Source organism: Gopherus flavomarginatus, chromosome 1 (assembly GCF_025201925.1).
Source record: "Gopherus flavomarginatus isolate rGopFla2 chromosome 1, rGopFla2.mat.asm, whole genome shotgun sequence".
NCBI classification, from domain to species: domain Eukaryota; kingdom Metazoa; phylum Chordata; order Testudines; family Testudinidae; genus Gopherus; species Gopherus flavomarginatus.
Window position 1 is genome coordinate 148,154,182 of NC_066617.1, and position 72,089 is coordinate 148,226,270.

Sequence of the window (72,089 nt, forward strand, 5' to 3'; positions counted from 1 at the left end):
ATTGCTAAACTTCACAAAGGGCTGGACTTCTTTGTGTCATTGTGAGATGAGCTCCAGCCACCTCTGAAAACCAGCAACTGCACATTACACAACAAAAACACTAACCCAGGAACCAATCCCTGCAACAAACCCCATTGCCAACTCTTTCCACATATCTATTCAAGGAACACCATCATAGGACCTAACCACATCAGCTACACCATAAGGCGCTTACTCACCTGCACATTTGCCAAACATTTGCCGGTTTGGCCGATGTACATGGCAGAGAGGCATTGTGCCAGCAATGCCTCTCTGCCATGTACATCGGCCAAACCGGACAGTCTCTACACAAAATAATAAATAGATACAAATCAGACAGCAAGAATTATAACATTCAGAAACCATTTGACACTGGCACTTTACAGCATTGAAACTTGCAGAGCTCAGGGGAGTGTTTTTTCAGTGATCGATCCAGCGGTATAGACACAATAAATCAACTGCTGAGCACTCTCCCAGTACTCCACCAGAATGAGAAGTGTAAGCAAAGTCGATGGGAGAGTGTCAGCTATTGGTAAGTAGATCTAAGTACTTCAACTTCAGCTACGCTATTCATGTAGCTGAAGTTGAATATCTTAGATTGACCCCACATCATGCTGTAGTCAAGCCCTAAGATTCCTGACCCCTGATGTTTTACTTTCTCTGAGCTTTTGGTTTTAGAGTCCATCTGAATCCCCAGATTTATTGTTGTCTTTCCTACACATTAAGCAAAAAGATACTCTATGAGAAGGGAAGAAAAACAAAAGGAGCAACTAGAAAGTCTGTGTGCATTCTAACAAGCTGTACTAGCAACTCTACCTCTCAAAATGGCTGTTTCAGCAGAGTTCTTAACAATTAAATGGTGCAGTACACAGAAAGCAAAGGTATGACAGCTACATAGCTACATTCTTTGGTTATTTTTAAAACTAATGGGTAGGCTGTTAATAAAACAGTGGTGTAACAAACATCCTGTTTTGTTCTAGCCTGAGAATCATATTTGGTTTGGCACTTTGAATTACATAAACTGGTTTGCACCTCTAAACAAGCCAGCTGTAGGTTGCAAAAAGGAAGGCCAGACCACCACAAACACCTACAGCCCACGTACCCCAGCACATCAGTTAAAGTTTTATGATTCATGCCTGATAATTTATTTTAATGTTTTTTTAAAAAATATAGAAAATTAATGGTGAACTTAAACATTTCTGCCCACCCTCCCTTTACTGCCTGATTTTTTACATTAGAAGTTTTAGGTCTTCAGATACCTTTCTTTGCTGAAGAACTTTGACATAACAAGAAAAAATTAAAAATAAGTATAAAGATGTCTTTATATATCATAAATAAGCACTAAAGTACTGTTCACCTTCAACAGCACTTTCTGAATAGTCCCCTCCTGTCATAAACAGATAGCTAAGGGTTAATGTCTCTTTCACCTGAAGCACCTGACCAGAGGACCAATCAGGAAACCGGATTTTTTCAACTTTGGGTGGAGGGAAGTTTGTGTCTGAGTCTTTTGTCTTTTGTCTGCCTGCCTGCTTTCTCTGAGCTTTGGAGAAGTAGCTCTACTTTCTAATTTTCTGTTTCTAAGTGTAAGGACAAAGAGATCAGATAGTAAGTTCTATGGTTTCTTTTCTTTGGTATTTGCATGAATATAAGTGCTGGAGTGCTTTGATTTGTATTCTTTTTGAATAAGGCTGTTTATTCAATATTCTTTTAAGCAATTGACCCTGTGTTGTATCATCTTAATACAGAGAGACCATTTGTATTTTTCTTTCTTTTTATATAAAGCTTTCTTTTAAGACCTGTTGGAGTTTTCTTTACTTCAGGGAAATTGAGTCTGTACTCACCAGGGAATTGGTGGGAGGAAGTAATCAAGGGGAGATCTGTGTGTTGGATTGCTAGCCTGACTTTGCATTCCCTCTGGGGGAATAGGAAAGTACTTTTTGTTTTCAGGATTGGGAACAGAGAGGGGGAGTCTCTCTGTGTAGTTTCACAGAGCTTGTGTCTGTGTATCTCTCCAGGAGCACCTGGAGGGGGGAAGGGAAAAAGGATTATTTCCCTTTGTTGTGAGACTCGAGGGATTTGGGTCTTGGGGTCCCCAGGGAAGGTTTTTCAGAGGGACCAGAGTGCCCCAAAACACTCTAATTTTTTGGGTGGTGGCAGCAGGTACCAGGTCCAAGCTGGTAACTAAGCTTGGAGGTTTTCATGCTAACCCCCATATTTTGGACGCTAAGGTCCAAATCTGGGACTAAGGTTATCATAAAATAAGTATAAAGATGTCTTTATATATCATAAATAAGCACTAAAGTACTGTTCACCTTCAACAGCACTTTCTGAATAGTCCCCTCCTTAAACTGTTTTGCAAAAGAACTGTAATGTAAGCAAATAAGAATTCAGAAATTATCACTTAATATTGTCAATATTAACCCACTAACTAAAATTCCTTTAAAATGCAGTTCTACTTTGAAAATGGTCTTTGTGAAAATAACATTTTCTTGCCCATCAAACCTGTTGTCACCTGTTTTTCTGGATAACATTGATAACCCAGAAAGATATAGAGGAACTTGTCAGAGACCTAAATGAGATTCTGGCAAGGGTTCTGAATTCCTGGTGTGCACCCTTGCTCTCTCTCAACTCTTTGCCCTCTTTCCTTCTGTGTAAAAATCCTCAGTAGGAGTGAATAGTAGCAGGTGGTTATAAAAATGGTAAGATCTTAGAAATTCCATAAAGGAGTTCAGAATAAGAGCCTTTACTCCAAAATTAAGTATCAGATCTCCCCTAAAATACCCCAGAGCCCTAGGTCTCATGGAGGACAGATGCATTAAACAACTCTAGAGATTCAAGTCAAAAACATCTTGAAGATATTTCAAAAACTAAACAAAATCTTTCAGAATGTGATAAAATCTCAGTATTGTAAATTCCACAAGTGAAATCCTGGCTCCAATGAAGTCAATGGTAAAACTCCAATTCACTTAAATGGCGTTTAGGATTCAGCTTGTCTCTCTAAAATATTTTGATTCATGTGAAAATTTGTACACTCTCAAAAACCCAACCACTCCTTGTGGCCAGAGATTGTGAGTGAGAAATGTCAGGCAGGTTGGTTTTGATCTGAGGAATTCAAGAAGAGGGCTTCAAATCTAGCATATATTGGAAAGCTAGATATCATAAATGTTTAATCAGTTGATTGATTTTGGTTGGTTTGTTTGTGAGTTGTATACTTCTTTTCATAAGAACTTGCTAATGCGTGAAATCAAAAATTAAATAGAATGACTAGTTAGACTCTATGAAGCCACATATGAAAGATGTAAGACAGTTTCCTTCCTTTTAAAAGAATGACCCTTCTCTAGAGCTATAGCAGTAAGTGGGGTAGGGGGTAGGCAGGCGCATCATAGATACATCCCTCAACCCTATGAAACCAGTTTGCTTTCAAAACTCAGAAGAGACTAATCAAAAATGGCAAACAAGATTATATACGTAGACAAAGATTTTACCAAAGGCAAGAGAGTCTCCAACTTCAGATTCAGGTAAAGAACATCTTAATACTATTTTTTTATAAAGGCAAAAATTAAAAAGCTTTCATTATTTGTTGAAAGGGGTTTTCATTTTGTCATTAGAAGTATTGCATAGTTAAATAATTTCGGATACACATGAGACTGTGGTAAGTAGCAGCAATACATTTGCAGTCAAAATGCTACCCAGCATTTCTAGTAACAGATTGAAAATCACTTTTCAACTAAGGTTAAAAAATTACAAACACAACAACTTTTCTGACCATAATTGCCACTCTAATCTGAGATCACAGCTGAAGTCAAGAGCAACCTCCGGTCTTTTGGATTAGTTTGTTAAGCTCCAATATTGTATTCAAATTCAGTGTTGTGTCTCCATATTTCTAGCCAAAAAGACACTAACAGCAGCTAAAGGTGTGGATGATGTCTTTACAAAAAAGGCACTGAATGAAGAAAATTGTTTGTTTCTTTTTAATATTAAGTTTTTAACCAGGGGGATTTAAAAATAGCACAATGTTAAAAGGTCTTTCAATATCCTTCTCCTTCAACAAAGCACCAACTGTATAGCTTTTAAAAAAATCCAGCACGGAGATTATTATATTATGAATATTAATGATAGCATTTGAAATATGACATTTCCCTTGTGTTGATGTGTTTTAGCGTGTGATAGTCCCTGTATATATGGGACAAGATTTTCAAAAATAGAAGTGTAAAGTTAGGGTCTCCAGCTAGGGTTTTCAAGGTGGCCTATGGGATTTGGGCACTCTACTCCTATTAAATGTCAGTGGAAAAAGGACATTTAATTTCCAAAGGCTCCTTTGGAAATTCCAGGCCAAATTCCATATTTAAGCATCTAAATAAGTGGCCTCATTTTCAAAAGAGCTGCTCCTTGCAGCTGCCATTGACTTTAGCAACAGCTACTGAGTGATAAGCACTATTGAAAACGAGGTCACTTTCTCAGCAGTGGCACCAATTAGCAGTCACTGGGGAATGCTCCCCACACTACAAGGTTCTTACACTTGCTCAACGTTGCAGAAGAAGGCTACTATCTGCAGGCCCAGATTAACCAGTATGTACTTGGTGCATGTATTTAGGGCCCCCATCTCAGGACCGGGCCAGACTTGAGTGGCAAAGGGCCATATACAGTTCTTAATTTGTGCCCGGGCTCACCCAGGCTGAGCCCTGGCACCTCTAGGCTTGGCAGTTCATAGCCCCAGCATCTCTGGACTTGCTGTGTCTGTTATGAAGGTAAAAAAATTGCTTGAACTCTAGCATCTAATTGCTTGAGCCCCAGCTCCTCTTTCATTACAAATTAAGCACTGTCTTTGTGTGGGGTGGGCAGCCAGGATCAGGATTGCTGCACCAGCCCAGGACAGGAGTGGAGTGTTGAACTGGGGGTGCTGGTGAGTGGCCAGGAGGGTTCTGAGGATGGTGGGTGAGGGGATGGGGGTGAATGAGGGATATTGGGGTGGTGGGACTTGGGGCTGAGATGTTGGGGGGCAGGGAGTGGCAAATGTTAGGAGCTGTGGCCAGTGGGGCTCAGATGTTGGGGGCTGCAGCAAGAACAATGTATGTCAGGGCTGCTGGTGTGTGTGTGGGTGCAGTCAGGATAAGTGGGGTCTGGGGAAGCGCTGTTGGGATATATGTGGGGTTGGCAGGGCATTTGGGGGTGTATGTGTGTGGTGAGGTGAGGGAGCATTCGGGGATCAGATCAAAAACTATTACCCCCAAGAAATATCTGAATTGGTGCCACTGTTGCTTAGGTGCATAAATACAGTTTTAAAAGCCTAACATTACTCTTATTTATGAATAACTTAGTCATATTTTTTTCATTTTTGTTTGGAGCTGGGGACTGTACATTTGTGAAACTATAAATTATAAAACCCTTTTGTGCCACATTGTGGGTGACTGGGATAAAATGAATAATAGCAAACCAACTTTCATGGATCAGAAAATGTACCATGGGTAAATGTATCAGATCCATAAATCCAGATGGTATCAGCAGAGCCTGACAAGATTGTTTTCTAAAAGAGTAGCCCCAGATTATTGGAGATAAGGGCACAAGTGTCCCCTTTGAGTATCACAAACCAGCTTCTAACTCTTTTAAATAATTAAAATCTTTATCGTTATCAGCATTCTTTCTTCTTTCAGGAGACAGGAACACATATGCAGCCTCAGAACTTGGATAGCCCATCCGAGACTTCCCCATCTGGTAACTCTGCAGAGATATACATTTAGTTCAACTTCATTTCATCTGGGGCAGATCTTGAAGTCTTTACACAAGGGGAAATCCTGACCCATTTTTGCATGCACAGATGGCCCTGAAACATGGCAAAATGTATCCAGTGCCACAGGGCAGTGTGGGGTAGGAGTCTGAGAAAGTGTGTAAAGTGTCTGCACCTAGTGGAGCATGGAGCACAACTTCATGGGGGTATCAGAGTGGAGGAAGGTTTTGGAGTGGTTGTGGGGAGAGGGCTGGTGAAGTCACACAGCCATAGATCTCCCTCTCACACTCACTATTCATGTGTGTAAGTATCTGCGTCTTCAGGGACTACTGCAGACCCACCTGAGGCTGCAGTAACAACCACAAAGTAGTTCTGCTACTGCTCTGCAAACTGGGCGGGAGCGGATTCCGTCACTGTTGAAGGCTCCATTGCACAACCCAAGTTCATGAGCTTAGCATGAGTTAAGGCTGCAGGATTGCTGTTTTGTAATTATCTTCACATAGTATAATTTTAACTGCAAATACAAGCAGTTTCCAGATGGTGTGGGATCCCATTGTAGATGAGTATTTCACTGAGAAAATGTTTAGCTTTCTGACTGCTTCTACAAGGTGAAGGAGCGTTGAGTAAAATTTATCTATCCCAGAGACAAGCATATGAGACTAAATGAGGATTATTTATTAGAATAAAATATAGATTTATGTTATTCATTTTATCCCTAGTCAGCCACTATGAGGCTAGGTCCTGGCTTCTGTGTCCCAGCACAACCCACTACAGGCTCCTAGTCTAGGGCCTAGACACCTCAAACTTTCTGGGGGAAATGAAGACAGATTCATTCTAGCAGCCTTTCCCCACTGGAGGCTGGATACTCTTTACAAGCACCTTTCTTCATACTGTAGCATGACTGCTGTTGGAGACTCAGGCTCCAAAGGGATCCTGGTATCCTGTCTCAAATCCCAAGGAATTCCCCTGGGTCCTAGCCTCTCCTGGAGCACTCCTTTTCCAGAAACCAGTCTGAGGGAAACTCTTTTTCTTAAAGAAACTGGGCTGGGTATGCATGAGGATTATGAGGACCCCAACATGTCTTTACTGCTTGTCACACAGTCCCAGGAAAAAATCCCAGAGAAGCAGGGAAATGTCCAAGGAAACTCTGTGGGGTTGGGATCACAGGCAGAGACTTTCAAAGCCAACTAGTAGATATACCCAGGCAACTCCCATTTTTAAAAAGTGAGTTACATGGCTAAATCCCCATGTCAGCCTTGAAAATCTCAGCCACAGCATTTCAGCTGGACATTCTCTCCAAGGGGTTTTTCCCTTATGAGGCCCTGTGGACCATGCAGGAGGAAAGACCTCCAAAGGATCCTTAGGTCTGTCTTGTGTATCCCAGGGTCTCTGTTCAGGAAGCTGGCATATGTGTGGTGCTTTCTGTTCTCCCCCATGGCAACACAGCATCTGTATGGCAGCAGCTTCTTTCTATTAAAATCCAACCATTTCTTTATTATTTGCAGGCCCTGGCTCTCAGTGTTCAGGCTGGCTCTGTGTTACTCTAGTCCTGGAAATTATTGCACTGAGTCTGCTGCATGCATTGATCTTCTTGTCTATGCAGGTGAGTGCCATCACTGTCTGGATAACACCCAGCCCATGATTCTATAAGTTCTTGTGCTGCACGATGCAGCAGGATGTGCAAGATTGTAACTCTACATCCTATGGAACTAAAGGATATTTAGATCTCTCTTGTGTACCCCAAATATGACCTGTTGGCACAAAGTAAGGTTAAGGTGTAAGAATAGTATCAGAGGGGTAGCCGTGTTAGTCTGGATCTGTAAAAGCAGCAAAGAGTCCTGTGGCACCTTATAGACTAACAGACGTATTAGAGCATGAGCTTTCGTGGGTGAATATCCACTTCGTTGGATGCATCCGGTGAAATGAGTATTCACCCACGAAAGCTCATGCTCTAATACGTCTGTTAGTCTATAAAGTGCCACAAGACTCTTTGCTGCTGGTGTAAGAATAGTCTTTCAGCACTGAGGGGCAATAAGTCTCAGCCCCCTATGTACACATATATTTTTCACAAAAGTGCTGGGTAAAAGAAAGCTGGATTATGGGCAGGTGAAGAATCGGTGTATGTGAGTAGACAAGGCTCTAGTATAGTCCATATGTGCTATTTGAGTGTCTATCTGTGTGTTCTTCTTAGGCCTAATTCATGCTGTTAGGCAGAAATAATTTGGTGACTACCCAGCAGCCCTCTCGTTAATGATAGATTTGGTTCCTCTTCACTCCCTGCCCATCATCTTTTACCTTGTGCACAACACTCATTTGTACTGTGCAGAATCAAGCCCACCCTGCTGGATTCATTTTATCCTATGGTTTATTTGTTCTATCCTGGAAATGTACTTTCCCAGGCCATTATAGTAGGGGATTCCATATCATCCAATTTTGTTAAAATTACCTTTCAACTCCCCAGCATTGTCACTAGTAGTAATGTGGCTTTGTGTAAGGCCTGTGCCCTGATGCCTATGACAGAATGGAGGTAACTGAGTGAGCTCTCTGCTGGCATCTGCTGGAGAGCAAGGAGAGTCAACTGAATGATGCAGTACCCTATTTACATATTAATCGCAGATAGTTTGGGGACACTGGGGTATTATTTAGCTAAATTTTGTACTTGGAGACAATATTTTAGAGAGCATCCTGTTGGGAAGCACCTAGGCAAGGCCTGAACAATGACTGGGTTCAGGGTTACCCTGATAACTACTGATGGTTGCCAAGATTGGATAAGAGGCCCTAGACAGTCCTCTCTTTCAAGAAAAGAGAAATTGTACATTTGTGGTTTATTTGCAGGGCATGCATAAAATTTTGCAGTTAGAGACTTTGGGGTTCCCCTTGTATCTAAAAGAGCTGAGAGTTGCAATTGCTTTATGTGGTCATAGCTTAGTAGCAGTGGTCAGCAGAGGACAGATCCCAGCAGCAGTTCCAGTCACCTGGCCACCAGTGAGCTACGCAAAGTAGTATTTGGGTCCATCTATAGCCTCCAGGAGGAGAGCAACAAATTGTGAACAGTTGTGTGGACTATGGTGGGAGCAGAGGAATTTACAGCATCCGTCTACACTGACCTAAAGACTCTGGTGATGCCTCCCTGTTCTTGCTGCTGAAATAATTCTAGCAGGAGAAGTGCTAGAGCCCAGAGCTTCCTAAGAAACAGTGCCCCTGATTTTGCTGGGACTCCTGGAACCACAAACTATGAGCAGGGAAGTTGAGGATCCACTGCTGGGGGGAGTGGCAGTGCTGGGAGATAGAAACCTGCATCAGCCACTCAGGGTCCAATTGTTCGGGATGGTAAATCTTGCATCCTTAGGAGGTAGTTCACTCTGTTCTGTCCCTTTCTTTTCCCCAATAAAAATTAAACCTCTGTTGAAAGTGCTTGCAAATGCGTACTGATTTGCCTACCAAAGATGCCAGAAGTGTTGATTCATTCCCAGATACTGGGTGGGGGATTGACCCAAAGTGAAGCAAATTCTAGAGAATCCCCTAGAAAGATGGACCTTTTTGCTGCCAACGCCATTGGCAGAAGGGTTACATCTGTAATAAAGTTTTTGTATCACTTTGAGATGTCCCTTAAAATACCTTAACTTGGTGACTGGGTAAGATTTATAGCAAGTCTATTCTTAATAAAGAGGAAGAGTTTGGTCTGCTACTTCCCAAAGAACATCCAGCTTCAAAGAATATGAATTAAGTTCCATAGGTTGTTATTAATTCCACAGAAATTGTTCTAATTAATTATCTTTGCTTTCAATAGCTTATAAAGGGGTAAAATAAATGTTGCTGCTGAGTCTGTATTGGGTAAAGCTGAGTCTTGCTTAGGGTGTGGTTTAATTAATTCCTGGTAATTATTTTCTGTAAGCCATCAGCAGTAGTAACTTTTAGTTCTTTTTTTCCATCCTCTTCTACCAATAGTTTTAATTCATACATGTTGTCAGTTGTTGGCTGCAGGGGCGATGGAAGCTTCCTAAAATTGGGGGGGGCCACCAGCACCCCAACTGTGGTGCCGCCACCCCATGCCGCCCCTGTTCCCCTCCCCTCCTGCCCTTGTACTGCCCCTTCTCCCCGAGCTCTCATGCTGCCCCTTCTCTCTGAGTCCCCTCTCTCACGCTCCTGAGGCCCACCCTCATACCATCCGTTCTCCATAAGCCCCTGTCCTCACACCACCCCTTCCCCTGAGACCCTGCCCCCATGCCATCTGTTCTCCCAAGGCCCCAGTCCTTTACCACCTCTTCCCCACAAGACCCTGAACCCCGCTCACTTTTCTCCACGCCCTCCCCCAGCTTTCACTCACCCTTATGGCCTGTAAAAAGTGGGAGGGCATACCTCTTCCACTTTTAAAAGGGATGCGGCCATTGCCCACTGGCCCCCCTGTTCTAGTGGCCCTGGTTTTCTGCACTTGTGTTCTCTCTGTCTGTTGCACCAGCTCTGCACAGATAGCTGATGCAGTGGGCCTCAGTCAAACTGCCCAAGAAGACCACAGACTCGGTTCAGTAGGGAAGGATATATGGACATTTCAGTCATTGTTTATGTCATGGTGGGAATCTGGTACTAAACAGACTTTAGAGATGGATTTGGTAGCGATCCCTAACACTTGCCATTATAAAAAATTCTGGAGAGCTTTCTTTGAGCAGCTGTCGGACCTCCATTGTTTGCAGCAGGGCTTTGGAATTCAGTAGCCATTTTCCTCCCTTCATTTCTGTTCCTCAGGAGAATTTTGGCATTGTGCTCAAACAATGATTGAACATGAACAAGGTAAAGAACTGGGCCCCCACTGTTATAGCAGCAGCAACACACACTGCTCCCAGGAGTGCATGGGATCTGCCAGGGCAGTAAAAGGGGCAAAGTCAGGCTCTTCACTCCCAGTTGTCCATCCTACCCTCTGGGGGCACCACAGAGGCACTCTCCTAACTTCTGGTGTGGAGTGAGAGGGAGAGCACCACAAGCCAGACTTCTCTCATCCAGCACATGGTTCTAGTCTCACACCTTCTGCTACTAAATAATGTAGCTAATCCTGTAGCTCAAGTGCTAGCAATCTGTGTTTGTTGCTAAAATCTTGAGGTGCATATAGGAGGAGGGGTTTCTACAGGGACATCTAATAAAGTTTGTTTTTAACTTTTTCTTTAGTAAAAATAGGAATCTACCTGTAACAAAATGACAGTAAAAGAAAGTTATTGAGGTTGCAAAGCCAAGCACTTAAAAGTTGGGAAGTGCCAGATTTAAAGTTGCTTGTGAAATCTTAATTCTTCTTCTTTGTGCATATGTATTATGATACAGTCTTTAATTACATGATCTGAGCCCTTTCCCACAGAATTCCTGCCTCATTCAGTGCCCAGGATGGACACACAAGGAGGCAGAATGGGGATTGCATAGGCAACCTTAAATCTGGCATTTGCTAACATTCAAGTGCTTGCTTTTGCAACTTAAATGAAGTTTAGCAACCTAACTAATTTTTCAGTTTTAATGTAATAATATTGACACAAACAAACTAGTGCACTAAATAGCCACATCCCATTATTCTTTTTATAATACTAGTAGTAAAATACCTTCTTATACCAGCTCTAAATGTGTCCTTATTAACCATGCTCCTTTCCATCAAGGTATTCTCTCCTTAGACTGTCACATAGTGACAATGACCCTTTAAAAGGGAGCAAGGCCAGTGCACCTGTGCTGGTTAGTTGACCCCAGTTGATCTCTAAAAGAGGGCACTTGGGCTTGGTGAGAGACAGTCTAGATGAGTCAGGCTAGGAACCAGTCAGGAAAGGGGTAAGAGTAGATGTGGCTCTCACTGCCTGCTTCCTGGGAACAGGGTGCCCTAGAAGTGGAAGCAGGGAAACCCAAGCAGCAGGACTGCTAGAGTCCCTTGGGAGGGTAGGCAGAAGAAACCTGAGAACTGAAAGAGGAAATAACAGGGTCAGTTTCAAAACTGTGTTTCTGTTGATTTGACCTAAGCTTGTGTTATGCAGGATTTTCAGAACCCAAAGCAGTGGTAACTTAACTGTTTCTCTCCAAGCACTGTCAGGAATAAATCTTCTATTTTCACAGTACATTAACTTCTTGATCCATCCTCCAACTCTGATTAGCGGAACTGCAAACATACAGCTGCACCAAAATATACAGCTGCATCACCTTGCCTCTCAGGGTCCTAAAAATTATTCCTAGCTATGTGATATTTGGGTTTCAGCTAGCAGTGGCTGAACACAAAAAGGGCTGACTTGCAGTACTGTCAAGTTCTGGGCTAACATGCAGGAATATCAAATTCTGGGTTACATTTGGATCATAAAACTGCATAAAAAAGACTGTGGGTATGGCAGTGAGCCCTTACCAATCTGGAAAGAAGTCCTACTGTGTTAGTCTCCATGCAAGTCCCCTACATGAACTGTTATGTTACACACCTCTTGTGAGCCCTACTGTAAATTCAAAACTGTTGTTTCATTCAGCACCAACTTTCAATTTAGCCATTTGTGTGCAACAGATTCAACAGGGGAAGACATGTAAAAGAACGTTAAGATGGCAATCCAAAACACCCCAGAGCTGGGTATGCTTAAGGTTGCCATCACAACTTTAATTGTGTAGACATAATGCTAGTCTTTAACAGTCATGACTGTTCTGTTTTTCTCCCCTGAACTCCTGTTTCATTCACTATGCATTACTACCACATGATGGAATGTGTTTGGATATTTTATTTTTATTTCGGGGAAAAAAAGAAAATTTTCATTAAAAGAAGGTTAGTCTTAACTCTGCCTCCTTGTATGTATGCATTATAATAAGTCTCTAATTATTTTATCACATATTTCCCACACAATTCCTGTCTCATTCAATGCATATTTTTTCTCTAGGGAATATCCTAAATTTTCTTTCAGGTTCCTACTGCCTCATGCTGAGGTATATGAGCTGCTCTAGAAAGGTCTCACTTAAAAATGCACTTTTCCCATTATATTTTTTAATCATTCTCTTCATCTTGAAGGAGCTGAAACACTTTTCCTGAAACTTTCAAAATCAGAAAGGGAAAAAAAGATCCCAAGCTAAGAAGAAATGTACATATTTTCATCCCCCCCAAATAAAAATGACAGTTATAAGCATCTGAAAATTACACTTTAGAATGAAGAGATCTGCATCCTTAACTATAGATATTCTGTGTGCTCTGCCTGTAATACAGATAGGAAAGTACATTTTCCATGTATTTTTTCCCCTACAATCAGATTTCAGCTGTCCTGATAATGCCCAAAATTCATTCAAAGAACTCCATGTAAATGCTTCAATGATGCTGACCAAATTAAAAGAAAACCTGTGTGGAAAGGAAGAGAGCAGGAAAACAGGTAACCAGTTATCATAGAATATTAGGGTTGGAAGGGACCTCAAGAGATCATCCACTTCAACCCCCTGCTCAAAGCCAAATGGCCCCCTTAAGGGTTGAGCTCACAACCCTGGATTTAGCAGGCCAATGCTCAAACCACTGAGCTATCCCTCCCCCTTCTTAAGTCATGCTCTCTTTTATAATAGTTATTTATCTTATGGTAATGTCCAGATGCCAAATTGGAATTGGGCCCCAATGAGCTATGTGCTGTGCAAATTGAGGTGGAAAGTCCCAGATCTGAAGAGTTTACAGTCTCAGAAAAAGTGTATAATCATTACTGCCTTGGAGGCAAGAACGGTGTACTAAAGAGAGAAACATTTTAGAACAGGATAAACAAAGAGATGGAATGATAGGAGGGCGAGATGTCACCATGAGATGCTCTGATGATCTCTTTCTTTACTCTGTAGAACATGCCCCATGTGAGTACTGCCCATTCGGCTGGGTTCTGCATGAGAGGAAATGCTACTACTTCTCTGAGAAGAAGAAAACTTGGAGTGATAGTGAGAAGTACTGCGGCTCCCAGACAGCTAGCCTGGCTGTGATTGACAGTGAGGAGGAGAAGGTGAGGAAACAACTGGTTCACACTTCTAATGGAGTGAAGTCAGCAATATGTATTTATCAGGGTGAAGGGGTTCCTTCGATGTCCAAGACAAATCCCTGAAAATGGCTTTTCCCTCAGTTTATTAACTTGCAGAACAAGAAGTGCATTAGACCACTATCTATCTGCCCTTGTGCATTAAGACATCATGTTCAGGTGTGTTATATCACTTAGCTATGCTCTTGTCAGCTCTTATAAACTGGATGAGGTTATGATGGGTTAGCTCTTGGATGGGAAACTGGGTACCCATGGATTTGTTGTTGGCAATAAGTGGTAGTACTGAGTCAGTACCGTACCAATGCTCAGTGTTACCATTCTGATGGAGGGACCATCTTTTTTCATAAGATGTAAAAACAAGACTACAGACCAAGAGTCAGTTCAAACTTATTTCCTTTTAGAAGTATCGCCTCTCTCCCTCCAGTCCAAACCCTTCTCCACTTACATAAAAATGTCCCTGCTATGATGGCTGTGCTATATTTTTATGCCCAAACTGCAACTCTATACTTTAATTTGAAGTGACTTTTATTTTAGGTTATGGAAAACAATAAGAACGAACCAAAGTAAAATCTCCATGACAGAGTAGATTGTGGGTTTCTCTTTAACAATCTAAAACAACTCTGAGAACCAGATACGAGCTGTCTCTGCATACAGGCAGAAAACTTCAGAACTGTTAACACAGAAAACAAAGGTATCACAGTTTCATAGCTACACATACACCAGAGACTTTCCCCTCCTTGAACAACTTCATTCACACTTTCATATTGCCCTGACACCCTGTTTCTTTATTACTGTTATTGTCATGATGTATTTGTATAGTGCCATAAGTATATATGGTACAGTGTTTGCACTGTATCTTCTCCAGAACTTTATAACAACCATGCTGACGAAAGCACATGGCTACAGCTGGCCTGAACTCACTAAGGAGAACAATAGATGGATATGGGTGACTGGAGATGTATTACTACCAAAAATATATGTTTTCTTTTTACTATTAGAAAAGTGTTAAAAAGAAAATCAATTGTCATGTTTATGCAGCTACTGTCTAAAGTATTTATATGGCCCCATGTTACAGCTGGGGAACTGAAGCAAAGAGAATAAGTGACTTCTCCAAGGTCACACAGGAAGCCTGTGGCAAAAAGACTAATTGACTCCAAGTCTTCCAAATGCCAGGTTGGCATCTCAACCACTGGGCCATCCTTCCTCTCAAAGCATAGGACCTGTCTCTCAAGGCCTGGGTCCTTACTTCACTAGCAACCACCTGAGTCTGTGCCTGGAGAAGAAAGGCAGAGAAGATAGTGTTGAATCTTTCTTGTTATAGAGGAAAGGCTCAGTCAAAGAAGATGATTTTGTAACATCAATTAAATACTATGTAAAGTAGTTCAAAATATTTGTTGTAAATACATCATACTGCAAGTGAAATTTTCCCATAAGTTGGTATAAACTATGTTCTTCCAAGAACTAAATATTTAACTGAATTTAATAGTATTTATGATGGGCCAAATCTTGCTTTCCCATCTTTAGTCAGTTTCTCTTCAAGCAAAATCTCCATTGACGTCAGTGGGGATTTTGCCAAGAAAGAACTGTACTATTTCATGAAGCACAAGTATCACAATATCTGGTGTTTATGTGTGTGTATTTTTTACAAAAAGCTCCAAGTCATTTTTAAGCCCCTCATGGTTTCAGAGAAAACCTTGAGCCCTTAAGGTTCACAGAGTGTTATATCCTTTGGGGCAGCCAGTTTAGGAAGAAATCACTTGAGGCCAGACAGCAGACAGCTAACAAAACTACCATTTATTTACACACACAGAGCTCACCTAACCGGCTGAAGCAGGCTAGGCTATCCCCTAATAATCTAACTCAGTTGCCATGGGAACAAAAACCATGACAACCAAATACACAACATATTCCTCCCCCCCAATAAGAACATCCCCTAAATAAAACACACACTAGACTAGTGAAGGAGGGTAGACTGCCTCCATTCCCAGCTAAACCCTGGGGATTATTTTGCCCCATAACCGTGGGTTTGCCCTAGCTAAAGATCCAGCCGATGAGGAGGCCTTCTGTCTCTAGGTGGATTACGGCGAACTCCTGGTGCTGTTGCACCCGAAAGTACCATGGGCTCAGGGTCCACAGCACGAACAGGTGAGGAGGTGGTATCAGCTCGTGCTGGGCAAAGAGGTATCTCAGCCGCCAGCAGTAATGGAGGAGAACAGTCAGAAACAGGTGATTTGTGATTCAGTGTCTCACCAGAAGAGATGAAGTCAGACCACTCAACTGCAGATGTGTCCCGAGGACTGGCATGACCTGGCAACAGCTGATCTACATGTCGCTGCCAGGTAAGATTCTCTGCAGTCCGGACTGTGTAGGAAACAGGTCCTGTTTGAGTGATGATCGTGGCAGGGACCCATTTAGCTCTGGAAGTATAATTCCAAGCCAAAACTGGCTGTCCCGGGCTAAAGGTTCGGTCTTTTGCTCTGGGTGCCCGTCTGATGACTTGATATTGCTGCTGATGTTGCACAATTTGTCGGGGTTCAGAAGGTTTCAGCAGATCAAAGCAAGTGCGCAGCTGTCGTCCCATCATTAGAAAGGCCGGGGATGCCTGGGTCGTATCATGAGGTGTGTTTCTGTAGGAAAGTAAGAAGGTATCCAGACGCTTTTGAATGAAGTGTTGTCCCCTTGCTGATTTCAAAGCGTGTTTCATTGTCTGCACAAATCTTTGAGCTAATCCATTGGTGGATGGATGATATGGTGCTGACGTGATGTGGTGTATCCCATTTGCCTTCATAAAATTTTGAAACTCCTGAGAGACAAACTGTGGTTCGTTGTCGCTCACAACTTGTTCTGGCAGACCGAAACGACTAAAGAGGCCCGTAGTTTTTGGATAGTACTCTCTGCAGTAGTGGACTGCATTATAGAGACTTCTGGCCATTTAGAATGGGCATCTACTGCCACCAAGAACATGCTTCCTTCAAGGGGGCCAGCGAAGTCAATGTGAATACGTTGCCACGGGTTTTCAGGCCAGTCCCATGGGTGTAGGGCACCCACTGGGGTGCATTCCTCACACCCTGACATGACAGACAAGCTTTTGCCTTCTCTTCAATAGCACTGTCCAATCCAGGCCGCCAAATATAGCTTTGTGCAATTTCCTTCATGCACACTATTCCACAGTGACTGGAATGTAGCTGTTTTAACATCTGTGATCTCAGTGGTGGTGGAATAATGACACGTCTCCCTCACAGCAAACAACCAGATTGGACCGATAACTCTGTCCTCCTGGACATGTAGGTAACAAGGTCGGGTGAGACCGGAGAGGTTTGTCGAGATTTTCCATGCATCACCAGGTCCCTAACTTGGGACAATACTGGGTCAACGCAAGTTGCCTTCTTTATCTGAGCAGCAGTGATGGGTGTATTCTCTACCTGTTCAAAGTAGAAGATTTCCTTTTGGGCACTACCTTGATGTTTGACTGGCAAAGGCAACCTTGAGAGACCATCTGCATTGCCGTGCAGAGTGGATTTCCGATATGTGATTTCATATGTGTGTTCTGAAAGTAACAATGCCCAACGTTGCATACGACTAGCAGCTAATGGGGGAATGCCTGTGTAGGGTCCAAAAATTGATGTCAGAGTTTGATGTTCTGTGAGAAGAGTAAACTTTTGCCCAAACAGGTACTGATGAAACTTCTGAATTCCAAAAACAATTCCTAATGCCTCACGTTCTATTTGGGCGTAGTTAGTTTCTGCTTTGCTTAGAGTGCATGATGCAAAAGCAATAGGTCTCTCTTCTCCCGAAGGCATAATGTGTGGCACGACTGCTCCCACTCCATAAGGGGAGGCATCACAAGCCAATTGTAGGGGTAAGGATGGTTCAAAGTGAGTTAGAACTTCAGAATTTAGCAATGCATCCTTAGCTTTGTTAAATGCAACATCACAGCTTCAGTCCACTTCCAGGCCTTGTTCTGCCCAAGGAGCTCATGAAGTGGTTTTAGCAGTGTGGCTAACTGTGAGATGAACTTTCCGTAATAGTTCAGTAGTCCTAGAAACGAGTGCAGCTGGCTTACATTTCGAGGTGGGGGAGCCTCCACAATAGCTTTAACTTTTGCAGGGGCCTTATGAAGACCTGCAGAATCAATGATGTGTCCCAGATATTCAACAGAGGGCTTGAAGAATTCACACTTGTCTTTGTGAACTCGTAGGCCATACTCTTCCAGTCTTTGTAGAGTAGCCTCTAAATTCTTTAAGTGATCCTCTTCATTCCTTCCAGTGACCAGGATATAATCCAGATAGCACTGAACTCCTGACAAGCCACACAAGATCTGGTCCATACCCCTCTGGAACAGGGCGGGAGCAGACGTTATTCCAAAGGGTAGGCGACAGTATCGATAAAGCTCCTTATGAGTCACAATAGTCAACAGCTCTTGGGACTTTTCATCGATGTGCATCTGTAAATATGCTTGACTCAGATCAATCTTACTGAACTTTTGTCCTCCAGCCAGGCCTGCGAAGAGGTCATCGATGCGGGGAAGCGGGTATTGCTCTGCACACAACACTGGGTTGACAGTGACTTTAAAATCACCGCAAATCCGGAGAGAGCCATCTTTCTTCACTATTGGGATGATAGGAGTGGCCCATGAGCTATGGGTAACTGGTATTAGGACTCCATTGGTGACCAGGCGCTCCAGGTCTGCTTCAACTTTTGGCCTGATGGCATATGGCACAGTTCGGGCTTTCAGATATTTTGGTGGACTGTCAGGTTTAATGTTCAATGTCACAGTGATTCCCTTCATACTTCCCAAATCATCTCCAAAAACAGCAGTATCTTTCCTTAGTATAGGGGTTAGACTGGTTTCTTCTTTAGTCATCCAGTGCACTTCTGCCCAGTTCAGCTGAATCTTCCCAAGCCAAGACCTACCCATTAAGGCTGGGTAGTTACCTCTCACCACAAACAGTGGCAATTTAGCAGCCTTAACATTGAGCTCCACCTTAACATCAATAGTGCCCAACATGGGCACAGCTTCTCCCGTATACGTCTTCAGAACAGTTTTTGTTGCCTTAAGCGGAAGATGCTGTAGCTTTTCTTTATACACAGTCTCGGAGACCAGCAAGACGGCTGCACCGGTGTCCAATTCCATGCGTATAGGTTTGCCATCCAACAACGGGGTTACCCAGTATTCATGTGAGCCCCCTGCCAAAGACAAAACATGCAGTGGCACTTCCGCTTGTGATGAGGTCACCTTGATCATCCTGGGTCTGCTCTAGGGTATGCAGGGTTCCTCTTTTTGTCGGCCAGACCACAGGCCTGTTTTCCTTTGGTTTACAGGCACACTCAATGTGTCCCTTTTTGCCACAGTGTCGACACACCAGGTCCTTACACCAGCATTCTGATGCCTGGTGACCCGGCTTACCACAGTGGTAACATTCTTGACTCTGCATAGTTTTGTGGGTAGGTTCTTGTGACACTTTTTGCACCCTAGGGGATGCACCGATGTATTGCACCTCCCTTGTAGCCAGTTCCATAGAGACAGCAATATCAACAGCCTTCTGTAATGTAAGCTGAGCCTCTGTCAGTAGGCGCTTCCATATAGCTTCCCTGTACAGGCCACACACTAACCTGTCATGCAGAGCATCATTTAACATCTCTTTAAATTCACAGTGTTCTGCTAGATTTTTTAAAATTGCTACAGATTGTACAACTGTTTCATCTTCTTTTTGGTCTCTTTTGTGGAACCGATATCTTTCAGCAATTACCAGTGGTTTGGGGGGAAAATGGGACCCCAGGATTTCCACAACGTCATTGTAAGATTTAGTCTCAGGCTTAACAGGGTGTAGTAAGCTGCATAGCAGGGAGTAGGTTTTAGCCCCTACAACACTTAAGAATATTGGCACCTTCTTCACTTCTGTAATGTCATTTGTAATAACAAAAAGCTCAAAACGCTCAGTATACACATGCCACTGCTCTATATTCTCATCAAAAGGTTCCAGTGGCCTGGTCAGAGTAGCCATGATTTTTAGTTTCACTTTCACAGTCAGTGCAAACAAGCAGTTTTTTTGTTTGTTTGTTTTTTTACCTTGACTTCTACTTCCTTCCGGAATCCCATCCATCGTCGCCACTTGTTATATCCTTGGGGGCAGCCGGTTTAGGAAGAAATCACTTGAGGCCAGACAGCAGACAGCTAACAAAACTACCATTTACTTACACACAGAGAGCTCACCTAACCGGCCGAAGCAGGCTAGGCTATCCCCTAATAATCTAACTCAGTTGCCATGGGAACAAAAACCATGACAACCAAATACACAACACAGAGGTAATATTTTCAAAGAAGAATTGCTCTGTGCAGACTTGAAAGCATGTCTTTCTCACCAATAAAAGTTGGTCCAATAAAAGATATTACCTCACCCACCTTGTCTTTCTAATATCCTGGAACTGACACAGCTGCACCAATACTGCATAGACTCAAATAAAAGAACACAAGATGTATTAAGCTTTTAAAATATCTCATGATTGTGGTTCATGATTTCTGAGTGCTTGGGGATGGCAACACTGAGTATTAACAATTATGCTAACGCTGTCCCAACTAAGCACCAGTCACTATAATTCACTTTAATCACTAAACTAAGTCCATTTCCTGGTAGATGTCCCAATAATACAGCCATCCCAATACAGCTTGTCCCAGATGCTGGTGGCAACTTGGAGAATTTTTGTTTGCTTCTCTGAGACAGGGCAATACCTCAGTCTCCGTTTTACAATTCTATTTTTTACTCCCTTAGGTTTCATATGAAAGAGGGCAGCAGCAGTAACTCCACCTGTGCAGTTTTCCATGTGACTGGTATTCAGGCTGAGAAGTGCTTCAATCCCAACAAATGGGTCTGTGAGAAAAACATCATGGAATTTCCAATCCTATTTGAAAGCCTGCAGGACTGAAATTCCCCTGATACCACTGCTTTTCCCATGACAGACACATTCCATTATGCATGCAGGACTGAGTGCTTATCAAGGACTGAACTGAAAAAAGTAATTTCCTCTGCCCATTACATTAACTGCTCATATTCACTCGTGCCTGTGGCCACGTCCAGACTAGGAATTAAAATCGATTTTAGATACGCAACTTCAGCTACGAGAATAACGTAGCTGAAGTCGAATTTCTAAAATCGAGGTACTCACCAGTCTGGACGGCGCGGCATCGATGTCCGCGGCTCTCCGCGTCGATTCCGGAACTCCGTTCGGATTGATGGAGTTCCGGAATCGATGTAAGCGCGCTCGGGGATCGATACACCGCGTCCAGACTAGACGCGATATATCGATCCCCGAGCAATCGATTTTAACCCGCCGATGCCGCGGGTTAGTCTGGACGAGGGCTTCGTGTGCAGTGCTCAGAAAGCACAGGTCACTTCAGCAATGTTTTGGCTACACATTAAAAAGAGAAGTGATCCTTGTTAGGACAAGACTAGGAGCGCTCTTATGGTGCACCCTGTAAGGCCTGCATTTGTTGATGTCCACTGTGAGTAGCAGAGCACATGGCTGGATACCAATGCACATGACTGAATGAACACCTCTTTTATGAATACTCTAGAACAGGGGTGGGCAACCTTTCAGAAGTGGTGTGCCGAGTCTTCATTTAGTCACTCTAGTTTAAAGTTTCGTGTGTCAATAATACATTTTAACATTTTTAGAAGGTCTCTTTCTATGTCTATAATATATAACTAAACTATTGTTGTATGTAAAGTAAATAAAGTTTTTAAAATGTTTAAGAAGCTTCATTTAAAATTAAATTAAAATGCAGAGCCCCCGTGTGAGTGCCACTGAAAATCAGCTTGCATGCCACCTTCGGCATGCATGCCATAGGTTGCCTACCCCTGCTCTAGAACTTAGTCTGAAGAAAGAATGCATGTGTATGCACTCCCTGATACTGGGGGGTTGGGCCCCTTCAAAAAGCTCATGATATTATATAAATTATATCTAGTTAATAAGCTTCTGTCTCATCTAAGAATATTCAAACTGCATAGTTTCATAGATGGCCTGTCACCGCTTTTTGAAAAGTTGTGTACTTGCCCTTTCCTATTAAAATGGATTTTTGCATTTGCAAAGGCAAAATAAATAAATAAATTAAATAAAATAAAAGAATAATCACTGCACCCAATTTCATGAGAATAAATAGGGATTTCAAATGTGCAAAAAATCACATACTACAAATGCACGAAACTGTGAGGAAAATTGTGGGGAAATGTTTTAAACAGCATTAACAAAAATAAAACTATTGTAGGACATGGATTCTGTGTAATGAGATAACAATGACACTATAAGAAGGATGTGGAGTGGAAAGAGTCAAGCAGAGGGCAACAAAAAAGATTAGGAGGCTGGAGCACGTGACTTACCAGGAGAGGCTGAGGGAACTGGGATTGTTTAGTCTGCAGAAGAGAAGGATGAGGGGGGATTTGATAGCAGCCTTAAATTACCTGAAGGGCAGTTCCAAAGAGGATGGATGTAGACTGTTCTCAGTGGTACCAGATGACAGAACAAGGAGTAATGGTCTCAAGTTGCAGTGGGGGAAGTTTAGGTTGGATATTAGGAAAAACTTTTTCACTAGGAGGGTGGTGAAGCACTGGAATGGGTTATCTAGGGAGGTGGTGGAATCTCCTTCCTTAGAGGTTTTTAAGGTCAGGCTTGACAAAGCCCTGGCTGGGATGATTTAGTTGGGAACTGGTCCTGCTTTGAGCAGAAAGTTGGACTAGATGACCTCCTGAGGTCCCTTCCAACCCTGATATTCCATGATTCTATTGGGGAGTAGGTGGAGGGTGTGCAGGGTTTCATAAATGATATTATTTGTAACTTTGAAAAATTTATTTAATAGGTATCATAGTAGTTATGCCATTAGTAAAGGTTCCTAATATCTTCCATTATAACGGTGTGTTATCATTTTCCATTGTAATGTAACCCTTCTGCCAGGTGAAATCAGCAACAATAAGGGCCGGGTTCAATAGCTAGGGGCCCTTCTTAACAATACAATACAGAACTGGCTCGAGCCCCCACCTATCTGGGAAAAATCCACATGTCCCCTGAGAGCATCTAAGAGGTAATACTTCCCCTCTCAGAAGCACAAAGCCTGAGTGTAGAAAATAAACTTTTAATGAAAGGAGGGAAGTAGCTCAGCATTAATTTGGGAAAACACCACAAGCCGTATTCACAAACATAAAACTATGAGCAGAGCATGTTGGGCAGTGCCCCTCCCTTCTCCCTCCATCACACCCCACTGACAGGTGTTGTCATTAGTCAGCAAAGACCTTGAGTTCACTTCCCACCTTGGGGGTGGAGGGGAAGGCATCCTGCTCATTCTGCCATCCAGGCACTTGCTTTGGCATCAGCTACCTCACTGGATGCTCCGCTAAGTCCGCCGACCGTCCTGCTGGCCATCACCAATGCACACCGTCACCTTCTGCTGCCTCCTGCCTCTCTACTGTGACCTTGGTGGGTCAGTCTCCAGGGGTTCTACCCAGCTGTCAGTGATTTTCTGCACTTAGTGGGGAAACCTCACTGCTGAAGCAGGCTGGGCAGAAGCACTATCTCACAACAGATGATTTCAGCTCTAGTGATCACTTAACAAAACAGAAAGACTCCTAATATAGCCTTAATTAGCTCTATCTTTGAACAGTGGGGGGCAAGTTAAACAATGCCTAGGACTCTTAGGCAGAGCCATGGCTCTAGAAGGAGGAGAGGAGGAGACAGGGGGCCATCACTGTTTACTGGCCATATGGGCAAGTGACAGGGGAGAGGAGGTGGAGAGGAGCGAGTAAGGTGTTGGGGGAGAGGCAGTGTGGAGATGGGGCCTCAGGGCAAGGGGCAGCACAAGAGTGGGTCCTTGGGGGAATAGCCAACACTAGAGCAGGTGATCAGGGAGAAAGAATGGCATGGGGGGCATGGTTTGGGTGCAAGTGGCCCCCACACTTTTAAGGAGCTTCTGACACTCCTGGGCAGAACCCTCCAGGCAGGAACACCTGTCCCCACTCCTCTTCTCCATCAAGAGGTCTGGCATCTGAGCCCCCTGCTTAGCGAGTTCAGTTAAGTTGAGGGTGACCCCCTTAGTCAGGACAGGCGAAGTATAATTTTGCTGCCTTTTACTCATACAATACAGATAACAGCATTTCATTTCATTTAAAAATTTGTATTAAAGCTAATGTTAAAATTATATAATACACAGGTTAAGGAAAGAGTGTTTGTACATCTGGGTAGAGTGCTTAAATTATCCCAAAGCACAAAGTTTGATTTAAAAGTCATAAAATACATATCATACATAATATGCAATAACCCAAATTTAGGTTAATAAAATTAATGATACAGTTTAGATATTAGCAGCCAAATATTCAGGTACATCACTCATAAAAGGTTAAACTAAACGTATGTCTACACTACCCGCCGGATCTGTGGGCAGCAATTGATCCAGCAGGGATCGATTTATCGTGTCTAGTCTAGACATGATAAAGCAACCCCCGAGCCCTCTCCCATCGACTCCTGTACTCCAGCACTGTGAGAGGCGCAAGCAGAGTTGATGGGGAAGCGGCAGCAGTCGACTCACTGCGGTGAAGACACCATGATTTGATTTCAGTTACATTATTCAGCTACGTAGCTGAAGTTGAGTAACTTAGATCAATCCCCCTCTCCCCGCCCAGTGTAAAAGAGGGCTAAGAGTTGGTTGTGGAAAACAAATATAGCAAAGAGTGTAGATTGTCCCTCAGTAATTGAGCATTTAGGATAGGTTGTCCCTCAATAGATAAAATCCATCAGAGAAGTATTCCAGTTACTTTCCTGATTTCGCTTCTCAACAGCACTCCTGGTCATCTCTCTTGGTATTGCCAATGTCCAGTGATGTGTTCTAAATAGATTTCCCTCGACCACCTGATGGCGTCTGATACCATGAGTTGCCACATCAAATAAGCATAATGCTGACCAATTCCGCATTCCCGTAACACTTGCTCATTACTGGGGTCCCATGCACCCACGGCTCCAACAATCAGCCTGTGTGTTTGAACCTCATAACCCCTAGCTCTCAAGGCATCAGCCAAAAGGGCCTCTTAAGCTTGGGCATCACAGAAGGCCGGGTCCTGTTTTCAAAGGGCACTGTAATGTCCATCATAATGATCTTGATTTGTAAACCAACACTAAAGTGATTCATAACCCAACACCAGTCAAAATTGGTCACTTTGCCAACACAGCTCTGTATCCTCATACTTAGGCTGAATGGATGTGTTCATGTAAATACAGTCTGGTCCCAAAGCTTTTTCCCATCCCCAGCTCATCACTAGCTATCAGTGGAGAGTTCATTTAGACCCTGCTTATAATAACTTCGATAAACTGTAACCATTTGGGCTGAAATTTTCCATTGTTGGGCTCTGTCTCTGGCTGAATTTTTGCCAGGGAATATTTCTTAATAGTCCCTTTTGCTATCCCCTCAAAAGTGGCCCACATTTGACAGTTTCATGCATCTGCCAAATTCCACTTCTGCATGTGCAGTAAATTTGGTAGATTATTGGTCCTTAATTTACTGAACAGTTCAATTATACAAAGCAAAATCTGAAGCCTGACAGCCCCCTACATGTGCACTGCACCAGCCATGCTACCACATCTTCCATAACATTATTACATGGTAGACTGTGCATTCTAATCTCACTTCTTCCACTGATTGGTGTTAATTCTATCCACTTTACAGACCTTAGTGAGTAAGTGTCACAACCACTATCCTAGTAGGGAGACCCCTTCATTTTACAGATGGGGTAACTAAGACATTGCAAAAGTCACACCCAGCAATGCTGGAAATAGACCTTAGTTCTCTAAAAGATGTGATACAGCATGGCCAGAGGACAGCAGGAGAAGGTTAGAAGGGAGCCTTAATTCTATAGGCTTTAGAGGGAAGAAAGTTTGCTGTAGATTAACTGAAGCACCTGAAGCACCTGATAAAAAACCCTGCTTCAATCAGACAAGGGAAGGTGTGGGAGCAGAGAGCAGTTTGGAGGAGTTGGAGCAGAGTGGATTGGTATTGGAGCAGAGAACAGTTTGGAGGGAAGCAGAGGAAAGTTTGGAGAAGGGCTGCAGTGGACTAAGAAGACCAAGAGCCTAGGTAAAGGGATACCTGGCTTGTGCAGAGGGAGGGCAGGAAGCCCCCCACAAACTGAAGGGCAGGAGAGGGAAGTAGCTCAGGGGTAGGAACTGCTAGTTCAGGTGGTTTACCGCTATCTCTAGGGGCCATGGGCTGGGACTCGGAGTAGAGGGTGTGCCCAGGTCCCTCCTTCTCCACTCTCCTCCTCTAGGACACTAGTGGGGCAGTTAATATCCCACTTCAGGGGCAAGAAATGGCATCCTGAACCACCCCACCTCCAGAAGAGAAAGCGCGAGACCCATCATAGTAGTGTCAGCAATTTGCCACATATGATGTTGTTAGTGGGATCTATGCGCTGGGGACTTAAACCAGGGTTAGCCAAAACCTTCCCATCCTTAAGATGGACAATGTGGTCAAGGCCATAATACAAGCCACAGTGGCCCAGCAGAAGGCTACCCGGGTCCAAGCAACTGCCCAACAGGTGGCGACTCAGATACAGCAGGAGACTAATCATCTGTTGATGAGTCAGGCTGCCCAGGACCAAGGCCTGCAGCAAGAGCTGGTGAACCAGATGAAGGCCCTTATGGAGCTGAACCACAACTTCAAAGGGACCTGGACCATATGGGCCAGCCATTCCGTACAGAAAATGACACGGGAGGATGATGTGGAGGCATACCTCCTGGGTTTTGAAAGAGCAGCCCTGCGGGAGGCCTGGCCCCAAGATCAGTGGTCTGGTATCCTTGCCCCGTTCCTGTGTGGGGAGGCCCAGAAGGTCTACTATGATATGGCCGCAGAGACTGCAGCAGATTATGCCCAGCTAAAGGCAGAGATCCTGGCCAGATCCGGAGTAAGGACAGCATTGCGAGCCCAGAGGTTCCATGAGTAGCAGTATACAGAGGACAAGACACCCCGATCACAATTGTTTGACCTGATCCACCTGACCTGAAAATGGCTGTGCCCTGAGGCCCTCAGCTCTGAGAAGATAATGGAGCTCCTGGTACTGGACTGGTATATGAGGGGGCTACCACCAGGCCTCTGGGCTTGGTTGGCCAGAATGACCCCTCCACCTATGAGGAGTTGGTCTCCCTCGTGGAAAGACAGCTGGCAGCCCCTGAACTGTTCCAGACCCCAGGCAGGGAGACATGGCAATCCAGGAAGCCAACCCCAAAACCAAGGCCCTGGACTGTTGAGAACTACAGGAGAACTGTAATGGGGAGGAAAGACACTGAGGAATGGCCCAAGGCCAAGAAGGGACCTGGGGGGTTGAGAAGAGAGGACTGGAGGGGCCAGCCAAATAGCCCCAGGCAGAGAGTGGCAACCGGAATAAGGGGGCGGTGTTATGAGTGTGGGGAATTGGGACACATAGCAGCCCAATGCCCCAACAGGGAAAAGCCTAAGCAGTGTAATCCGGGGGATCACAGGGAGCAATGTGGCCTAATTGGCCTGGTAGGGGTCACAATGACCTCGCATGGGTATACAAGATCAGTAAAAATGAATGGTATTAAGACCATACCACTAATAGATTCCAGGAGTGCTGTCACGCTGTTCTCGGGGAAGTTGGTGGGGTAAGACCAACTAACTCAAGCCAAAAACACAGGAGTAACATGCGTTCATGGCACCGTAAATTTCTACCCCAAAATCCCAGTACAGATTGAGATCCAGGGGAATACTACCACGGTGACTGCAGGGGTGGCCACCAAGCTCCCCTACCCTGTCTTAATTAGTAGGGACTTCCCTGGGTTTGAGACCTTACTCCCCACAATAGAGCCAGGAGAGGGTAGCAACCCCCGATCTGAGACAGAGGCACCTACAGATAGCCTCACCCCAATGCTTGCCAAGTTTGCCCCAGAGTTATTCTCATCCCCTGGGAAACCTCAAAAGTCTAGGGGTTTGGCAACACTTGCAGCTGTATAGCACTGGGAGTTACAGCTCTCTTCGTACAGCTGTGTAGGGAAAGAGCTGCAGTGTGGCCACACTGACAGCTACCAGCGCTGCAGTGTGGCCACATCTGCATCATTTGCAGCAGTGTTGGGAGTGGTGCATTATGGGCAGCTATCCCAGCATTCAAGTGGCTGCAATGTGCTTTTCAAAAGAGAGGGGTGGGATGGAGTGTGACAAAGAGCGTGGGGGAGACAGAGAGAGTGGATTTTTGGAGCTGACACTGTGTCAGCTCCCTGTCTTGCAAGTTCTAAAGACTGGAAGATACACAGCCCCAACCTTCAATCATTTTAAAAGTTCTGACCCCTTCCCCCACCCCTCTCTCATTCACTAAATGCAAATAGCCTTCAGACCAGATAAGCAGCTGCTCCAAAACAGACCCCTCTCCCCCACTCCGGGCTGCTTCTCTCCTCAAGCAAACACTACGGGATCCCCCCTCCCTGCCTCTGCTCAAGCAAACAGTAGCTGTGTTTGTTTTTTAGATTAGCAGCTCCAGGAGCTCCAAGTTCACAACAAAACAAAGAGTGTTATCTTTTCTTAAAAAGCATTATGGGAAGGTTCCGGAGGTCAGTTACAGCATAATAAGATTAATCACTGTTTACACTGACACCCCAGGGCTGCAAGAGCAGCGCTATAGTCGTTATTCCCCAGGCCGAGGTGGAGAACAGCCAGCACTGTAGCCAGGGAGATACAGCACTGTATGTGCCTTGCCAGTGTGGACGGGGAGTAAGTTACAGCGCTGTAAAGCCACCACCAGTGCTGTAACTCTCAAGTGTAGCCAAGCCCTAAGCAGGAAAGTAGGGCAGATAAAAGATTAGGGACAGGATTCTAGCAGAGAACCAAAAAACCTCCCTTGTGGGTAGGCAAACCCGATCAGGAGGCCAGGAGTTAATTCAGGCCAGTGAGGACTTGGAGGCAGTTCCTAGCCCAAGTAGGAGCAATCCACAGAGCGGAATAGCTATTTCTATTTGATCCCTAGAATTAGGTCGGATCAGTGCCGCATGTGAGAATTTCAGGCAGGACCAAGCCAATGACCTGCTGTGAGCATGCAGGACTTACCCCTGTGGTGCCCCCTGCTGGTCCCTCCCGGGAATTAGCTCTCCAGCCTCTGGAGCACACTCTTCAGGCCGGTGTCCCACTGCCCTTTGGCCCCCATGTCCCTCCCAGGATCCAGTTCCCCTTTATCTGGGGTGCTGCTCCCTAGCAGTAACCCCTCAGTCTTAGGGTCTCCCCTCCCCGGGGAACTCCCACCCACTATCCCCACCTTGCCTCAGTATATGGCTACTGCCAGTCATTGTCTAGCCCCCGCACCGTAGGGCAGACTTCAGTATCAGCCTATTCACCACTGGCAAGGTTGGGTTTGGACCTGCTTCCTTTGCCTACCCTGGGCTGCCCTCTGCAACCCCCAGTACCTATTAGTCCAATGCTAGGCCACAGTTCCCCAGCTCCTCTGCCTCTCCCTCTTCCAGGCCGGAGCTCCCCAGCTCCTCTGCCTTTCCCTAGCCCTGCTCCACTGAGGTACCCTGTCTCTAGCTCCCTGCAGCCAGGCCCATCTCCCTCTACAGCCAGAGAGAGACTGCCTGGGCTTCTGGCTCACAGCCTCTTATAGGGGCCAGCTGGGCCTGATTGGGGCATGGCCACAGCTGAGCCTACTTTCCCCAATCAGCCCAGGCTTCTTGCCCAGCCACAGCCCTCTCCTGGGCTGCTTTAAGCCCTTCATGGTAGGAGCGGGGTAAGCACCCTGCTACACTTGCTCTATGCGAATGTGAGGGAGGAGGTAGTGGAAGTAAATGGCGTACCCATGGAAGGAAAGATCAAAGGCCCAAGGCCATATTACGTGCTCATACATGATCTGTTGTACAGGATAGAGCAAATACGAGGGGAAGAAATAGAGCAACTCTTAGTCCCAAGGGCAGTACTAGAATTAGCTCACAGTCATCTATTTGGGAGACATCTATGAGTAGACAAGACACTGGATAGAGTCCCAAGAAGGTTTTATTGGCCAGAAATACATGCAGAGGTCCAGCGCTATTGTACCTCCTGCCCTGAATGCCAGTTGCATAGCCCCCGATCTTACTTGCTGGACCCATTAGTACCTTTTGCCTATTATTGAAGTCCCTTTCAAGAGGATAGCCATGGACACAGTGGGCCCACTGGGAAGATCAGCACAGGGCCACCAAAACATACTAGTCATCCTTGACTACGCCATGCAGTATCCAGAAGCCATTCCTTTAAGAAACCCCACATCCAAGGCAATGGCAAAAGAACTACTCCAGGTATTTGCCAGAATGGGCATCCCTAAGGAGATCCTGACAGACCAAGGAACCCCTTTCATGTCAAAATTAATGAAGGACTTATGTACTCTACTCCACATCCAGGCCATATGGACCTCAGTCTACCGTCCACAAACAGATGGACTGGTCGAGCGGTTTAACCATACCCTTAAAAGTATGATCCTGAAGGTGGTAGTACAGGACGGGAAAAGACTGAGATACCCTTCTACTGTATCTAATGTTTGCTATACGGTAAGTTCCCCAGGCGTCCACTGGTTTCTCTCTCTTTGAACTACTATACGGAAGCCCCCTAGGTGGAATATTAGATATCACGAAGGAAGATTGGGAAGAACAACCCAACCCAAGAAAAAATGTCATTGAGCACATGACACAGATGAGAGAGCGAATTACTCGAGTAACCTCTATAGTACGAGAACATTTGGAAAAAGTACGAGAGGCCCAGCAGACATATTACAACTATTGGGCGAAAGTACAGAGATTTCAGCCAGGGGAACAGGTGATGGTGCTGGTGCCTACAGCAGAAAGCAAACTCCTAGCCAGCTGGCTATGAGATAGTGGAAGCCATTGGGGAGGTGGACTATAAGGTCAGACAACCAGACCACCGAAAGCCAGAGCAAATCTACCACATCAACTTACTGAAGCCCTGGTGTGACCAAGAGACGTACCTGGTCATTCAGGGAGCTCCACCCCACACAGACAACCCACAGGGGCAGGTGAAGATATCTACTGAGTTAACCCCAGAACAATGAACAGAGGTCATTGATATGATCCAACGGAACCAGGACCTATTCTGTACACAGCTGGCCGTACGACACTGGTCCAACATCATATTGTCACCAGCCCCAGAGTAAGGGTGACAATAAGACCGTACCGAATAGCGGAAACTAAAAAGGAAGAAATTAGGATGGAAGTGAAGAAGATGCTGGAACTCGGGGTTATTAAAGAATCCCAGAGTCAGTGATCCAGCCCTATCATCCTAGTCCCCAAGCCTGACGGCACCCTGAGGTTTTCCAACAACTTCCAGAAGTTGAATGAAGTATCCCAGTTAGATGCCTATCCAATACCATGCACTGACAAACTAGTTGATCAGTTAGGCAAGGCCCGATACCTAACCACCCTGGACCTGACCAAAGGATATTGGCAAATTCCCCTGGTCAAGGATGCCAAGGAGAAGACTGCCTTCTCTACACCTGATGGCCTGTTCCAATACACTGTCCTCCCTTTCGGACTCCATGAGGCCCCTGCAATATTCCAATGACTTATGGATAAATTTTTGAGACCCCATGCCAAGTATGCCGCCGCCTATCTAGACCACATAGTCATTCATCCAGACTGGGAAACGCACCCAGGAAAAGTAGAAGCAGTGCTAGACTCCCTGCAGTCGCGAATCAGTCTGGAGTTGAGAAGTTGACCGTGGGTGCTATATTAACGTAAGTGTGAAGAGCCATTAATGGTATCGTACTATGAAGGACTGTTACTCTTTGCAATGTGCATGAAATAGTGAATGGCTTTGTGGAAATGGGATTCCCTAACTGCGGAGGAGTGATAGATGGCACACATATCCCAATTTTGGCCTTGGACCATCTTGTGATGGAGTACATCAATAGAAACTTCTCCATGGTATTGCAGACTCCTATTGATCACTCCGGATGTTTCACTGACATCAATGTGGGGTGGGCTAGGAAGGTATATGACACTCGCATCTTCAGGAACACTGGCCTATACAGAAAGCTGCAAGCAGGGACTTTCTTTCCAGACCAGAAGGTTCCAGTGGGAGATGCTGAAATGCCCATAGTGATGTCGGAGAAAAACTCAGTTCTAACTTTTAGTTTGGGTGCAGCAAAATCAAATACTTTATTATTTCTCAAGCAATTGTAATTGAGGGAGGGAGTGCCCTAGGACACTGGGTTGCCCCAGTCCCGGACAGGTCTCTCAACAGGTAAACAATTACAGCAAGCATTTATACCTTTGTTACAGACAATAGCAAGCAATATTACAGACAATGATGAGCAACAGATGCATTTTGTTTATGCATAGGCCATCCTGCTATCTTATTTTTCTCAGCTTCTGGGCGCCAGCCTACGTATTTAATTATCAGTGCAAGGTCGTAATAACTTCTCACACAGTTCTTTTCTGCTCGCCTCACACAATCCTCGTTTCTACAAGTCTCATGTCATCAGGGTTACAGCTGGCCTAACTCTTGTCAACAAAGTGACATGCATTGAGATCCCCTACAAATCATTGTCAATTCTTTCCCTTCTTCCACAGTGATCCTGGGAGATCCAACATACCCCTTACTGCCCTGGCTCATAAAGCCTTACACAGAAAACCTGGACAGCAGCAAGGAGTGATTCAACAATAGGCTGAGTAGGTGCAGAGTGACCCTGGAATGTGTGTTTGACAGATTAAAAGCACACAGGCAATGCCTTTATGGCAGATTAGATCTAAGTGGGGAAAACATTCCCATGGTCATAGCTGCCTGCTGCATGCTCCATAACACTGCTCTACAGTCAAAATGCTTCTGAAATAAATGTAGTCCAACTTTACTAATTCTGGGTCACTAAGAACGAAAATGATGCTTAAAATTGTTGATTGGCTCTAGTTTTCAAGATATGCTATTGGGTCAGTATATACGACCCTTGACTTGGGAATGGCGGAGGATAAGTGAGTTATAAAGGGAAGGGATCTCAATTTGAACCAGAAATGACTAAAATACATCTTTGACTGGATCTAGGAATAAATCTATGACTGGGTTTGGACAGTACTTGCTTTTTAGGCAAAACAATGAATGATGCAATCTGAAGCTGGCATTGTGTCATACATGATTTGAATTGCATCATGTTATTCCTAGAAGTCATGGATGATGCAATCATAACGAAGCTTACATCACTCTGCTGAACAAATTGCCCTATATCAGTTCTAGAAATCATACAGTGTCGTGCTATCTTATTTGTCAGTGTTTGATTTTGCAAAGGGACACATTTCTGTTTAGCCAAAGTGAGCAGAGATGCCTTGTACTTGTGTGAACAGTGCAGATAACTTCTGCTATGTTTGTGGTGAAGTGACTTTTGCATCACAAAAGCACAGTGTAACCACTATGGTTAAGAAAGCCTATCACCTTTATTTTGGCTGCAAAATTGGAGATCAGGACAAAAGGTGGGCCCCACACATATGCTGCAACACTTGTGCAACAAATCTTCGCCAGTGGTTGAACAGGAAAAGGAAATCTATGGGCTTGGCTACACTGGAGAGTTGCAGCGCTGGTGAGGGGGTTACAGCGCTGCAACTCAGGACGTGGCCACACTTGCAAAGCACAGCCAGCACTGCAACTCCCCTGGTTGCAGCGCTGGCTGTACACCCAGTCGTGCCTCGGGTGTAGCGATTCCAGCGCTGGTGATTCCAGCGCTGGTCAGCAAGTGTGGACCCCACCAGCACTTTTATTGGCCTCCGGGGTATAAGGAGGTATCCCAGCATACCTTTTAAGCCTCTCTGGTAATCCTTCACACTCCACTGCCCTGGGCTCAGCTGACCCTCCCTTTAAATGCCCCGGGAATTTTAAAAATCCCCTTCCTGTTTGCTCAGCCAGGTGTGGAGTGCAATCAATCAATCAATCAATCAAACAGCGAACATGCGTCCACACTCCAAACGAGCCCCAGCATGGAACAGTTCCGAGCTGCAGGACCTCATCAGTGTTTGGGGTGAGGAAGCTGTGCAAGCACAGCTGCGCTCCAGCCGGAGAAATTATGATACCTATGGGCAGATATCAAAGTCCTTGCTGATAAGGGGCCATGAACTGAATGCGTTGCAGTGCAGGGTAAAAATTAAGGAGCTGTGCAGTGCTTATTGCAAAGCCCGTGAGGGAAATCGCCGCTCAGGAGCTGCCCCCACGACCTGCCGTTTTTACAAGGAGCTGGATGCCATACTTGGGTGTGACCCCACTGCCAATCCGAGGAGCACAATGGAGAGTTCAGAGCAGGGAGAAGTGGGGGAGGGTGTAGAGGAAGCCGAGAGTGAGGCTACTGGGGTGGAGGGAGACACCCCGGAGTCCCAGGAGGCATGCAGCCAGGAGCTCTTCTCAAGCCAGGAGGAGGCTAGCCAGTCGCAGCAGCGGGAAATTGCTGGTGAAGAAGAAGCAGAGGAGCGTGCTCGGGGTAAGCAGATTTAATGTTTTGGGAGAGGACAGTTTGGGTTATGGCTGCCTGCATGCATGCCTAAACGTGGAATAGCCCATTGATTTGCTCTATCACATCTCTGTAATCGGCCTCGGTAATCTCTTGAAAAGTTGCAGCCAGAGCGTGGGCAATGTGCTTTCGCAAGTTTATAGGGAGAGCCACCGTGGTCCTTGTCCCGGTCAGGCTAACTCGTCCGATCCACTGTGCAGCGAGGGGTGGGGGGACCATGGCTGCACACAGGCAAGCTGCATAGGGGCCAGGGCGGAATCCACATTGCTGTAGAAGACCCTCCCTCTCTTCCCAGGTAACACGCAGCAGTGATATATCTGGCAGTAGGAAACCCTGTTGATAATGTAAGGATACTACTCATTGTAGGGCTCCAGGTTCACGGTACCCCCTCCCCCGCCAGCAGGTCGCCAGCACCGCAGTCCGCCCCCCCTTCAAGCAGGCCGGCAGTTCCGCGGTCCGCCCCCCTCCAAGCAGGCCAGCAGCTCCGCGGTCCGCCCCCCCCCGCCAGCAGGTCGCCAGCTCCACGTTCCGCCCCCCCCGCCAGCAGGTCGCCAGCTCCGCGTTCCGCCCCCCCCCCCCGCCAGCAGGTCGCCAGATGCGCGTTCCGCCCCCCCCGCCAGCAGGTCGGCAGCTTCCTGTTCCCTAATGTCCCCTGTGCAGGCCACCAGCTCTCTCCTCTACCCAGTGCAGATAAACCCCAGTGAGCCATCAGTCAGTTCCCCTTCCCAGGTGAAGTCGGGACAGAAACACTCACCCCATTGCTCGCCATGCCTTCGCTTCCCTTGCCTCTCTGTGCTATGTTAGGTATGTGGGAATGATGCTACAAAAAGTCTACAAACTCCTTCAATGTGTGATAATAAACAATGTAGCCTTTGTGTATTAGATGTTTCTATCTATGTTTTTTTTAGTGACCTTGACTAATGCAGCCGGATCACCGGACTCCCGTCGGTTGCAGAACTTGAGAAAAAATCTGCGAAAATCAAAAGAAGAATTGATCAAAGCAGTTATGAATCACTACACCAGAGAAAGTAGGAAGACGCAGGAATGGAGAGAGAAAATGTATGAGTGGAGGCAAACACAAAGCAGGAGAAAGGAATTGGCTACCAAAAAAACCTCAAAGCAGCTGATAAGCCTCCTGGCTCACCAAACGACTCTTTTGAGTCTCTCGTAGCTATGCAGGCAGATCTGTACCATGGTAATCTACACCCCTCCCAAAGCTCTCTTTCTTGTTCCCCAGTATTTGCACAACCACACCTTTCTCCAGCAGCCTGTTTCTTACTACCCCCAGCTGCCCCCAACACCTGTACGATCACCTACCAGCCCTGATAACTACAATCCTTACCCTGTGCACTCCACCCCCATTACTCTGCAGCATAGTAATCCTGAAGTGCAGCAGACATTGAACAGCAATCCAAACAGGACATATTCAAACCTCTCAATGTACAGTCCACTACCCTACCCCCCCTGCCCTTTTATGTACTGTATTTTGAATAAAGGATTTTATGGCTTTTACAATAGTTTTTATTATTGCAGAAAGTGGTAAATACTGTACCCCAAGGTAGAAAGGAGCACAGCAAAGGCACCAAACATTACTGTTCGCTCTCAGCATCAAATTGCTCCCTTAAGGCATCCCTAATCCTTGAAGCCCTTTGCTGGGCCTCTCTAGTAGCCCTGCTCTCTGGCTGTGCAAATTCAGCCTCTAGGCATCGAACCTCGGAGGTCCATTCCTCACTGAATCTTTCACCCTTCCCTTCACAAATATTATGGAGGGTACAGCACGCGGATATAACAGCAGAGATGCTGCTTTCCCCCAAATCTAGCTTCCCATAAAGACAACGCCAGCGGGCTTTCAAACGGCCAAAAGCACACTCCAGTCATTCTGCACCGGCTCAGCCTGTAGTTGAACCGGTCCTTGCTCCTGTCAAGCTTCCCTGTATATGGTTTCATGAGCCAAGGCATTAAGGGGTAAGCGGAGTCTCCAAGGATCACAGTGGGCATTTCGACGTCCCCTACTGTGATCTTGCGGTCTGGGAAAAAAGTCCCAGCCATCAGCTTCCTGAACAGGGCACTGTTCCAAAAGATGCGTGCATCATGCACCTTTCCAGGCCATCCTGAGTAAATGTCAGTGAAACGCCCACAGTGATCCACAAGCGCTTGGAGAACCACAGAGAAATACCCCTTGCGATTAATGTACTCTGAAGCCAGGTGGGGTGGTGACAGAATAGGAATATGTGTCCCATCTATTGCCCCTCCACAGTTAGGGAAACCCATTTGTGCAAAGCCATCCACAATGTCCTGCACGTTCCCCAGAGTCACAGTTCTTCTTAGCAGGGTGCGATTAATGGCTGTGCAAACTTGCATCAGCACCATTCCAACAGTGGACTTTCCCACTCCAAACTGGTTCGCCACCGATTGGTAGCTGTCTGGAGTTGCCAGTTTCCAGATTGCAATAGCCACTCGCTTCTCCACTGGCAGGGCAGCTCTCAATCTCGTGTCCCTGCGCCGCAGGGTAGGAGCGAGCTCAGCACACAGTCCCATGAAAGTGGTTTTTCTCATCCGAAAGTTCTGCAGCCACTGCTCGTCATCCCAGACTTGCAGGACGATGTGATCCCACCACTCAGTGCTCGTTTCCCGAGCCCAAAAGCGCCGTTCCACGGTGCTGAGCACGTCTGTTACTGCCACAAGCAATTGAGTGTCTTGAGCATCAGATGATTCAATATCATCGTCTGACTCCTCACTGTCACTTTGTAGCTGAAGGAATAGCTCCACTGCCATGTGTGATGTGCTGGCAACATTCATCAGCAAGGTCCTCAGCAGCTCGGGCTCCATTTGTAACAGAAATCTCATAAATCGCGCTGCAGACTCACAATGCCGCCAAACTGCTCGGAATGTGTAGCAAAGCACCACAGGGCGTTGGAACAGGAAGTGGAAAGACCCGCACCCTTACGTCCCCTTCCCACAAGCCACAGCGCCAAAATGGGACGAGGTGCTCTGTGGGATAGCTGCCCACAATGCACCACTCCCAACAGAGCTGCAAGTGCTGCAAATGTGGCCACACTGCAGCGCTGGTAGCTGTCAGTGTGGCCACACTGCAGCGCTGGTCCTACACAGCTGTACGAACACAGCTGTAACTACCAGCACTGCAGAACTGTAAGTGTAGCCATGGCCTATGCCTTTTGCAGTGCCAATGATTTGGAGAGAGCCAACAGATCATACCAGCAATTCTTACTTCTGCATGGTGCCTCCAGTTGGGAAAGGTGTGTCAAAGAAGAAAAAGTGGACTGTGCATTATCCAAACATTCCATCAGCTATACACCCAGTACCCCACAGAGAAGGACTGCCAGTTCCTGATGCACCAGAATCATTCTCACTTGAATCAGACAAGGAAGAGGAAGAGGATGAAACTTCTGGTCCTGAACCATCAATGTCACAGGACCCACATTTTCTCCCATCCTCCTCCTCTGAACCACACCTCATAACACAAGGTGAACTGAATGACCTTGTCAGGGATTTGGAACTACCCAAGAGTAAGGCAGAGCTGTTGGGCTCCAGACTACAGCAGTGGAATCTCCTGGCAGGCTATCAGGGCAAATGGACCCCATCAATGCTTGCAGACTATTGCTGGACAGTGACAAGAGATGCTCCATTTAATGAATACAAGAGACAAGCCAAGAAACACCGAGTAGACACTGAATAGGACTAAACTATGTACATAATAGTTTTTTGCCTTTTGTTTCATAATAAATTTTATTTATATAACCCTTTTGCTGATTTTTAAAGTGTTACATAAACAGGACAGGTGAAATATTATCATGTAAAGCAACCATAAACACATGAAAAGACCTAGGTTTACAATTTATGATTAAAACTCTACTGTCTACACAATATACATAGACATAAAATGTAAAAACTTAAATATCTTAGAAATAGTAGCCAATCAGTTGTTTTAATTGCCATATTTGAATTCAGCACATCAAAATACATAACAAATATCACATTATATCTCAGAAGCAGACGACTTCTCAAAAATTGTAGACCAGTGTAATCTTTGTGAGGTTAAAGGTGAAAAGTTTGCCCAGGGTAGATTGCTGAGGCAGGTCACTTGTCTGCTGATTTTTAGCAGCCTGATACCAGGGCTATTAGAGGGGCATAAAGGGGAGGGAAGGGGATTTCAATCAGGGAGGCTTTGAAGAAACATTTTGATAATGAGAACCAGCAATATGTATTTCTAGACAGTCATCTGCCATCCTCCATTAATCTGAGTTTTGTTATTTTGCCTAACACTTGTGATGATTCTTGAGCGGGATTTGCAGTAAGCTAATGATTAAACTGCATGTATATGTTTTACTACCAGCGCAATCACTATGTGTAGGACATAAATAAAGTTTGGTTATCTTTCACAGAGTTTGTTTTTATTAAACACCAATTAGCACACACAAAAAGCTTGGTGGGAAGGGTAGTAGCATTGCAGGGCAGTGGAGGCTTTCATAGCTGTGAATAAGTCCAGCTATAATTTTGGAAGCCGTCTAAAAGGGCAGAGTGAATGGGATACAGAGATATTCTGGTAAGTTGGAAGGAATGTGCAGGAGGAGTTTGGGAAGGGCATGGAAAATAGTTCTCTACTGGCTGGGAGAAGGCAAGCACACATCTGTTCTGACTGTAGCGTGATGAGGGACTTCAGCATCTGTTTGCTCCTCCATGACTTTTACCACCTGCTCATGAGCCTTTTGAACATGCTCCGCACTCTCCTTTCTGTCCTGCTTTTCTATTTCTCTCCACTCTCTGCTTTCCCTTCTTCTGCCTGAGAGGATTGGAGCATCTCACAGAACATGTCCTCCTTGCTCTGTCTTGGTCACTTCCTTGTCTGGCCTAGACACTCTACCGGTATGTAGGGGGTTCTCTATAAGGCCATGTAGCAGGGTGGACACTCGCTCCAGCCAGCTAGTATTTTTAGCGCCCTGGGCGCACGGCCATTTCGCCGCCCCGTGCTCTGGTCCCACGGCTTCGGTTGACCTGCCGCAGTCGTGCCTGCGGAGGCTCCCCTGGTCCGCGGCTCTGGTGGAGCTGCCGCAGTCATGCCTGTGGGAGGTCCACCGGAGCCGCGGGAGTAGCGGAGAGTCCATAGAAATGCCTGCGGCAGCTCCACTGGAGCCGCGGGACCAGCGGACCCTCCACAGGCACGACCGCGTCAGGTCAACCGGAGCCGCCTGCCGCCCCCCCCGGCAAAATGCCACCCCTCAATAATGTTGGCGCCCTAGGCGATTGCCTAGGCCGCCTAAATGGAAGCGCCGGCCCTGGCTCCAGCCCTGGAAGGGTTAAAGCCAGCCCTGGGAGAGGGCTGAGGCTGTGAAGCAAAGCCTGGGCTGATTGAAGAAGGCAGTAACAGCTGGGGCCATGCCCCAGTTTAGCCCAGCTGGTCCCTATAAGAGGCTGCGAGCCAGAAGCCCAAACACTCTCTCTCTGCTGGTAGAGAGAGAAGGGCCTGGTTGCTAGGGAGCCGAGCAGGGGACTGGGAGTTGAGTAGGGCTGGGGGAGGGCTAGAGGAGCTGGGGAGCTCCTGCCTGGAAAACCCCCAGGCTGCAGGTCTAACTGAGGGCCTAAGACAAGTACTGGGGTTGCAAAGGGGCAGCCCAGCGATAGGTAGAGGCAGCAGGTCCAGACCCAACCTATGATGAGTGGCTTACACTGCAGTCTGCCCCAGTGTGCAAGGGCGAGTTGGGGACTGGCAGTAGCCTACAACTGAGGTGAGGTGGGGGTAGTAGGTGGGGGTTCCCCTGAGTGGGGTGACCTGGAGAAACTGTAGGGATACTGCCAGGGGGCAGCACCCAGTGAAAGAGTCAGCTGGGCTCCAGGAGGAACACGGGGGCCAGCAGTAGCGCAACACTGGCCCACAGGGGATGCTCCGGGGGCTGAAAGCTAATTCCCCGAGACAACCAGCAGGAGGCACCATGGTGGTGAGTCATGCCCCATTCCAGGCCACATCTGCAGAAGCACATGAAACAATACACAGAAGCATGATTGTTAGTTCATGCATAGCATTGAATTGTTACAGTAAAATACACCTCTTTTAACATACCAATCACTTTTCACTGACCCTTGACAAGCATACATCTTGGCAAATACCCTAAATGTGGTAAGTTCGGCCTGGGTGGGTGGTGGGCATTCAAGCTGGGACAAAGAGTGTAGGTGAGCAGGGACAATACTGAAAATTCTGCCAACTTTTTCCTTAGGTGAGTTCATTGAAGCAGATATTTCACTCCTGAGGGTAAGTAAGGATGCAAGAGTGCATCCCTTCACACATATGGCTTCAGACTTGGTCCCTATGTTGCTCGCCTGTGTGCTGCTTTGGTCTCTGCACATGTGATTGCCAAGTCATGCAGGAAAGTTTCCTACAATGGGAGAAGGAACAAAGCAGCTCTGCCAAGGAACCTTCGGCAGAGGATTGGCAAGTACCTCCAGGCTAGTTTCCTAGAGATCTCTCTGGAGGATTCCCATGAAATCTCGGTGTGCATGAACACACTATTTTGCTGCACTGCTTAGTTGCACAGGGGAACATGGAGCACATTCAAACACAGTTAGTCTTTCATACTTCTATACCTTCACCCCCTTCTTCAGTATACAGAGCAAAGGATACCTGTACATCGTATAACCAAGCAGCATCAACTCAAAAAGATCACTTATCAGGGGTCTCTTCTCCTGCATCTTGCTTGCTAGAGACTGACTGCTGGAACTGGCTAGATAACTCCGGAGTGGAGGGTTCCTGACTTGCCACGCCACCAGACTACCCTGCTGTGGGCTCCACGTTGTCCTCCAAATCCACTTCTTCATCCACAACTTCATCCTCACAGTTAGGTCCATTGTCCACCACCTCCAGTCCCACCAAAATATCCATGGGGCTCTGGGTGGTGGAAGTGGGGAGGCCACTGAGGATGGCATCCATCTCCTCATAGAAGCGGACGGTCTTCAGCACAGCACTGGAACAAAGGTCTGCCTCCCTTGTCTTCTGGTATGCCTGCCTCAACTCCTTTATCTCTGCTCACCACTACACCATGTTGTGATCATAGCCCCTACCACACAAGACACGAGAAATCTGCCCTTGGTGTCAAAGTACCTATGGCTGGAGTGCAGCTCGAACTGCACAGCCTCCTCTTCCATATACTGAGCAGTTACAACAGCTCTACTGTGGCCCACGCAGGAGAGTATTTGTCTTATGGAGCCACCATGGTCAGCTGGGAAGATGAGATGTGAGTTCTCCTCACCAAACAGGAACTGGAATTTCAAAAATTCCTGGGCCTATAAAGGGCAAGCGGTGGATGCTTGCGCAGGGCAGGGGAGTTTGATCTGCTGACCAGAGCAGTCAGAATTGACATTGTGAGACACCTCTTGGAAGCCATTTACAGCAACAAAACCAAGCATGATGTCTACACTGATTCTTTGTCACTAAAAGTTTGCTGCAAAAAGCCCTATGCTTCTCATAGAGGTGGTTTTATTTTGTTGCCAAAATAGAAGAATTTTGTTGGCAAAAGTGACATGCCTTTCATCAACAAAACTGTGTAGTGTAAACTAGTTCAAATAGGCACTGCTCCTCCCAGCTCCCATTGGCTGGTTCCTGGCCAATGGGATTGCAGAGCTGGTGCTCAGGGTGGGGAGGCAGCAAGCAGAGCCCTGTGGCAGGAGCCAGACCTGCTGTTGGCTGCTTTGTGGTGTCAGAACAGGTAGGAACTAGCCAGCCTTAGCCAGGCAGCACTGCTGACAGGACTTTTAATGGCCCAGTTGGCAGTGCTGACCAGAGGTGTTGTGACGCAGTGCCTTCCATTCCACAATCCAGTACTGGGTCTTGACCTACAGGTTGAAAACCACTGGTGTAGACAAGGCCTTAGTTGATCTAGGGTTTTAACTAATTACAACTGTAAACCTCTGATGAGTTTGCCTTGGTGGCTCTGTTTTGCTTAGCAATAAGACAGCAAGGCCTACTGAAGAAAAAAAATATACTAGCTGAAACAGTCAGGCGCTTGCCTGGTTGCTGATTGTATGACCTTGTTAAATAAGACAGTGCTTGCAGAGTCTGGGAAAAATGCTTGAAGAAGCTTTTTGAAGTAACCGTACTTTTTTGTACTAACTATGAAGATAATGAAGAAATAACAGTTCTTTGTTTTGTATGCTGGGAAAGTATAACTGGAAAGATACAGTGATGATGCAACGTAAGTGATGATGCAACAGAGCAGCTAATAAAACACAGTTTGAATCTGCAGAAGGGAGGGCTGGTTCTGTGTGGAGAAAGGGCTTGTTCTTTGTTGATGTGTGCATGCATTAATAAAGAACTTGGTATCGGGATTTTGCTGGTGTTGCCTGTCTCTCACGGTCAGACAACGAACCTGAAAAGTCTGGGATAGAGATAACCCGGACACCTCCATCCCTCAATTTAACTGATAGTTAATCTAATTACATACAGTTAGTTGATCTAGGGTTAACTAATTACAGGGATATATATATATATAATCTAATGCTACAGGTTATAGATAAGTGAAGACAATACCATTACTATTGCCTTTGAACTAAACTAACACACAAGTGAATTGGCCTGATTAAAATACAAGACCTTTTGACACTTCTTTGCTTTCTATTAGCAAATGAGAGAATTAGCCTGCAGCCCTGTCCTGAACTGGCACCTAGGTAGACAGAATCACCCTGTTAACACGATGAAAGGAAAGAAGCACAGGGCGTGGAAAGCTACTTACACTGGTGTCTAAATGATCTTAGGATCCGTGCTGCATTCAAGGGGTAAGGGCTCTGAGTGTGGGTATGTTGAGGACGGATTATCCCACTGTATTGTTTAAGGCTGCGAGTCTTTCATGGAGGTCAGGGATTCCTGCCTTCCACAGCTGCAACCGGTGGTGCGGCGGCTCCCAGGGCTGCCTGAGCAGCCTCAGGATCAGTCGCACCTGACGTAGCTCTGGCGGTCCCAGGCTGGTCCCTGTGCTGCCCCGGAGCCGTGGTCGGGGCGCCAATCAGGGGTGGCCAATTATTTTGAGGCGATCCTGGGCGGGAGATTTGAATGAGGGCGCGGGCGGGACACTGGCGGCTGCTGGCGCTGCAACCGGAGGCGATGGGGAGCCTGGGTTCACTTCCACCCCGCTTGCTGGCGCGAGAGAAGGGCGATTCGGCGCCTGACTCGGACCCGGCAGGGGAACAGGCTTTGCCTGGCCCGCAGCTCCCACCAGGGGCTGCCACGCACGTGGCGGTGCCGCCAGCGAGATACCCGGACCTCACCGGGAGTACTGGGGCTGCGGCTCCGCTGGTCCCGGCTGGGCAGCAGCTCCAGGCAGTCCCACTGCCGAGCTCCCCAGGGAGCTGGGAGACCCGAGGAAGAGCTGCCGATACCAGCGCAGTGAGAGCAACAGGTCTGGGGGAGGATTCGCCTGGGATTTGCTGGGATCTCCCTGCCGGGAGCTTGACAGTCAGGCCTCGGTAATTAGGCAGTTAGAGTAATCACCACCGAAACCAAACAGTATCATACATTAATTTGATATAATTTGGTCTGGATAAATTATATTGCAGGAATTATTTACTGCCTGGCTTATTGGCTGCTAAAGAGAACATCTTAAAAATCTGACTCCACTGTATGTTGTCTGGTCACTCAGTCTGTTTGCTTCATTGCAATAGACTATTAATTTCCTCTCCGGGTTCTCGTGTCCCAATACAATAATAATGCAATTTGCATTGCAAATACCAGAAGAATTTTTTTCAGTTAATAGTGTCGCTTCTGTGCTAGTTCAAATGGATTTCAGTCTAACTCTAAACCTAAATGTGAAGCCAAATTAAACCCAATGCTTCCTTTAAGTATTGGTTTTTATTTTCCCATAACATTCTATGTTTTGCTGCTTTAGACTAGAAGCAGAACTACCCAATGTACCTTTATTTTCCATGTAATGTTTATGTGTACTTATGTAACTCTTCTTAGTTTCAGAGCTGTGTTCAAACATCTGGATCTGGAAAGGTCTAGCCTGTATGGCTATAGTTACAGTCATCTTGATTACAGTCTTATTGGTTAAAATCACCCAAGAGCTCAGAGGTAAATACTTTAAGATTGAAGAGGAAAGGGTCTCCGGGGAAATGCATTGCCACAAAACTCTTACAAATTACTTTTAATGCTTACTAATGTGTTAATTTTTTTATTAATTAACATTGTTAGTTGTAATCATTTCTAACTTTGCCATGATCCAATGACAAATATTTGTAGCAAATATATAGATTGCTGCAGGGATGCTACAGAATATAAGCTTTCATTTTAAAAAATAATTGATCCATCCATCATTGTTCAGAAGAGAACTTCAATTATACCTGATTCACTTTTTCAAGGCTTCAAAACCAGAAAGACTAGAAACATAAGAGCAACTACGGCTGTTGCTTTGTACCTGGTGGAAGTCACTTGCTTTGAGACAAGGTACATAAAGAACACTATCAAATCAACATGGTAATGTTTTACACTACTCAAAATCAGTAGTTTTCAAACTAGGGGTTGCAATTCAGTACTGGGTTGCAGAATGTTTGAAGCGCTGGGTCACCACATCCCTGGTCAGCATGCCGACCCGGCTGTTAAAAGTCCTGTCGGTGGTGCTGCTCAGCTAAGACAGGCTAGTCTCTACCTGTCCTGGCTCCACACTGCGCCCCAGAAGCAGCCAGCAGCAGGTCCAGCTCCTAGGTGGGGGGGCCATGGGGCTCTGCGTGCTGCCTAAGCACTGGCTCCACATTCCCATTGGCCAGGAACCAGCCGATCGGAGCTGGGGGGAGGGGGCAGTGCCTGAGGGCGAGGGCCATGCAGAGCTGCTTGCGAGCCTTTGCCTAGGAGCTGGACCTGCTGCTGGCCACTTCTGGGGTGCAGCATGGTCTTCAGTGCCAGGAGAGGCAGGAAGCCTGCCATAGCACTGCTGCTGTGCTGCTGACCTGGAGCCGACCGAGGTAAGCCCGTGCCCCAATCCCATGCCCCAGCTCTGAACCCCCCCAAAAGCCAGAGCCCCCTCCTGAACCCCAAATCCCTCATCCCCAGCCCCACCCCAGAGCCTGCACCCCCCAGGCCAGAGCCTGCACCCTCCGCCCTCACCCCAACCCCCTGCTCCAGCACAGAGCCCCCTCCTATACCCTGAACCTCTCATTCCCAGCTGCACCCCGCAGCCCTTGCCCCTGCACCCCAACCCTCTGTCTCAGCCCTGAGTCCCTCCCACACTGTGAACCCCTCATCCCCAGCTCTGTTCGGTCATGGACATCACCAATTTTCTTCAACTGGATTGCCAGAAAAAAAAAGTTTGAAAACCACTGCTCTAAATGACTACACAAAGTGCAGGGCAATGAATTGAGTGCATGGGGTTTTCAAGTGAGTTTAGATCAGAGGTCCCCAAACTGTGGGGCTCCCCAATAAGGGGCATGGAGGTACATCCGGGGGGGGCCTGGACCAGCCCCTACAGGGGGCAGAAAGGGAGCTCCACCTAGCTCCTCCCCACCCCAGCTCTGCTCCAGTCCCACCTCCAGTTGCAGCCCCAGCTCCTGGCTCCATCCCCACCTCAGTGGAGCTCTATTCCTGACCACAGCCTTGGCTGCTGACTGCGGCTCCATCCCCTGCCTGGGGCCAACAGTGGGGGAGCCTGGCTGCAGCTTCACCTGGCGCGGGGCCGTGGCCACCTGGCTGTGGACCCTGGCCACAGCCCCACCCCAGCTGCAGCCCCAGACTTAGCCCCCTTACTCCTGTCTGTGTCCCATCCCCCCACTGCCAGAGTTGCAGCCTCACTCACAAGCCTGATTCAAGGGGCGGTGCACAGCCCTCAAAAGTTTGAGGACCGCTGGTTTAGATCCTTGAGACTCAGCCATTGTGGTTTCATAATTTTTAATGTCCATCACCTATTGCTGGCAAACTTAGAGTTGGTTATTTCTAAAATTAATCATAGCTATGTAGGGCAGGAAGCAACCTTGAGCAGTCAGGTTCAGTAAACCTAGACCATCCCTGAGCAGATGTTTGTATAACTTGTTTGTCCAGCCAGCTCTTTAAAATCTGCAATGATGGGGATTCTACAACCTCCCTTGCAAGCCTATTCCAGATCATAACTACCCTTCTAGTTGGAAAGCTTTCCTAACAGCTAACCTAAATCTCCCATGCTTCAGAATAAGACCATTACTTTTTGTCCTATTGTAATGCCAACAGACCCCGGTCGTTGGCAGGCGAGATAGATTGTGGGGCCTTTGGAGCTTAGTGCATGAGCCTCTACTGCATGACCTAAAAACCATATGGCTCCTAGATAAGGCTGTAGAGCAGATCTCAAACTCAAATCACCATGAGGGCCACATGAGGTCTAGTACATTGGCCCAAGGGCTGCATCACTGACACTTTTTTTCATACAAAGATACAAAAGCCTCCACCTCTGCCCGCGGCCCCGCCCCCACTCCATCCCTTCCCCAAAGTCCCTGCCCCAACACCGCCCCCTCCCTTCCCCTGTTCCAACCCCTTCCCCAAATCCCCGCCTCTTCTCTTCCTCCCCTGAGCACACCATATCCCTATTCCTCCCCCCTTCCTCCTGGAAAGTCCTTAGCGCTGCCAAACAGCTGTTTGACAGCAGAAAGCACTGGGAGGTAGGCAAAGGAGCAAGGATGCAGCGTTCTCGGGGGAGGAGGGGAGCTATGGTAGGTCGCAGGAAATAAATCCACGGGCCACATGTTTGAGACCCCTGCAGTAGAGCAAACTCATTAATATCTCTCTCTCTAAGTGGTCTCGGTGCCACTAGATGGGACAGAACACCACACCCAGGAGGTGCGTGGGTTACATTACTGTCAGAGGTCATTTAAAACAATTGGTCACAGTCCTCTTTAACATATTTGTTGAAGACTGTTATCAGGTCTCCACTCAGAGCTCGTCCAGACTAGGGGAGGAAAATCGATCTTAGATACGCAACTTCAGCTACGTGAATAACGTAGCTGAAGTCGAATATCTAAGATCGAATTACTCACCCGTCCAGACGGCGCGGGATCGATGTCCGCGGCTCTCTGTGTCGATTCCGGAACTCCGTTGGGGTTGATGGAGTTCCGGAATCGATATAAGCACGCTCGGGGATCGATATATCGCGTCTAGATTAGACGCGATATATCGATCCCCGAGCAATCGATTTTAACCCGCCAATATGGCGGGGTAGTCTGGACGTGGGCTCAGTCTTCTTTTCTCAAGACCAAATATGCTAAGTTTTTCAACCTTTCCTCATAGGTCAAGTTTTCTAAACCTTTTATCATTTTTTGTTGCTCTCCTCTGGACTCTCTCCAATTTGTCTATTTCTTTTGTGAAAGGTGGCACCCAGAACTGGACACCAATATTCCAGTTGAGGCCTTGCTGGTGCTGAGTAGAGTGGGAAACTTACCCCCCCATCTTACATGACACTGCCGTTAATAGGCCTCAGAATGATATTAGCTTTTTTCACAAGCATAATCTTTTCATCTCCAGCCTCATCTCTGGGAGGAAAGAGGGTGCTTGGGGCTGGGGTGGGGGAGTAATTGAAAATGGTGATCAGCATTTCAGACTACACAAAAGGTTGGAACTATTCCAGCCTTTTCATCAGGAATTTCTTTGTCTTTCAACTACAGATCACAAGATAGTCCTCCTTGTAGTGTAATTAACACTTCACGTACAAACATAATCAATTCACCTTATCCCTGGGAGACAGGGAAAGGTAATTATCCCTATTTCTCAGACACAAAGACTGAAAAATTGAAAGGTAAAGCCAGGAATAGAACTCAAATGTTCAAGCCACCAGCCCTGAGCTTTTTTTTTTTAAATATGCTGCTAAACTGTTTTTATGAGAGAGCTGTATCTTTCACTACAGCAGTTCCTGGAAGCTTCTCTGTACATTGAGTCTGGTGATTGTATTTTACATCTAATTTTTTTTAATTTATAGTAGCACCAAATTTCCCAACTAATTAGGGCCCTATTTTGCTAGGCTCTGTTCACACACATAATAAGAGACAGTCCCTGCCCCATAGACCTTACAGTCTACATTGATAATACAAAGGGTTGGTGCGCCCTCCCAGACACAAAGAGGTAAAGTGACTTGCCCAAAGGCCATGCAGCAGGTCAGTGGCTGAACTTGCAATAGAACTCTAAGTATCCTGATTGCTGGACTAGTGCCATCCACTAGACATACTGCCTCACTGTACTTGTACAGCTCTAAACTCATCATTTTATCTACTGGTTAATGTTCTTGTCCAAACAGCAACAAAAATTAGAATTGGCTGGAAAGTGTGACCTTTGGAAATTTTTATCTTTTAATTTCTTTGAAACATAATATCTTTTGTGGACAGTTGACACTTTCTGTGAAAATTTTTGTGGTAAAAACTTCAGACCAATATATGACCTCTTTAAAAAGTTATGAGCCGCTTCGAATAGAAATACAAAGGCAGCCTTAACTATAGTTGTGCTGCAGTTAGAATATTGCATTTTATTTAGTGACTTATACGTAGAGCCTACCAAATTCATGGCCATGAAAAACATGTCATGGACAGTGAAACCAAATCTCCCTAATGAAATCTAGCTGAGGGAGAGGAGGGACAAGGATGGGGATGCCCCAGCTGGGGGCTGCTACTGGGCTCCTGGCTCCAGCTGCTTGTCCACTCTGGGCTGTGGAGGGATGGGATTTACTCTTCCCCTGCACAGCCACTCTCGGAGGGGGATGATCAGACCCACTTCTCCAGGTACCTACCCAAGACTGGGCAGCAGCCCCAGAGCTTCCTGCAGCCACAGGAGGTAGCCAGAAGTGGAGATGGGTCTGATCTCCCCTCCCCCCCCAAGTGTGGTCATGCCAGAGAAGAGCAAGTCCTGTGCCTCCCCAGCCTAGCTGGGACTAGCAGCTCCTGGGTGGGATGCTCCCAGAAACAGAGGAGATCAGACACACCTCCACCTCTGGTAACCTCCTCCAGCGGTAGGAAGCGCCAGGAGTACTGCCTTCAGAGCCCAGCCCAGAAGTGAGGGTGGCAATACCATGACCCCCCTACAACACCATTGCTCCATGCACACACTATCCCATTTTGGGTCAGAACCCCTGCATATATAATACCATGAAATTTCAGATGTAAACATCTGAAAATGTGAAATTTTCAAATCCTGTGGCTGTGAAATTGACCAGAATGGACCGTAAATTTGGTGGGGCCCTACTTACGTGAAAGCAGTTTATAAAGTACAGATGCATGAACAAGTTTCCCTTACCACACTTTAGTGGTGTGACATGGATGTTTGCAGCACAAGGTAACACTGCCCAACAGTTTAGGACAAGAAATTAAGAATACAGTAACCCACTGAAACTGTAAGGAGAATCTAGGTAGGTAGAATGTAGTTAACCTTCATGTTCTGCCTAACCTCTGGTTTAGGTAACACCTCAGATGGAGCATCTCTCTATATTGGCTGTTACATTCAGCAGCTCAGAATATAAAGTATAAGGAGAAAGTGTTATGGTCACAGCATGCACAGAAAAAATATATAAAAAATCATAAAATACTCTTGCTGGAAGAAGAACAGGAGCTCTTGTGGCACCTTAGAGACTAACAAATTTATTTGAGCATAAGCTTTCAATGAAGTGGGCTGTAGCCCATGAAAGCTTATGCTCAAATAAATTTGTTAGTCTCTAAGGTGCCACAAGTACTCCTGTTCTTTTTACGGATACAGACTAACACGGCTGCTACTCTGAAACCTGTCATCTTGCTGGAAGGTTGCAGTGTAACACTACTTTTATTTTAGATTTCAGAACGATAACACGCAGTAACTAAAATCAGAGAGATAAAGCAGGGTGCTGCCAAAGGCAGAGAAGCACAACTTGTCCCATCTTAGGCAGGCTGGTTGGCTGGCTTTAGACTGACTGCTGCTAGGCCCAGATTGCACACTTCCCTAAGAGCCCCCTGCCTGCGATCAGGACCAGGAAACCTCCCCGGGAGATTTAAAGTGACCACTTACAATTTTAACAGTGTTCAATACACAAACCACCGCCCCACCTCCCGAAAGAAAGAAAGAAAGAAAATGTCTGCTGATTGTCTTCTGTTTGCTAGCCATAGAGTATGTCCCTGCTGTGACTGGAAAGTGCATACTCTGCCCAGGAGGCTGGATGTGGTTCAGAGGGCAATGTTACTATTTTTCCAGAGAAATCCAGGACTAGAATGCCAGTAAGGAGTTTTGCAGTTCACATAATGCCACACTTGCTGTGATAAAAGAACAATCACAACCGGTAAGAATAAGAAATTTCATCTGATTCTCTCCTAGCAAAGATCATGGAATTACATAATATGGCTGGATCACTTGACATAGATGGTGCTGCAGATGTGGGCATTGGTGGGGGAATGACAAGATTCTTGAAAATAAGAGACTAGTCAGATTATTTGAAAATTGGACACTCAAAAATATAACTTTCAAAACCCTACCTGTTGTGGAACCTTGCTGTGGAATTTCATAGTAAAGTTCAGTCTAATGCTAGCAGGAACATACCAAGATGTGCTCTCTATGCAAGCATTCTTTGGCTTCTCTGCTGAGACTACCATGGTGCCAGTTCTGATGGTAGTGCTTTTGGTAATGAGGGGGCAGCCTGTCTTTCTGAAGTGGACAGAAGTCCATAAAAAGTATTCCATTAGGCCATCAAGCAGATAAGTGGTAACTTCTGATCGCTTTGGGTGATCTGTCCTGGATTTACATGTGCGAGATAGAGGTTAGATGGTATCCTGATGCCTGAACCATACCGTCTTAAAGTTTGAAAAATAATGTTATAGGGTTTACCATGACGGTCCTTTTTCAAAGTGCAGTTCTGTCTTGAAAAGCGACAGTAAAAATATCAAACCTGGTCTCTCTGGTTATTGTCTCTCAGTATCTACAAGATGTTTGTTCTGCCTGCCAACCCAAAAAATTCTCCTGGGCTCTTTACATCTTTCTGCAGGCCAAATCATGCCCTTGCTAACACCTTGGCAACACCATTGGCCCTAACAGGTTTGCACAAATGTAACTAGCTGCCTCTGCTTTTCAGTTTCTTCCTGAGCATCTGTCCTGTCTGCCACATCTCCCCACTTCCTCTAAACACCATTGCCCTCCTCCCACAGCACTTCCAAACAATGTCACTTTCATTCTTTCCCATGTTGGTCTATAGAACAGCACTATCTACAGATGCAGCAGAGGTGGAAGGGGGAGACAGCAGTCCCTGCTGCCCATTCTCACCATTAGCAGAGTTAGCTCCAGGAAGGCACCCTAGTATATCCACTATCCTATTCATAATCTAAATCTATAGAGCATAATAGGTACTGATAAGAATATGTTTCCCCCACATTACAGGAGACTATTAACTCCTATAAAGGAAATGAGGATTACTGGCTTGGACTAAGCAAAGGAGGAGAGGGATGGCAGTGGGTGAATGGATCTCCATTTACTAATACCATGTAAGTTATTTCAGCTGTGACTGGCAGGTGTGGGGGATATCGGCATACCTGACTGGTCAAACCCAGAAAAAAAAATTGAATTGCTCCCAAAGCAGAGTTGAGGAAGTGTCTGCATGGAATCTTGTTGAAAATTGGTCAACAGATTTGAAAACAATCAAAAGACTATGTTGTGGTTGCTGGTTAGTTTTGATTTGTTGTGAGGTGTGTGTGTGTACATGTGAAGAAGGGTAGAGCCTACTGTTGGTCCTGTTGCTTATTTGAAATGCCAGATTCACAATGGAATCAACTTTATTCCCATGTTTTCATTCTCTCCAGAATTCAGTTGGAAAATGATGGCCAAAACTTGAACTGTGCTTTCCTTATCATGAAGCAAATTGCTACTGTAGACTGCACATCTCTAAGATACTGGATCTGTATCAAAGAGTCCAGATGAGTTTTCTCAATTATCAATGAAAGGTTTGTTTGATGCAAGTTGCAAATGAAATTTGTTTTCTGTGCTATGTTGGAAGCATATCTTCTGGAACGGCGGCTGAAGTATGAAGGAGCATACAAATGTTGAGTATATCTGGCACATAAATACCTCGCAATGCAAGCTACAGAAGTACCATGCAAACACCTGTTCTCTCTTTCAGGTGATGTGGTAAACAAGAAGTGGGCAGCATTATCTCCTGAAAATGTAAATAAACTTATTTGTCTGAGTGATTGGCTGAACAAGAAGTAGGACTGAGTGGACCTGTAGGCGCTAAAGTTTTACATTGTTTTACTTTTTAATGCAGTTATTTTTTGTACATAATTCTACATTTGTAAGTTGAGCTTTCATGATAAAGAGATTACACTACAGTACTTGTGTTAGGTGAATTGAAAAATACTATTCTGTTATTTTACAGTGCAAACGTTTGTAATAAAAATAATATGAAGTGAGCACTGTACACTTTGTAATCTGTATAGTAATGAAAATCAATATATTTGAAAGTGTAAAAACATCCTAAAATATTTAAATTGTATTCTTTTATTAACAGTGTGATTAATTGCATGCTTATATTTTTAGTCACTTGACAGCCCTAGTAAAAATGTTTAAATGTAAAAAAAGATTTTTAAAATAAATTTAAAAGTTTTTTCTTTACCCGTTAAGCACTTAAGACTATAAAATAAAGTGATGTTTTGTACTTGACTCTCTAGTTTCCTAATTCTTAATAGACAAAAAAAAGTGGTATGCAAAATTTGAAATTCTTCTAAGTAGTTTAACATTTTAAATGCTCATCATTGCTGACAGGTCCATGACCACATTAACATCCTTGCTGTAGGGAAAAAGCAAGTAGCTATCAACACCACCCTCCAGTATATTGAACTTCTGCAAGTCAAGAAAACTGAAAAACGTTGGCTAAGGTATTCTCTTTCATCAGGGTTTGCTATTTGAAGTCAATGAGACTTGTGCTCTGAAGTCACTTAGGTAACTTGGGCGGGGGGAAACTTTTGTGCCTAAATATGGGTTTAGGAGCCTAACTTCAGATGGCTATTTTTGAAGATGCAGGCCTGTGTACAGAAAAAAGTTCACAATAGCTTTGATAATGTATTGGAAGTTAATCAAGACTGGATGCCTTTATGGAAGACATGCTTTAGTCAAACATAAGTTATTGAGCTCAATACAGGGATAACAGGACAAAAGTTAAGGGCTTCTGACATACAGGTGGTCAGACTAGTTTAGATTCTAGTGGTCCCTTCTGGCCTTAAACTCTGTGAATCTATGAACTTTAACTGCCATGGTAGTCTTAATTATGGCAGACTATTCATGTAAGTAAAATATCCTGCTTATGTGTTTTCATAATTATGGCCTTAAGTGTCAATATTTTGTTTTGCCTTGCAGCAATTTTTTAAAATTCTATTGACTCCCTACCAATACTGCCAATTAAAAAACAAACCCACAACATTTATTATTTGCTTTATTATAAATTTTCATCTCAACTTGCCATATTACAAATGTTTCTATTAGTGTTACAAAGAATCAGTTAAATTAAATCACTTCTTAAAAATCAATGATTGAAATCACTCCAGACTGGGCTGGGGAGGCTTGGCAGAATTCAATTTTTATGTTTTTTTACATTTTGACTATCAATTTTTATTTTTTTTTTAAGATTTTTATTTTTAAAGTTTCTTGGTTGCCCAAAATTATGGAATTTAAGCATTTTTTCATTTTTTATTTGAATTTTCATAGTTGTGGGAAATTAAGGGTGTATAGCACACAATAAGTTAATGACACTAGATGTTGAGATTCCAAACAGTAAAGCTTCATTTATTTGTAACAAGCCTAATTCAAGAGTAGAAATCAAAGAGTTTTGCCCTAAAAGTCTTCAGATCCCACAGCTAGGAGGCTTGAGCTTAAAAAGAAAATTGTGGTCCTTTTGTTACAGGTACTGGAATGCCTAATTATTTTGTCAGAGCCAGCAGAGGAGTCCCTGGCCATCCCACTGCTGAACAGCTCTGGCTCAGGAGCAGCAAATGATGCCCCATACTCCCAGCTGGTGAATGAGTCAGCAAGGTTGCAGGCCCAAGAATACTGAATCTGTGGGGGTATAAAATGCAGAGGATTTTGCAATCCTGGCATGTTGGAGCAGAGACCATCACAATCCTGGCTGGAAAGGAGAATGAGTCCCCAGCTGGGGTGAGGCTTCCCTGCTGCTGAACAACTCCAGCCTGGGGGAGGCAGTTTGCCATGCTCCTGGCCTTTGCATGAGTGCATAAGTGGGGCTAAGGATACACAGCTGTGGGCTCAGAATACTGGATCCCTGTGGGCACTAGGGACATGAGAGCTAATGCATGCCAATTACAATCTATGGATATTTTTTTAATTGATTTGTATCTCAGGTGAAATTGATGTTTACTGACAATTTAAATCAAATCCTTCCAAGCCTAGTGATGACTTCTTCCCAGTGACAGCTCAGACCATCTCCACTGGGAAGGAAGTAACTGGATTTTTTTTCCCACCATGCTTGTGACTGGTGAGGCTTTTGTACAAAGGGTTCCATAATAGGGACAGAAGGTTCTGAATTATTAGATAGGGGTAGGGTGTGTAATGAGGAGCAAGGGCCTGTTCAGACAGGGACATATGAGGCTAACTGCCAGTGTGGAAGGACCTCAGGTGCTTAGGTCACTTAAGCCTAACATTAACAGAAGGGGAAGAGAAATGGAAGGAGGGCTCTGGGGACCCACCTCCCTTTGAGCCAGTACCATAATCCCAGCATGTGGAAGGGAAAGAATCAGAGAGAGTTAGTTATCTACTGTGGTGGGGAACCAGTTCAGGAGCCCTCTGAAGAAGTGCCCTTGCCTGTGGGGTGGGGAAGCTCTTGGTAATATAGCATTAAACCTGTGTAGGATAGTGTTTGGCTCTTCTAGCTGGGATGTGGTTCATTAGGAAAGGGTGCTAGCAGAGGCAAATACAGGGTCCAGAGAAGTGAAGCTGGAAAGTGGGTTAGCCCCAGCTGTTCCTATCTCTGGTGAAATCCTGAGCACTACTGCTGCTGTGCTTCCCTGAACCCAGTGGGAAGTGGTCAGGTGCAGTCACAGAGAAGTGGCCAAAGGCCAATGGAGTAGCTGCTGCTACAGCAAAATTTACAACCATGGCAAGTGGAGGCTGGGTGCTGCAGACAGGAAGGAAGAGTCTGAGAGGGCTTAAAGGAGAGAATTGTTACAGTCATAGATCATTAGGGTTGGAAGGGACCTCAAGAGATCATCTAAGTCCAACCTCCTGCTCAAAGCAGGACCAATCTCCAAATGGCCCACCTCAAAGATTAAGCTCACAACTCCAGGTTTAGCAGGCCAATGCTCAAACCACTGAGCTATCCCTCTCCCCTGAGGTAGGACAGAAAGAAGAGAATACATCACTGCAAAGCCTATGAGCAGTATGATGGATATAGAGCTAGACAAGCTCTGAAGGGGCAGTGGGTGAGTGCTCTACAACTCTGCAAGAAGCTGCCTCTAGAATGTAATGTGAGCATGGCTACCTGGTGGTTCCTGAATACTATCAATGTTTACTACTGCCAATCATCATAAGAGACAGACAGATCTAAGACTCCCAAATGGATTACTCCATGTAGGTTGGTGCTTAGAATGAAATGTGCTCAATGCTTTATAAATACCTTACTTTGACCCTGATATCTGAAAATATATTTAAGTATTGAATAACTATGCAAATCTCAGATGGTGGATTACATAGGCAATGCATGGGGGGGCATGCAAGGTCAAGTGCCCCTCAGATTTCTGCTCAGCCTCCCAAGGAGGAGAAAGAGAGGGGCTTTCTCCTGCTGTGCCTGCCCCCTGGCACATTCAGTCCCTGGCTCTGGCCACCAGGCCCAGGCTGGGATGGAGTCGCTTCTCACGCCAGCTGAGAGTGGCTGCTCCAAGTTACTGCCTCTGTGCAATGCGACAGCTGCCTTCAATAACCCCACTGGGCAGGCAGTGGTGGCCTGCCCCCTCTGCTTCCTGCCTGGACTCAATTGCCAGGGACAGGGGCCAAGCAAGCTGGAATCTCCACTCTCCCAGGCACATTTCCGGCTCGCTTGGCCTCTGCCCCGAACAGCCCAGTCCGGGCAGGCTGCTGCCACCTCCCTAGCCAGGCTCTCTTTCAGGCAGCTGCTGCACTGCACAGAGGAAGCGCCCTGGGGCAGCCACCCTCAGCCGGTGTGAATAGTGGTTCCATCCCACTCCCCGCTCGGGCTCGGCTGCCAAGAAGAGCAGCCAAACATGCCAGAGGGAGGTGCAGTGGGAGAAACACAGGGCCCCTTCCCCTCCCCCCTGCAGGTAACTGGTAGAACAGGAGAGCACAGAGGGCTCCAGGCTGGGCACAGGGCAGGAGGTTGCTGCGGAAGGTACCAAGAGCAGGTTTCTTGGGCTCTGCTCAGCCACAGCTATGGGCGTTGCGAATGCCGACACCTCCCCTGCTGAGGTGTCTGTGAGCTCCGGGGAGAAACTGGTGCTGTGAGTCTCCCTGAGCTCGGGCTGGCACCAGCCCTGGAGACAGTGGGATTTGCTGCCCTGTTCCAGGGAGGAGGGGCTGGAAGTTCCTCCTAGAAACAACGTGGAATGGTCTCATCTCCACCCCACCCCTCCGTTACATTGTGCGCCCAAGTGTCAGGAGGCATGAGTTGTCTATGGCAGATTATTTATTGTTTGCTTTGAGTTCCTTATTTTCTTGGGATCAGTCACTGAAATCACATTGCTGTTTCTGATCCCTGATTCCATGTCTGAAACAGGTAAATAGCAAATGATTAACAAATAACTTTTTTGAACAAATAATCTTGTACGACTGATGACTTTCAGGACTTGTCAATATTTTTAGAGGTAGAGCAACCATTTGAATACTGCTTAACAAATAAGATGACCCTACAAGTAGCAGTGACATGAACTTGTCATTCTTATTTGGAGTTTATTGTATTATTCTGCCACCTCCAGTAATACATAACCTGTACTCTTAATCTGCCTGTTAATTTGATAAGTGTAGCAGGCATACTTTAAATTGTGGGAGACTCATGTTTATAATCTCAATTATTTCTGCAACAAATGTGCTTGGTTTCTACCTAAAACTGCCAGTTATACAAACTCAACATCAAGTTGTGTTCCTTTCCTCCCACACATCATCTTGCCTGCTCTTCGGCAGAATGATGCTACAAGGAGAACTTCTGCCACCTAGTCCCCTGCCCAAGATCCTGATACTGGTTGTTCTCCTACTGTTCCAAATTCCATGCAGGAAGGTACTTCAGCTGGCCGGACCAGCCTCTCCTCAGAAATCACCCAACAGACCTCAACACCTGCCCAGCTGAACCTCTCAATACTACTCTTCCAGATCAAGGAGAACCATCTAGCAACTTGGCTGATATGACTGAAGCCCATTCAATGGAGGGAGAAGAAAGGGAGAATGATTGCATCTACCTCAAGTATCGCCTCCCTATGGTATCTCTGCCCTACCTGCTATCCGGTCCAAGGATTCCAAAACCTTGACAGTCTCAGGGCCGCCCAGAGGATGCAGGGGCCTGGGGCAAAGCAATTTCAGGGGCCCCTTCCATAAAAAAAATTGCAATACTATACGATACTATATTCTTGTGGGGGCCCCTACAGGGCCCGGGGCAAATTGCCCCACTTGCTCCCCCCGCCCCCCACGGGACTCCCTGGGAAAAATAAACCTTCCGCATCTCAGCACAACCCAGTTTTGAGAGAACTTCTTTACAAGGTATCACTGGTTCTCAGCATCAGCTAGTGCTAAAAGGCACTAAAGCTCATTAAAAGGGTTGGATAAATATTATCCATCAAAACTTTTTTTTTGGATCGAAAACTAGGGGTTTTTAAAAAGCAGAAAAAAATCACGTCTGCTTTCCTTCAAAATTTGTTGTGGTTTTTTTAATTGAATAGCTGAAATTAGTCTGCCAAAACCTGGATATGATTTGGGGTTTCAGAAGTGTGTGACCAAATAGTTGCTGCTTGCTGTGTTTGATTGCTTAAAGAAACAATAAAAAAATTCTGCTTAAAAAAAATCCAAAACTTTTGAACCTCAGCTTGTGACCAAATGCCTGAGCCCATCCAGTCTGAGATTTTTCCAGGTTTCTGATACTTTGCTGGCTTCCTTGTCTAGTATCTGTCTTATGTTCATTTATCCTAGAACATAAGAACAGCCATACTGGGTCAAACCAAAGATCCATCCAGCCCAGTATCCTGTCTACCAACAATGGCCAATGCCAAGTGCCCCAGAGGGTATGAACATAACAGGTAATGATCAAGTGATCTCTCTCCTGCCATCCATCTCCACCCTCTGACACACAGGACACCATTCCTTACCCATCCTGGCTAATAGTCTTTAATGGACTTAACCTCCATGCATTTATCTGTTTCCTAGAGACTGGCTCCATGGGATCCTTCACAAACTAGAGACGGTTACTCTAAGTTTGTCTTTAGTATAGCTTATGTACATACTCCACGAACTTAGCATTTGAGCTGGTCCAGAATCTGGGATGAGCCTATGTTGTGAAAACTGAAATGTTCAAAATAGCACATGCACATGAATGGACACAGTGTGCTAAATTAAATTAACCCAGAGGTTCTCAAACTGGGGGTCAGGACCCCTCGGGGGTCATGAGGTTATTACTGGGGGTTGTGAGCTGTCAGCCTCCACCTCAAACCCTGCTTTGCCTCTAGCATTTATAATAGTGTTAAATATATAAAAAAGTGTTTTCAATTTATAAGGGGGGGGTTTGCACTCAGACGTTTGCTATGTGAAAGGGGTCACCAGTACAAAAGTTTGGGAATCACTGAATTAACCCCTCTGAAGCCTCAGGGAATGCGGGGGGGGGGGGGGGAGACGGGGGTCTCCCTTGGTAGGGTTGGGAAGGGGGTAGGTGGTGTAGGATATTGCTCTTCTCATGTGATCCCTCCCCCAGTGGTTAATTTTACATGTAGCTACCCTCCCCTGACATGAATCTCTCTATGGCACTGAAATTAAATGTAGACTATAATTTGGCATTTGAGAAGTGAAAGGGATGGTAGCCCTAATGGAAAAGCTAACAGCTTGGCTCTTCTGCAAGCCTCAAACTGCTGAATGAGCTTTAGGGTAGGGTAGGCTGTGCCTCCCAAACAGCCTGGCCCTGCGCCCTATCCAACCCCCACCCACTTCCTGCCCCCCGACTGCCTACCCCCCTCAGAATCCCCATCCTGCTCCTTGTCCCCTCACTGTCCCCCAGAGACCCCTCCCAACCACCACCCCGGGACCCCACCCCTGCTTCCTGTCCCCTGACTGCCCTGATCCCTATCCACCCCCTGCTGAGTCTTGACAGACCCCCAGAATGCCCACAATCCAACACCCCCAATCCCTGTCCCCTGACCATCCCCCTCAACCTCTGCCCCCTGACTGTCCCCAGGACTCCCTGCCCCATACCCACGGCTCCCCCCTCACCCAGAGCCTCAGCGTGCCACATCCAGGACTGTCCCTGAACAGCGGTGCAGCATGACTCTGGCGGGGCCTGAGCTCCTCCCCGCTCAGAGCCGTGTGGTAAGGGGGCGTGGCTGCGAGCTCCAGCAGGGCCTGACTCCATCCGCTCGGCATGGAGCTCGCAGCCCTGCTCCCTTATCAAGCAGCTCTAAGCGAGGAGGAGCTCAGGAGCCCCGCCGGAGCCACGCTGCAGTTCAGGGATGCTCCTGGATGCACTGAGGCTCTGGGAGAGGGGCAGAGGCGGGGTCGGGCCGGAGAGGGAGCCTCAGCCATTTTCGTGGGGGCCCCGCGGGGCCTGGGGCAAATTGCCCAACTTGTCCCCACCCCAGGAGGCCCTGGACAGTCTTAGCAGACACCTGTAGAGAATCTATAGCAAGAGGATTGCCTCTGCAACCTGCCTTTCGAGACACAGAAGAAATGTAAGTCATATCAAGTCATCTGCAAAGGACATCTCACACCAAAAGAGGCCAACTCTAACAGACTATGTTGTCCCCACTGCATCTCTGCTTCAAATGCAGAAATGCTGCGTGCTCTACCTCCAACTTCCAACTATCTTAATACTCTGGTACTGCACACCAGCCAACTCCCCCAGTGCCACAATACAAAAAGGTGGTCCAACAATTTACTGATGGACTACCCATGTCCCTAAGACCACCAAATGCTACCATTGAAGGAAGAAGTGCTGCCTCGCCAATAGGAGGATTGGCACCTTCTCCCAATTTACACAAGGTAACTCCATCTGCAGACATCATAGTGGATCCTAACAGAATGTCCAGCACAACACCATCATCAGAAGGTTCAATGCCCCCCGTAGGTAACTTCATGGGATCCTGTCATAGGAAGGGCTAGCACTACCTCACAGGTTCCCCAGCGAGACCCAACCAGTGGAGGAGCAGTTTCCACTGCTAGGATCACACCACAGGACCTCATCCCTAGACAGACCCGTACGGCCTCCAAGACCGCTCAACGAGATCTTGCCCCTAGAAGGTCTCTTGCTACATCAAAGACAGACAGAATAGAACTCATCCACAAAAAGACCAGCGTCATACCAGAAACTCCCAAACAAGACTGCATCCTTAAAAGGACCAGTACCAGTGCTTCCAAGACTGTTCTTTCTAAAAGGACCCATGCTAGCCTAAAGTCTGTAAGGGAAGAAAAGAGGCTACAGTCTAATTCCACAGCAATTTTACAGCCTGAAACTGCAGAGATTGAGCAACCAGAGGAGCAGCAGATTACAGTGAGGCCCGCCACACCATGGCAAGATGCTTGGGTGGAGGAGTTAGCAAGGACAGCCTCCTTCGATGACTTTGATCTCCTTGTAAACAGATTCATTAATGATCTTTCTGCAGAAATTTTATCTGGGAAGAAGAGAAATCAGGAGAACACATGGACTGCTCAGGGAACTCCTGCATCAAGTCATAACAACATCATCAGGGAAGTCAGGAGAAGGAACATCAGTCATTACTACTATCCAGCAGCAGCTTCCAGGATCCAGAAACTCTACTGGTCAAAGTGCCCTAAGGCTATGAGTGAGATCCTCAATTGGCCTTCATCTTATTGTGCAATCCCATCCAACAGACTATTCTTCTACTTCAAGGGTGTGTTTGACCGCATAGCCCTGAATAATGCGTGGTGTCCAGAGAGCCTTCATCCTCTGCCCCGGGTTAACTATGCAAGGGGCCTGGAAGAAGACTTTACATCACAGAAAATAATGAGCAGACTTACAAAGACAAAAAACACAATCCCAGGAAAAGATGGCATTCACTATAACTTTCTGAAAAATATGAGATCTTGGTTGTCTGGTATTAACTGCCATTTTCAACAAATGCAAATAATTATGCCATATTCCCAGTTCCTGGAAGAGTTCTGTGATGGTGCTCATCCACAAGAAAGGCAAGCGAGATGACCCCAGCAACTGAAGACCCATCTCTCTGTGTTCCACCATGTACAAACTCTATGCCAGCTGCATCATGGCTAGGATTACAGACTGGTCGGTGAACAGAGGAGCCATCAGCGCCATCTGGAAGGGCTTCATGTCATGTGAAGGCTGTTATGAACACAACTTTGTCCTTCAAACTGCCATCCAGATGGCCAGGAGGGTATGGAGGCAAATGTGCCATAGCACGGTTCCACCTTGCTAATGCTTTTGGATCCATGCCCAACCAGCATATTCTTGACATGCTCAGAGAATATGGGATGCCTGAAAACTTTCTCCAGTTGGTCTGGGAACTTTATGAAGGCTACACCATCATCATCCACTCCATGGAAGGAGGGAGGCCTGAAATTCTAATCCATAGTGGCATGAAGCAAGGCTGCCCCCTAAGCCCCATCATTTCAACCTAGCCATCGAGTCACTAATTTGAGCAATCTCCAACGGTCTAGGCGATTTCGACCTGTATGACAACAGGTTGAATATCCTGGCCAATGCAGATGATCTGGTCCTGATTGCAGACAATCCCAAGAGTCTCCAACAAATGCTCAGTATCACAAGCCAGATTGCCAAGAAGTGTGCATCCCTCCATACTGATGTCAGTAGAAGGGACTCGGTCCAGGAGATGCCATTTCAGATCCAGAGTGAAATCATGGCCTTTGTTGAGGATGGGCAAGAATACCAACATCTCGGCAGACCCATACGCTTCCATGTCCAGCAGACACCTGAGGATGCCATTGTGGAGATCCTATAGGATGTGGCCAAGATCGATTCCTCCCTATTGGCACCATGGCAGAAGATAAATGCCTTGAACACCTTCCTGATCCCACATATTTCATTTGTCCTGAGGGGATCTGCCATGGTGAAGGTACCATTTAACAAGGCAGACAACACCATAAGGCAGTTAGTGAAGAAGTGGATGTTTCATGGACTCCAGTGGTGCAATGGATTAGTGCCCAGTACTTACAGAGCAGTGCTGAGTGGAATGATGCTGAGGTCATGAGTTCAGACTTCACCTGGCATTTCAGGGGGAGGGATAGCTCAGTGGTTTGAGCATTAGTCTGCTAAACCTGGGGTTGTGAGCTCAATCCTTGAGGGAGCCAGTTAGGGAACTGGGGTAAAAAATCTGTCTGGCAATTGGTACTGTTTTGAGCAGGGGGATGGACTAGATGATCTCCTGAGGTCCCTTCCAACCCTGATATTCTATGATTCCCCAGAGGTCCAGCAATGAACTAGTGTACATCTTGCATAGGCAGGGTGACACCAATGCCCTCCAAATGGGTGATCCATGCGATGTTGCAGTGATCACTCAATTATTCTGCCTTCTGATGTGCCCAGATGCCATGGTGAGGAACATCATGTCATCAGGAAGTGAATTGCCAGGACCCCCTCCATCCAAGATGTCACCTACCTGAGTGGCTCCCTGGAAAGTGAATTTGGAAGAGATGGGAGAAACTTTTCTTCACTCTGCACTCGCAATGCTACACGACAACTGGAGCAGCATATTGGCTGCCACTGGACATGTCACAAGCCATGTGAGAAATGTCAGGAGCTGGGAGTACTAGTGCCATAGGTCAAGAATACAGAACATATAATCATCATTCCAAGAGCTAGAACCATACTGGAGAAGACCTTGAAGGATGCCATCTGCTGGTAGTATGTGGAAAACCTGAGATAGAAGCCAGACCAGGGCAAGGCCTTCGAGGTGACCTGCAAGTGGGATGCCAGCAGCCACTTCCTCCCCTGGGGAAGTTTCACCCGATTTGCCAACTGGAGGTTCAGCCACAGGGCCAAGCTCAACCACGTCCAGCTGAAGGGAGCCATCCGCCACAGGAATCACTACAAGTGATGCAGAAAGTGTGACTATGCCAATGAGATGCTACCCCACATCTTGTGTAGCTGCGAGCCCCATTTCAAAGCCTGGCAGCTGCACCACAATGCCATCCAAGATCATCTAGTCAGAGCCATCTTGCCACCCAAGGGGAAGGTTGCCATGAACTCTGCCATCCCTAGGATGGACAGCCAACTGCGACTAGACATGGTCATCACCGAGGAATAGAAGAAGATCATCATGGTGGACATCACAGTCCCCTTTGAGAACAGGGCCCTGGCCTTCCGTGACACCTGAGCTCAAAAGGTGCAGAAATACACTCCTATGTCCGTCAGAGCCCAGGACACATGGGACCCCAGTGATGAGTGTTGTGGGAATGTGGAATCAGTCATCGCTATACTTGGTTGATGCAGCAACTCATGGTATCAGACACCATCAGGTGGTTGAGGAACATCTATTTAGAACACATCACTGGACATTGGCAATACCAGGAGAGATGAGCTGGAGTGCCATTGAGAAGTGAAGTCAGGAAAATAACTGAAATATTTCTCTGATGGATTGTATTTACTGAGGGACAACTTGTCCTAAATTCTCAGTTGCCGAGGGAGGATCTACTCTTATTGCTATATTTGCTTTCCACAAGCTACTTGTAGTAAAACCTTTTATGAGTGATATACACAAATAGCTGGATGCTAATATCTAAACTGTATCATTAAATTTATTAACCTTCTTCTGGGATATAAACCAAACTTCATACTTTTGGACAATTTAAGCATTTCGAATGCGGGGGAATGAAAAGTTGTTTTTCATAGTGTATGAGTAACCTGTCCTAATTGAGGAGGTCACCCACCCTCATCTGAACTGCACTCACATCCCAGTAAAGAGAGAGAGAGAGAGAGAGAGGGTGAGGGTGGTGACAGGTGGTTTTGCTTAGCGCTGGGGACTCTGCCTAAGAATCATAGGCATCATTTAACATACACCTCTCCCCTTTTTAAAAGATAGAGCTGATTAGGCTCCATAGAGTGTCTTTTCTTTGTAAGTGACCACTAGAGCTGAAATCACTGATAATCAGATCTAAGTGCTTAGACCTGCTGCGGGACAGTGTTTCTGTGGAAGGGATTGCCAGCCTGCACTAGCAGTGAGGTTCCCCCACTGAGAGCTGTAATCACTCGGAGCTGGGTGGAACCTCAAGAAAGCAACTCACATAAGTCAGTGGCAGTTGGTAGCACCATCAGCGCTGGAGTGCTGAACTGAACAGTCACATGATGAAAAACAGTGGCCAGAGCGAGCACCTGAAGGAACAAGCAAGATGTCCTCTCTGACCTGCACCCCCACTCCCATGCCTCAAGCTGGGAGGTAAACTCACACAAAAACACCTCTGAACTCTGTGTGTCCACTGACCAAGGACAACTATAAGTGACGTGTGATAGAGGGAGAAGGGAGGGGCATGTTGAAGGAACATTTGTTTGTTGGACTATGTTTTAGTGACTTTGCTCCAGAATGCTAGATTTGTGACTGGGAAACATTTATAAATATACATTTCCTAATAGGCCAAGATTTTAAAACTGCATTATTTGACAAGAAGGTTATCTCACATCTTCGCTATCTTGAGAGGTCATTATCTTGGGGAGTTTCTGTACTAAACATTGTTATTATTATAATTAATTTTTACATAAGAACCACCATACTGAATCAGACCAGTGGTCCATTTAGTCCAGTATCCTGTCTTTCAGCCAATGCCAGGTACTTCAAAGGGAATGAATAGAACAGGCAATCATTGAGTGATCCATCCTTATCATCCACTCCCAGCTTCTGGTGAACAGAGGCTAGGGACACTCAGAGCATGGAATTGCATCCCTGTCCATCCTGGCTAATATTCATCGGTGGATCTATCCTCCATGAACTTATCTAGTTCTTCTCCGAGTGCTTGCTCACATCCATTCCATGTTAGCTGTATGTGCTCGCCACATCTACCATTGCCGGAAGTTTTCCCCTCAGTGGTATCTGTAGGGGACCAGCTCTAGTATCTTCTGGACTGGTGCATGTATCAGGGCCATCCAGGTTTTCTGCCACCCCAAGTGGCGCAAAAAAAAAACAACCGCAGCAGTGGGATCGCGCCGCTCCACTCTTCAGCTGCAATTCGGCGGCTGGTCCTTCATTCCGAGAGGGAGTGAGGGACCCGCCCCCGAATTCCCACTGAAGACCCGGACCTGCCACCCCAATAGCAGACAGAGGGCCATCCCTTGGTGTTGGCCGCCCCAAGCACCTGCTTCTTTAGCGGATGGCTGGAGCTGGAGCTGGCCCTGGCCTGTATGCGCTGGTATAAGGGGCACCACCACCCCCTTGCCCCCCAGTTCCTTCTTACCACCAGTGACAGTGCTGGAACATCTCTTGCCTTGCAAGTGTTCTCTACCTAGTGGTTTTTTCTCTTGTCCATTGTTTAAAGAGTTCTTAGATAAATTTTGTTTCTTGATAGTTATCTTAACAGTGTTGTAGATAAATTAGATAGTCCCCCAAGGGACTTATCCTAGGGACAGGGCATGCCCCAGTCCCTGGCCTTCAAGCCTTGTGATCACTGCAAAAAACCTGTGCCAATCAGAAACCCATACCATAGCTGATTGAAGTGCTTGGGGAAAACCCAGGTCAGCAACAAGTATCGCATCTGCTAAAGCTTCAAGCCAAAAACTAAAAAAGAGCAGGACATAAAACTAAGAGCATTCCTTATGGAGTCAGCCCTTGCACTGGCCTCTGAGCTGGCCCAATCGGACTCTGGGCCGAGCACCTCGGCATCGGTGCAAAGTGCCCGCCTAGCACCGATCCCTGGTGCCTGCTAAGAAGCAGAGGAAGCACACCGTGAGTTACAGGGAAGGGGAAACCCGGAGAAGAGCATATGCCCACATATGGCAGCATATCTTCCCTGGAGCTCAGCCAGATACCTACATCACCGGCTAGGCAATCGAGCCCGCGTAGGTGGCCACCGGCCACTCCGAGTAGTGGCAGAGGTCCACAGCACCTGGAGGTTCCATCCATGCCAGAGGCCTTCCATGCTGCTAAAGACATTGTCTTTCTGGTGCCGCCAACACCCCATCAAGACATTGTCATCTCAAGGGGAAAGCCAACACTGGGGCCCATGCCATGTTCCCCGTCTGTGCGACATTGCTCCCCAGCATTGTGGCAGTCAGCGCTGAGTCAGTGGTCTGAGATCTTGGTGTCCATCACCAGCCTACCAGCATCAATCCGCTGAGCTCCATCGCCAGTCTCCGAACCCCAGCACCTCCTTCCCAGTGGCCAGTGGTATGGCAGTCACAGAAGGGAGATGGACACAGCAATGGCACCACCCTGGTCCCCAGGGGAGGGACTTTTCTCCTCAGGCTCAGAGGCTGAGGAGATTGTGGGACCCTTGAGCCAGACATACCCAGCCAGACCTGGGGGATTTCCACTGGGGCTAGCAGCCGGTACATGGCCTCAAGGACAATGGGCCACCCTGTGGCATTTTTGCAACCTGTGGGGTTTTCCCCAAACCTCGGAAACCCAGATGCAATGGTCAGTGTCGGAAATGTCAGAGAGGCAGTCGGCAACAGTTCCTCCCCCCTCCCCTTCCTTCCCCCGGACTCAGAGGAAGGGTCTGAGCAAAGTGCTCAGGAGCATGCTTTGGCCAAGGCCACTCCTGCGAGGGAGGCAGAATCGGTCCCTCCCTCTCCCCTCACCTCCTCATCTTCCTTACCCGACGAGGCGGTGGCGGGACCATCCCAGACAGTGCCTCAAGACAATTTCAAAGTGGACCAGGAGCTGTTAAAGCAGGTGGCAGCAAACCTTGGGTTGGAAGCAGAGGAGCTGGCAGAACGCTCTGACACCCTGTTCAACATCTTGAGCATAGTAGCCCCAGCTAGGGTCTCACTGCCGGTCCATAAAGGGGTGGTGAAGCTAGTCAAAACCCTATGGCAGACCCTGTCGTCTCTCCCACCCATCTCCAAACGAGAGGAGAGGAAATATTACATCCCTGCTAAGGACCTAACTCTCTAGTGGATCACGGCTGCCAACAGAGACAGGCAGAGACAAGATACAGGGAGGGATTGCTCAGTGGTTTGAGCATTGGCCTGCTAAACTCAGGCTTGTTAGTTCAATCCTTGAGGGGGCCATTTAGGGATCTGGGGCAAAAATTTGGGGATTGGGCCTGTTTTGAGCAGGAGGTTGGACTAGATGACCTGAGGTTCCTTCCACTCCTGATATTCTATGGTTCTATGAACCAAGCCCAACTCCCAAGAACAAAGATGGAAAGAGGCTAGACTTATTTGGCAGAAAAGTTAGTTCATCTGCCAGCCTCCAATTCTGTGTGGCCAACCATCAGGCCTTACTTGGAAGGTAAGACTTCAATGTTTGGCAGTCTGTGGCCAAGTTCGCAGACTTGCTGCTAGAGGATTCCAAGCAGGAGTTTCTGGCAATTTTGGAGGAAGGGAGAAATGTAGCAAGAGCTTCCCTCCAAGCAGCTTCTGATGCAGCAGACTCAGTGGCCAGGTCCATCACTACGGCCATGTCAATGAGATGAGCATCATGGCTGCTATCTTTGGGGCTGTCAACAGATGCCCAGCAGTCAGTCCAGGACCTCCCTTTTGATGGCTTAGCCCTGTTTGCAGAGCAGACAGATTCATGGTTACATGGGCTTAAGGACTCTAAGGGTACTTTACATTCCCTGGCTCCTGCTAGAAAGAGGTTTAAGCCACAGCAGCCTCAACCTCCCACACGCCAGTGATCAGCTTTTCCACATCCAGGAGGTGCTGAGAGGGTGAGAGGAGGAGCAAGGGTCAGAAGGGGTAGAGTAGGGGTGGGGCCTGAGGCAGAGCCAGGGATTGAGCAATCCCCAACACATTAGAAAGTCAGCACCGCTGTCCCAATCAACTAAGCCCCCTTCAGAGTGGAGGGACAAAGTGGCAGGCACAAAGCAGAGAAGTTCCTCCTTGGCCAACATCCCTGTGGAATTTGTGTGTGATACATGAAGGTGGTGGGGAGTAGCTCCCTTTGATAGAGACCCAACCAGCCAGATAGCTGTAAAATCCCTCTTGGTCTATTCCCTACTTGCCTTACCTGTAAAGGGTTAACAAGCCCATGGGTAAAAAAAAAAAGGAGTGGGCACCTGGCCAAACGAGCCAGTGGAAAGGAAGAAGTTTTTGAAATTTGGAAATAAACTTTCTCTTTGGCTGTTGCTCTCTGGCCTGAACAGACAAGGCAGCAGAAATGCTGTGTAAAGTTTGAACCAGAGATGAAACCATCAGATCATATCTAGAACTACTTTTAACAACCCAAAGGTGTAAGTAAATCAGAATGTTTATCTACGCACCATCAGCTTCATTTCTGTTTATTTTTTAAGGCTTGTGGATCTCCTCTGTGCTAACCCCAGATGCTTTTGTTTGTAACATTTAAGCTGAACTCCCAAGAAAGATTTTGGGTGCCTAATTTTTGTAACTGTTTCTTTTAAGATCTAGCAAAAAGCCTAAATTCCAGATATATTTTTCCCTTTTTGTTTTTAATAAAATTTACCTTTTTTAAGAACAGGATTGGATTCTTGGTGTCCAAAGAGGTTTGTGTATGTTGTTTGATTAGCTGATAGAAAACAAAGGAGATAAGCTGTTGCTTTCTCAGCTCTTCCCTGGAAGCGGGGTGGAAGAGTTTGAGGGTACCCCACAGGGAGGAATTCCCAAGTGCTCCTTCCTGGTTTCAAGGGTTTTTTTTTTTTTGCATTTGGGTGGTGGCAGCATTTACCAAGCCAAGATCAGAGAAAAGCTGTAACCTTGGGAGCGTAATACAAGCCTGGACTGGCAAGTATTAATTTTTAAAATCCTTGCGGGCCACCACTTTCTGCACTCAGGGTGACAGAGTGGGGATTCAGCCTTGACTGTGTGTGTACATCTACATGTGGCTAGACTCATTGATAAGGAATAATCATTTTGCTAAGGTTAGCCAAAACTTTTAAGGTCTGATCCCTTGTGGATCCACTGGATGGATCAGGGCCTAATCTAAACTGATGACTGATATTAACTGTCTATGCGCAATTTATGGAAATACATACAGCTAAAGCCATCAAGTACAACTTTTTGGTGGGAGATAAAACATTTTAAAACAAAAATTTTTAAAACAAACATCTAATTGTAAGAATCACTTGAGTTTGAACTTGCTTTCAAGAAAACTATATTTTGCTGGTGAGAAACAGCATGCTATTGTTATCCCAAAAGGTATACATTTCATAACTCAATATTAGCATCTTTATAATTCCAAATGAAATGGCAGTAGGAAAATTGTTACAGTAAATAGTGGTACAGATATTATTGGGATTTATAAGATAAATAAATCTGGACAAATCCTGTTTTGACTTCAGTACATGCCAGGAATCCATACATCTTAAAATTTGTAAAGATGATTTACAAAGGAAAAATTATTGTTTTGTACTTCTTTTTGTTTCTATGTGAAAGAAAGCCTGAAAGTTTTTATTTACTTTCAGTTTTTGTCAGCAAAATTATATATATACACACACACAATTTTTCCTAAAAGACTAAAAGGACAACTGGAGAGCTCTTAAGTTTATAACCTATTCCAAGGGTTGTAGTGGATTCTTCATCTCTGGATATTTTAAAATTAAGGTTTACAGAATTTTGCAAGAGCATCTATAAATGCCATAGCAGTGTTCAGTGACACATGGGATGATCCTAAGAAACACTTGCGAGTTGTGCCGAGAAGACTCAAAGAGGCTGGTCCAACCATAAAAGCCTCTAAGTGCAAAACTGGAGCAAAGTCCCTTGTTTAGGACACTGGATTGGAGGGGGGTAGATATGCCCTGATCTTAAAGTAGAAGCCATTGTAAATTGGCCTGTACCCCAAACCAAAAACAGATCCAATCTTTCATAGGCCTGGTAAACTATTACAGAAAGGTTTGTGCGTGGATTCAGCAACACAATCCCAATCATAGTTTTATGGAAAAAGAACCATCCCAATAGGGTCACTTGGTCAAAAGCATGCCAGAAAGGTTTTGATTAGATAAAGAATTTCTTGCTGGAAAGCCTTCTAGCTAGCTCTGATTTTGACAAAACATTTGAACATTGGTTTAGGTGCTGTGTTAATGAAAAGGAGGGGACGGTAACAAAAAGCACCCAATTGCCTTCCTAAGCAAAAAGCAGTCACCTGGTGAACAAAATTACTTTGTCATAGAAAAGGAATGCTATGCTATGGTGTTGGCAGTTAAGCAGCTAACGCCCTACCTCTTTAATAGGAAGTTTAGGGTTTTAACATATCATTCACCCTTAATATGATTAAACAGAACTAAAGGCTCAAATTCCAAACTTCTATGCAGGAGCTTGATCCTGCAAGAGTTTGACATGGAAATTGTGCACATGAAGGGAAAAGAATATGGTAGTGGATGCCCTGTCCAGGAAAAAAGGCCCCAGAACACTGCCTACACACCAGCCATTGGCTGACATTTCTGTAGTTCCATAAGCGGGTGCAGGTATGACATCCTGTACCCAATGTGACACCCAGTACTCCATATTCACCACTTTTGTATGGTTACGATATGTTCTGTACAAAGAATGCCTTCTGAGGTACCATTTGAAAATGTAATCTGCTGTACATCATGGTCCTGGAAAATGGGTGTAACACTGTGTAAAGCTGTAAGATTTTACTATATGCTTGTTATTGAAATACTCTAATTCTAGGGAATGTCCACAGACTAGTTCCTCAGCTGAACTGCTGAAGCAACCATTCACCAGAGACTATAAAGAAAACAATTTACATGTCATCTTTGAGGCAGCTCAAACTTCACATACACAGAAAGTGTAAACAAGAGATTTTAAATTCACCTGAAAGACATTTTGAATCTCACATAAACTGGGGACTGTTTTGTCTACACCCCAGTGGGGGGTATACCTCAAACAGAGGAGGATATAAAAATAAGAGACAGTGACCTCCTCATCACCTCTCCTCCCCCATCTCTATTCACAGCAACAAGATCACTTGAAAGACAATAGGAGCATCATTGAACTGAGGGGAATTTGACCTGGGTGCCGGGGGACCACACTGAGATTGCAGTTAATCCTCAAAGCTGGTGGTTATTCCACTACTTAGGTCCACCAAGCTAGCCACAAAACAGCTTCTACAATACCTTACTGGTTTACACAGAAGCCAAAACACAGTTTCTTAAAGCAACTCTGCCTTGGGCTCCCACCCAGACAGCCAAGTCAAATATTATGAGTACTGAAAATCTTCATCATATAAGAAAGTTCTACCAGTCCCAAAGGATTGGACACATTACCTCCCAGGTTGATGAATATTTCAGATCTTCCCAAATACACGATTACAGCCAATTCTTATTAACTAAACTAAACTAAACTTTATTTAAAAAGAAAAGAGAGTATTGGTTAAAACAGGGGTAGGCAACCTATGGCATGTGTGCCAAAGGTGGCACGTGAACTGATTTTCAGTGGCACTCACACTGCCCAGGTCCTGACCACCGGTCCAGAGGGCTCTGCATTTTAATTTAATTTTATATGAAGCTTCTTAAACATTTTAAAAACCTTACTTACGTTGCATACAAGAATAGTTTAGTTATATATTATAGACTTAGAGAAAGACACCTTCTAAAAGTGTTAAAATGTATTACCGGCACACAAAACCTTAAATTGGAGTGAATAAATGAAGACTCGGCACACCACT

The 72,089-nt window shown here is 46.0% G+C and overlaps 1 protein-coding gene across 1 annotated transcript; it reads left to right on the top strand.

The window, feature by feature from the left end:
- Positions 1-33,676: 33,676 nt before the first annotated feature.
- Positions 33,677-35,400, top strand: LOC127043036 (zinc finger and SCAN domain-containing protein 20-like). Its single transcript, XM_050936731.1, has 2 exons — positions 33,677-34,199; positions 35,138-35,400. Exons 1-2 carry the CDS (start codon positions 33,677-33,679, stop codon positions 35,398-35,400), a joined length of 786 nt encoding a protein of 261 aa, XP_050792688.1.
- Positions 35,401-72,089: the final 36,689 nt, after the last annotated feature.

Excerpts from the sequence above, each read along its gene's own strand:
- LOC127043036 (XM_050936731.1), top strand. The coding sequence starts at position 33,677 with ATGCGTCCACACTCCAAACGAGCCCCAGCATGGAACAGTTCCGAGCTG. Across the intron at positions 34,200-35,137 it reads AGCAGAGGAGCGTGCTCGGG|TGACCTTGACTAATGCAGCC; the intron begins GTAAGCAGATTT and ends TGTTTTTTTTAG.